Raw genomic sequence first — 71,329 nt, forward strand, 5'->3', positions numbered from 1 at the left:
TTATTTTTATATATTTTTCTATTATAATTTAATGTATAAAATAATATATATTATTTAGTTACTTTTATTTATCTTTTCATAACATTACATATATTAATTAATAATTATTATATATATATATTTTTAAAAATTATATAAATGACAGGCTCGCGAGCAGGCTCAACAAGTGAAGCTCGGTCTCGGGTTCGTTTATTAAACGAGCTTATTTTTAAGGCTCGAGCTCGGGCTCGGGCTTAATTAAGCTCGGCTCGATTGAGCTTTTTCACGAGCCGAAATCGAGTAGCTCGCGAGCAGCTCGGCTCATTTGCACCCCTACCAATACTCTAATATGTGAGAATTAAATAGAGAAATCATGAGAAGTGTGTGCAGAATGAAATCTGGATCCCCATCCTATTTATACTTGAAACTGGGTCAGTTCGCGTGGCGCGAACCAATCACCAACAAACACTTCGTGTCGTGCAAAGTAAACATAGGATTGCCAAGTCAGCCCTAGCTATGCCACGTGGCGTGACACGTGGCAGGCAATGTGTCATCGTTGCGTGACGCGTTCCAGATAACTCCTTATGTTTCGCGTAGCGCGAAGGGACTTAACTTCACTCCTTCGCGTGGCGCAAAGGAACAAGTTTTCAAAAGCATTAAGACGGCTCTCAAGTGGGCGAAGTGAAAAGAGCGCGTGCACTTTACACTTCGCGTGAGCCTGTGTGCGTCAAGTGCTTCGCACCCTCCGCTAGGACTACTGGGGGCTAGGACTACTGGGTGTGATTTGTCATATAAGAATATTATCATATGAGCTCTTTTTCTTATAAAGAGCTTACAAGTTTTATAATCTAGTATAATCTAGCGATGTGGGATAAGAACTCAAATTCTTATTTATACTAAGGTGGAAGCATTTCATTTTCTTTCCTCCACCAATGTGGGATGGAATTTATCACTTTTATTTTCTTCATTTTTCCTTTTACTTATTTTATTTCTTCACTTTTCATTTTATTATGTTATGGTTTGTTATATAAAAGCCCCACCATAGTAAAGAGCCGCATTGGTATTATGGTATATCCATGTAGTCATTCATACACATTATGTATTTTGGATTCTTGAAATAGATCGACTAATAAACAAATATATTTTCTTCCAGATATACTAGCAGTTTTTTAATTATCTCTATTTTTTATTCAACACAAACATGAAAATTTCTGCAATGGGTAAAAAGAAAGAAAAATATACCTCAAATATCTCGAAGTATATCCACAATATGCTGCAAATCATGTACAACCTCTTTTATATCCATCCGCTGTTGTGGAGAATCCGCGGCGCATGATACTCCAATCTTAATAGTTGAAGCTAAACATTCCTCAAATTTCTTGACATCTGCATTTTTGTTATGCTTAAAATCCTCGTAAATATTTAAGATTTTAACATCAATAGCACCATTTACGTGGTCTGGCAAGGCCATGGAAGCAAATTTAGAAATGCTAAGGCCTTCGTTAAAGATGTTATCGGTTGGCTTTTTCCCGGTCATCAACTCTAGTAATAATATTCCAAAACTATATACATCTCCACTACTTGTCATCTCATTTCCGAGGCCATATTCTGTAATTCACAAGTAGTTATTTAGACTAAGTATAGTAGGGTAGGCTAACGCCCCTCTCCACTTCAATATTAAGTGGCGTTAATCAACATTACACCAAATGAAGGATGGTGCCAACAGCCAAGGGGCGAGAGCGTCATGTTGCTGTTAGGTGTGAGTGGCTTGGGTGTGGGGTGGTTTAAAGCCACTTTATTCAAAATTTTATAAAGATAAAGTTTAAAAAAATTAATTGTGTTTTTAGTTAAACCATTAAACGTTTTTAGAGAAAAGTCAGTGAGAAGCCCCATGCCTACATAGCAGGGACGTGACAGTTATTTTTTCATTTTTTTAGTTAAACCATTACACATAGTCTTACAATAAAGAAAGTATGTAGCAACTAAATATGAATGTATGTGAATACATGAATGCATTACCTGGAGCAGCATAACCAATTGTTCCTCTAATCCCAGTGGAGCTGCTTTGGTATGAAGTTCCAAGAAAGCGAGCTAAACCAAAGTCTCCAACATGAGCCACCATATCATCATCAAGTAAAATGTTGCTAGGCTTTAAGTCGCCATGGACAATTGATGGTATGCAGTGATTGTGAATATAATCAAGTGCACATGCTACATCCATAAGAATATTTACTCTTTGAAGAATCTCGAGTCTTGTAGTACTTTCACTTGCATGCAACCAATCATGTAAACTCCCATTAGGCATGAACTCGTATACCAAAGCTTTGAAATCATTTCCTTGGAAGTCAACGCTTGAACATGAAGTTAGTATCTTCAACAAATTTCGATGTCTAATGTTTTGCCATGCCTCACACTCTCTCTTAAAGCTTCTTTGAGCTCCTCGATTTTGAAGATTTAGAACTTTGACTGCAACAACTCTATCATCATGTTCCTTAAGGATTCCTTTATAAACGGAACTGAACCCACCTCTTCCAATCAAATTGTCTTCGGAGAACCCATTAGTGGCCTTGAAAAGTTGATTGTACGAAACCTTCATAAATCGTTCGCTCGTCGACAACTGAGGTTGCTCGCTCTTTCTTTTTTTCTTACACCACAAAATATATGCTAGACAAGTTATTGTGGAAAGTGTGGTTGCAATCAAAATGACTATTGCAAAAGGAGGAAACCTTTTTCTATGTTTCTTTGTTTTCTTGCATTTGGGTAACCCAAGTTGAGCAAAGCCTCCACAAAGCATCTCATTCCCTAAGATAGAAAAAGCACTTGCATTGGCGAAAACTCCTAGCATTGGTACTTCACCTTCAAAATCATTATATGAAAGGTTCAAATATTGTAATCTTCCTAAGAATTTAGGAATTTGTCCCGAAAATTTATTATGAGAGATGTCGAGTTCTACCAATCCTTTCAAGGAACTTAACGATGGTGGTATTGCACCTTGGAAAAAGTTGCCTTTTAGAGACAACTTGGTAAGACTAGTACAATCACCAAGGCTGCTAGGAACAACACCCGATAAATTATTATTAGATAGATCTAGATCACTCAACATCTTGAGGTCTCGAACCTCAGTTGGTAGTGGACCAGAAAGGCGGTTTTGAGAAAGATCCAATTTGATGGATAGAGATGAAAGTTGAAAGACTTGTATCGGTATTTTTCCTTCAAGTTTATTATCATCAAGATACAACTCTAATAGGTTGTGACAATTTCCTAGGCTTGACGGAATAGCCCCTTCCAAAAGGTTTGAAGTTAGCGAAAGTATGGTCAGCGATGATAAGTTCCCCATGGCATCAGGAATTTGTCCGGAAAGTTGGTTTTCGTCAAAATAAGCACCTTCTAGTTTTTGAAGGTTACCAAATGTTGAGGGGATGTTTCCTGTGAATTGGTTACCTCCTAATTGTAAACTTGCTAAGCCAACTAGCTGGCCAATTGATCTAGGGAGGCTTCCTTGTAATTCATTTCCTCCTACATTTAGTAAACGGAGTGTAAGAGAAAGATTACCGACTGATTCAGGGAGCACTCCTTGGAATTTGCAATCATAACAATCAAATCTATCTAAGTTGGTGCAATTTTTCATGGAATCAAGAAACTTCATTTCATCGGCTTCATTACTTCCAAAGTTGTTACCGCCTAAGGCTATAAAATTAATATCTCTTAGCTTAGCGAAGTTGATTGTCAACTTCCCACTTAACTTGTTTTCACTTGTGTCAATAACTTGTAATCTTGAACAATTAGATAAGGATGATGGAAGAGGTCCAGTTAGTAGGTTACCATAAAGTTGAATGCCAGTAAGATGAGGGGGCATTGTGGTAGGAAGATCGCCCGTTAGTTTATTCCCAGCAAAGCCAACATGGTTTAGGAGTGAAAGGTTGAAAAGGGGTCGAGGGATGGTTCCAGATAAATTACAACCACCAAAGTAAATTTGTTTTAACCTTTTGCAATGGCCAAAGGTGTCTGGAATGCTCCCGCCAATTGGATTTCTGTTAAGAGAGAGCGCTTCCATCGATGTAATATTCCCGAAGAAATGTGGGATTCCACCTGTTAACTTGTTATCTCCAAGGTCAATAATAGTAACTTTAGAAAGGAAATTGATTTCTTTTGGTATGCTTCCAACTAGTTTGTTGTTTGACAGATCAAGGGTTTCAAGGTTAGAACACCCGGATATGTTAGCCGTAATGACCCCGTTGAATTTGTTGTCGTTCAGATAAAGCAAGCGTAGCCTGGAAAGACAACCGATTTCATGAGGAATGGTCCCTTGAAGGCTATTGTTGGAGAGAGAAAGAGCGCGAAGGAAACTCAGGTTCCCTATATGAGGAGACAACAAGCCTTCTAGACGTTGCGACTTTAGTATTAAATAAGTCACTCTTTTGTGACGCTTCCCACATATAACACCAGCCCAATCACAGAAATGAAGGGACTCGTTCCATGAGGTTAGAACTCCGTATGGATCTCGAGTGATCATCGACTTGATCTTGAACAAAGCTTGATAATCGGTCTCATTTCCGCCACCATAGGAAGCTGAGATGGTTGTGGAAGTTAGAAATATAACAAGAACAGAAAACAGGAACAGGAAATGAGTAGGAGAGAAAGATGAAAAGGAGAATATTGTGGGTTGCTTTGAATTCATTTTTTGGAAATAAACTAAAGATCACAAAGGATCGCGTTTTATTCTTAGTGCATGCTATAGTGGGTTACATGGCATGCAAGTTAAAGTCATATTCATCCACCCATTCCTTATCCTCAGCAATTAAGTCTTCAACCCCTCTTTCGGTTCACTTTCATGTTTTGACTTTTGAGTCGTCGATCGGATGAATTATTATAAACGCATTCTTGGATGGCTATAAGGCTGTGCAGTGGGACTACAAATGGAGCGATTTTGGAGGACCCCCCCCCCCCCAAGACAGGGGCGACGAGAATTTGTCATATGGGTGTGTTTTGTGTTTATTATTATTATTATTATTATTATATGTGTGTATAATATCTGTATATTGGACTGCAACACCACTACACCCCTAAAACAAAAATTCTCTCTTTGTTGACTGGGACATGACACTTATCCCCCGCCCCTCCACCCAATTTGTAGCCCTCACTACACATAGCCTGATGTTTCATACAGTCAACTAAGCATTAATACAAAGTTACTTACCGTTTAGACAAGGTTTGTGTTTTTTAACTAGGAAGTTGGTTTAAGATATTTTAGTGTCACCCTAGTAAATAGATCACCACCCTTCTGTCCAACGAACAGAAAGTTAGGCGGTATGAATTTAGAGTATATTTTTATTATTAAAAAGGGAAAAAAGATACAGATAAAAAATAACAATACGTGACACTCCAATTATATTTATTGAGAAAACAAATTTCTAATATTAAATTATTAATTATTAATAAAAAGATCCATACAAAGACCTCGACGGGCTGTTTTTATTTGTTTTAGTAAAGATCGGACTATACAGCTATATTGAGATTTGAAGTATAATGATTTTTCAAAAAGCATACTCAAAACGGCTACTTTAATGGCAATTACTTTCTGGGTGGGTGCAGATTAAGGATCTTGGATATTAGCGAATTTTGTCTTTTTGAATTTTCATGTTTTTCCAATAATGCCCACGCTTGTTTGGTTATTTACATTAATATTACTCCCAATATGGGCCATCATTCCATCAATACGGTCATGTAAATGTCTTTTTCATGGTCTATGGCGTTGGTTTAAAAACCGATATTTTATTCTTACCGGATTTTTTAAAAACATCTATAACTGTTTGAATCTAGATGTATCGGGAGGTTCAACGTGGTTGAATCATCTAGTATGCAATTCCGTGTGAAGAGGTATGTACCCGCCCCAACACCGAGCAAGGCGGGTCAACCCACAAGATATAGACAAGAGGCTTGAAATCAAGACATTACGAAGGCACAAAGCCAAAACCTATGCGCATGGCGCATATCACATATGCTCACGCATATCACATATGCTCATGCATCACATGCTCAGGCATCATATGCCCAGGCACCACACATGCTCAGGCATCATATGCCCAGGCACCACAGATGCCCAGGCATCACATATGCTCACGCATATCACATATGCGCGTGGCGCATCAGCGCGCGGCGCATATCACATGCTCGTGCATATCACATCTGCGCATGAAACATCTGCGCGTGAGAATAAAGAGAAGACCTCGCGCATCCTCAGGATTGGCGCATATCACACATGCACATAATCAACCTCGTCCTTATCCAAATTAGGATTAGGGCAACCTTGATTGTGCACGTCTGACAACCTTCCAGAAGGTATCTTTTTAAGGAATAAGAATATGCTGATGTTGACAACTGCCAATGAAAGGTGGACAACTCAGCATAATTCATGTGCTACCACATGATTACAACCAATGAAAAAGCACCAGGTGTCCCCAAGGACACGTGGCGCAGAGCAATTGGAGGAGGCCAACAAAACCCTAATTGGGTCTGAGCCCAATTAGTGGAAACCCTAGCACTATAAATACAACATCAACTCCACAAGGAAATATCATCCAGGAACACACTGAAACAGACAATAACAGAGTATTCAGCTATTAAGCAATACACTCTAAATTCCTTACTCTCACATATTATTATCTTCTCCCACAAATACTTATTCTCACACCGGAGGGTTACCCCAAAGAGGACCCCTCTGTCCCTTTCTGAGGGGTAAGTTTACGGTGCTGTTCATTTTGTAGGTGGAAGAACCCAGATCCAAGAGAAACCATCGGTGAAATAGCATAATCACACCCGAGGAAAGTAGATCGTCTACCAGTGAGCCGAGCCACGTTTCTTCATTGGCGCCATCCACTGTTACAACGGCAACAAGATCTCATCAGATCTCTATAAAAAACCAATTTTCACCATGGTTTCTGGCGTTCGTAACGTTGATCAAGTTCTGGAGGATATTGAACGTGAGGATGTTAATGGGGGACAGCAGTTTCTGAGGGTGCCGCGTGATTCTACGCGCACCACCAGTAACCGTCCCTTCATCACAACTCCTCATGACCAGACTGAAACTCCTCCAGACGATCTTACGTTACAAAATCTTGCCGGCGCGAAACAAAAATGACCAATGGGTCCAGAAGATGAAACTAATGATCCCAAAGAATGGCTCATAAACGAGCAACGACGTCTAATGGACAAGTACAATGAGATGGTCAAACACAAAAAGGCGGCCGACTTAACACAAAGGCTAGCGTTTGACAAGCAAAACGTCCATGGAACAAAAAGGGCGCGCGCGCCGGAAGATGGTCATTCCGTTCACACTGCACACACTGAGTTTAGTGATGAAGAAGTGCACAGCATGAGGAAGACGCGAGATACTCATGCAGGAGGCTCACAGCCCCGCGCGCACGTGAACATGGCGCCTGGAGCCAGAGCCGATCTGGATCTGCACGCGCCATACAGCCCACCAGTAAGAGGGCAAGTGGACGTAACCACACCATACAGGCCAGCCATCTTGGTGAAACATTCAAAGTTCACTGAGCGCATCGCGAAGGCCCCCATTCAGCACAAAACCAAGATGCCAAGTGGTTTGGGCAAATATGACGGCACAACAGATCCAGACGATTTCTTACAAGGGTTTTACAACACAGGAAACCTAGAAAGCTGGACGATGCCAACATGGTGTCACATGTTTGCTCGCTGCCTCACGGGCGCGGCGCGTGTATGGTTCGAGAGCTTGCCGACTGGGCAAATCGATGGGTTCGATGAACTATTGGAAAAGTTCCAAGCCCACTTCGTACAGCAGCATAGACACACGCGCGACCCTGATGACATCATGCACTGCGTGCGCAGGAATGATGAAACGATTGAAGACTACATAACTCGTTTCAATCAGGAGTCTCTGGCAATCGGAGGTATCACTGAGCAACTCTTGCGCGTGGCCTTTATTCAAGGCGCGCGCAGTGATCAACTCCGCCGAGCTCTCGTAAGCAGAGATGGCATGCCAACCACTTGGGCCAAACTAATGGAAGCATCGCGAGTCTTCGCGAGAAATGAAAAACAAATTGCCCAAGATAGGGCAAGAGAAAGAGCGCATCAAGCTGAGTCACCGCGCAGCAACGAAAAAAGGGGCAAACAGAACTCTGTATGGTCCAGGTTGCAATCAACCAGTTTTTCTTCCGCAGAAAAACAGGCGCAACCAAGCTCACCCCAGCCCCAAAAAGACGTTCGTAATCGCGGGGAGGGTGACAAGAGGGAAGGCGGCAGAGATCCTAACAGACCTCTGCCAAGAATATGGACTCCCCTCACTAAAACGCCTTCACAGGTGTTAAGCACTGAGAATGTCCAATTCAAAAGCCCCAAGCCACTACACTACAAGGGACCATCAGACAGTGGCAAGTACTGTGAATTTCACAAGTCCACAGGGCACAACACTGATGCATGCCACCACTTGAAGGATGCAATTGAAAAGGACGTGAAATCAGGCAAGCTGGCTCACCTGGTGAAAAACTCAAGACCAGAAAATGAACAATCAAGAGCCTCAGCCAGCAAAAAGTACAAAAGAATCTGTGTAGCTGAGGGAGGAAGGCAAGGGCAAATATCAAGAAAGAGAAGCGCGCAAATCCAAGGAGATTGGCGCGAGCAACAAGTAATCTTCCCAAGAATCAGGGGAGGCCCTTCCATCAGCAGTCCTCTTGTCATCACTACACACATTGCTCATTATGAAGTGTCAAAAGTCCTGGTGGACACTGGCAGCGAATCAGACATCATGTATGAGCAATGTTTCAGGAAATTGGATCCGGCAGACCAAGCAAGGCTGGAAATTGTGAATGCACCAATCTCTGGTGTTTCGAATGAAATCATTCATCCCCTAGGTCAAATACAATTTGAACTAACCATGGGGGATGAAAAACACAAGCGCGCCGAACTTGTCAACTTCTTGGTCTTGCCCACCACTTCATGCCACAATATGATCTTGGGTAGGGAAACGATTGCCCAATTCAACGCCATACCGTCGCCAGCGCACGGCGCATTGGGGTTCCTAACACCAACAGGTGTAACTTTTGTATACCGAGATCATTTGTGTGCAGTGACAAGTACTCCGCGGGAAGGGAGAATGAAACTTCCAATGGCAGACAACGCGCCAGAGGAATGGATTCTCAACCCAAAATTCCCGGAGCAGACAATCACAATTGGCGCTACGATATCAGACGACACGAGGTTGAGAATGAAAAGATTGCTCACAGCATATATGTCGGTCTTCGCGTGGCAACACTCTGATATGACCAGGGTTCCGCTAGACCTGGCGCAACATTCTCTCAACACCTTCAAGTCTGTAGAGCCAATTGCTCAAAAGAAGAGAGTCATGGGGGATGAGAAGGCGAGGGCCATGAATGAACAGGTTGAGGATCTATTGCGCGCAAACATCATCCGCCCGATACGATACCAGACATGGGTAGCCAATCCTGTGATGGTAAAGAAAAGGAACGGGTCGTGGAGGATGTGCATTGACTTCAAGGACCTCAACAAAGCGTGCCCAAAAGATTGTTACCCCCTCCCAAACATCGACGCAAAGGTGGACTCCGTGGCGCCATTCAAGCTCAAATGTTTCCTGGATGCCTACAAAGGCTATCACCAGATACAAATGGCACCACAAGACGAGGACAAGACCGCCTTCAGAACCGACAAGGGTGTTTTTTGTTACACAAAAATGCCCTTTGGTTTGAAGAATGCGGGAGCCACCTACCAAAGACTTATGGATGTTGTTTTCAGCGAGCAGATTGGAAGAAACCTAGAAGTCTATGTGGATGATTTGGTGATCAAAAGCAGGGAGGAAAAGCAAATGCTCAAAGACATCGAAGAAACCCTTGGGCGCCTAAAGGAAGTTAACATGAAGCTCAATCCGAGCAAATGCACTTTCGGCGTACTAGAGGGAAAATTTCTAGGTGTAATGGTCACCAAGGATGGTTTCAAGGTTAACCCTGAGAAGGTGGAGGCCATCCTTGACATGCCCTCGCCATCCACCATGAAAGAAGTCCAGAAGCTGAATGGTAGATTGGTCTCAATCAACAGGTTCCTAGCGAACCATGCAAGCAAATCTACCCCATTTGTCAACACATTGAGGAACTGCTTAAAGAAAAGCCAGTTCAAATGGACTCCTGAGGCCGAGCAAGCTTTCAGTGAGATAAAAGAATGTTTGATAAATCTGCCCGCGCTCACAGCTCCACTTCCTGGTGAAACTTTGACATTGTACCTATCAGCAGGAGAGCGCGCAATCGGCGCAGTATTATTGGTGGATCGCAAGGGAATCCAAACGCCAATATACTATGTGAGTCGGGTACTGACAGATCCTGAGACGCGCTACTCCATCATGGAAAAGTTAGTTTTGTCACTAACACACGCGTCGCGCAAGCTTCATAGATATTTCAATGGTCATCCCATTGAAGTTCTGACTGGTTACAACATCCAGCAAGTCTTGCGGCGTCCCGCGCTCTCAGGAAGGCTGACAAAGTGGGCGCTGGAATTAGGTGAGCACACGATCGCCTATAAGCCCCGTCCAGCAATAAAGGGACAAGTCTTGGCTGATTCGTTGCCGAAGTCCCCGAAGGAAAAATTGAAGAGGCTCAGCGCGAGGTAGACCCTCCGCGAGCCAATGATGAAGAAAATGTGTGGAGATTATTCACCGACGGAGCTTCAAACAACGAAGGATCCGGCGCAGGCCTCAAGCTGGTGGATCCAGAGAATCAGGAATATACTTACGCCATCAGGTTGGACTTCAAGAGCACCAACAATGAGGCTGAGTATGAAGCCCTGCTGGCTGGCCTGCGCATCGCGCACAAATTCGGAGTTAAAAAGCTGGAGGCTCATGTTGATTCATACTTGGTAGCAGCACAGGTCAATGGCCTTTATGATGCCAAGGAGAATACCATGCCTCTGTATCTAGAGCAGGCGAAAAAGCTCATTGAGCAATTTGACTGCTTCAGAATCATTCATATTCCGCGCAGCGAAAACAAGTCTGCTGACGCGCTAAGCAAGATGGCATCAACCAGCTTCGATCACTTTGGCAAAGATGTCAGAGTAGAAGTAATGAGCAGCCCGTCGGTGGGAGCGAAGTCTGTCCTTGTAACTCATACAACCCCTTCATCATGGATAACTCCAATAATGGAATTCTTGAAGGAGGGAAAACTACCAGACGATCGCGCACAGGCAAGGAAGATAAGACACAAGTCGCAAAACTATGAACTGCTTGATGGTACATTATATCGACGCTCTTATCTTGGACCGCTCATGAAATGCCTAGATGCTGAGGAAGCAAGCTATGTGATCAGAGAGATACACGAAGGAATCTGTGGAATACATGCTGGCCCGCGCATGGTGGTCGCCAAGGCAATGAGCGCAGGTTACTATTGGCCAGGCATGTACTTGGACGCTTTAAAGGAGATCCAAAAATGCAAAGCATGTCAGAGCTATGCGCCAAACACCATGCGGCCAAAGAACAACTTGATTCCGGTGACCTCCGCATGGCCTTTCCACAAATGGGCAATCGATATTGTGGGTCCCCTACCGCAAGCGCAAGGACGAGTAAAATTTTTGGTAGTGGCAGTAGACTATTTTACAAAATGGGTTGAAGCCAAGCCACTAGCAAAAATCACAGCCGAAGCGATGAAGCAGTTTATCTGGAGCCACATCATATGCCGTTTTGGCTTGCCCATGGAAATTGTGAGCGATAATGGCAAACAATTCACTGACAAGAAGTTATCCAGCTGGCTCAAGGAATTGCGCATCAACCAAATCTTCACTTCGGTATACCACCCTCAGGGGAATGGCCAAGTGGAGCGCGCGAATCAAAGTTTGTTAAATGGGCTGAAGAAAAGGTTGGAGGGAGAATCCCATTCTTGGGTTGAAGAGCTACCTAATGTCCTGTGGGCACACAGGACATTAAGCAAAACCAGCAATGGCGAATCCCCGTTCAGCCTAACCTATGGAACGGAGGCAATGATTCCAGCAGAAATTGGATGCCCATCCCATAGAGTGCTCATGATGAGCAAGATTGATAACGAGCGCGAAAGAAGGTTGGATCTCAACTTACTTGAAGGGCGCAGAGAGGCGGCTATCATCAGTGAAGCCAAGTACAAGAAAAAACTGGAAAAATATTACAACCAGCGTGTGAAAGAATGCCACTTCAAAAAAAATGATTTTGTCCTTCGAAACAATGAAGCTAGCCGCGCGATACCCCCGGGAAAAATGTCCCCCAATTGGGAGGGACCTTATCAAGTCTCGGAAGAATTGGGAAAAGGCGCATACGCTTTAAAAGATTTGAATGGAAAGAAGATCCCGCGCGCATGGAACGCGGCACAGCTTAGAAAATGTTTCATGTAAAGAATGTCAAGTTTGTAATCAAGGCTTTTTAAGCCATTATGAATAATGATACGCGCTATCTTCTCTTAATGTGGATTCTATTACCTTTTGCATACATGTTTCACACTTCCCTTTATTAATTTTGAGCAATATAACATTGTATTGACATCAAAACGAAATAAAAACGAAGTAAAACATACATGCGCGAGCTTCAAGCTCAAACGCGTTAACGAGTCTTAACTCTAAAACGTCAGGGCCTTAGCCCAATTCTATTACCTTTTGCATACATGTTTCACACTTCCCTTTATTAATTTTGAGCAATATGACAACATTGTATTGACATCAAAACGAAATAAAACGAAGTAAAACATACATGCGCGAGCTACAAGCTCAAACGCGTTAACGAGTCTTAACTCTAAAAACGTCAGGGCCTTAGCCCAATTATGTGAGCCTTAGCTCAAATCACTCACAACATCCATCCTACATACTGCGCAGCCTGACCATAAAAATACTTAAACACAACTAAGGCAAAACAAATGCCAAAACATAGTTGTTAAGGTCTCAGGTCGAGGTCGCGCATGCAATTGTAATGGATATCTGAGCAACACATATTGATACGTAAAGGCTAAAAAACTCATAATTCCATATAATCAATGCGCGATAGCGTCGCGCAAAAGAGGAATAATGAAAAAGCCTAGGCACGTGTCAACATAATCAAGATATGGCAAAATCACTTACAATATGACAAGGATTAAGTATAATAATTTCCTTACAACCTTGTTCTTATTTCAACGTGCAAGCATATCTTATATTCAACAAGCAAAATAAAGAGATGAATGGGGAATGCGCAAGATGCGAAGAAGGGAAAAACAAAATTTCATTCCAAAGCATTGAAATTTACAAGTATACAAGATGAAAAGATACAAACTACAAAATACAAATAAAAAAAATGAAGGGTTTCTCAAGTCTCCACGTCGACGTCAGCCTCTTCATAATCCTCATCACCGCCCTCAGCATCTGGCGCAGCTCGCTCCTCGTCATCTCCAAACTGACCATAGTCAAGTTGTTCATCTTGAATGGAGTCTTCTATCACAGTAGTGTCAGGAGCGGATCCTTTGGCCACGCCAGAGCCGCTTGCAGGAGCAGTATTCCCCGCGCCATCATCGCCGCCACCAGCCCCTTCGCACTCGTCAAGTAATTTCTTTAGCGCGCCGAGGTCGGGCTGGTCAGCAAGCGCGGATATCTGCAAATCATAAGCAAAAATATGAGTACAAAAATACTTGGAAAATAAATCAAAGTAATCTCATTAAAGTTAAAGTACCTGCCCAAGGATGGGAATGGGAGTATTCAAATACTTCTCCCCCATCGCGGCCATGTCCGCGCAGGCAACGTCGCTCTGATAAGGGTATTCGGATGGGTTCTTCTTCAGCATCCCATATTCATAGCCATCCTTAAACCCTTCAGCTCGACCCACCAAGCGCGCGGCAGCGTTGCAATCCATCACAAGGGCCTGGAACTCGTCTGAGTATTTCATCGCATAAGCGCAACGAGTCATGCCCTGTGAGACTAGCCATTGGCGATCCTGCGCGAGAGAAGAAACAGTCGTCTCGAGGGCAGGAATCTGAGAGTTTAACAACTCAACAGTTTCCTTAGTCTGTTTTAGCTCCTCTTTGTCGGACGCTGCTGCCGCCAAGGCTTCTTCCTTTTCCGCCTGCGCAGAATCAAGTGCTTCTTGGCTAGACGCTGCCATCGCCAAGGCTTCATCCTTCTCGGCCTGCGCGGCCGCCAGCTCCTTCTTCAGGCGCGCAACCTCACTCTCCAGTGATGATTTTTCAGTTATAGACTGGACAAGAGCTTGGTCACGCGCCTCCGCCTCCAGCTCCAAGTCGCGCGCTCTGCGCGCGTACTTGGCCGCCTCCGCCTCCGCCGCTTGTAGCTTCTCCCGCGCAGCCTGAAGCTCATGCCCGCGCTTCACGAAGGCGCTGTTGGCACTTACTCTGTTCTCACTGAGCTCTGCTTGGAGCTTCTCAGCTCTCTCTCGAGCATCAGAAAGATGCCAAGCAGACACCTTAGCCTCTTGCTTGGCTTCCGCAAGAGCATCATGTACTTTTACGTAATCATAGCGAAGCTCTTGGGAGGCAGCAAAGAAGGCTGACTAAGCAAACATATGATCGTTGAGCAAGTCGTCGCGAGCGCGGTCCTCCTGGAACCTCCTTTCAGATGGAGGCACAGCATGAGCCCAGAATTCCGCACACACACCCATGGACTGAAATGTGCTGTCTTCAGTAATATTCCATCTCGGGCGGTAAATGTGATCGGTTTCCTGCAGAAACAAAGTAATTATCTAAGTCATCAAAACATTAAGATGGAAGTCCGCGCAGCGGAGCAAAAAAAGAACCTATACATGCGGGGATGAAGCAGAAAAGTCAGCGCCAGCCCCACGAGAAGGCTCCGCCGCGAAGCCTCGTGGCGCTGCAGGACTGGCGCGACCGCGGTCGGAGTCTTCAACATCAAACTCCTCATCCTCCTCGGAAACAGGCCTTTTCTCCTGCGACCTATAGCCAAAATCGGTCTCGCGAGGAGGGCTGTGCGCAGGAGGAGGTGAGGGAGGTCTCGACGCCGCCAGGTCGGCGCGCTAAACGGCCTCCTGCTCCTTAGTAATCCCAATGAGGGGAGATTCAGCACTAGCAGGAGCAGGAGCAGAACCAGCGGCGCTGGCACCGGCGCTAGGAGTGCCGCCAGCAGCTTGTACGCCAGCAACGACCTCTATGAAAAATTCAACAAAAAGAAATGGTTCATGAATTGATCTAAAAGAAATAAGTCAGAAAATAAAAGCGCAATACATACCTTGGCGCAACTCCGTTCGCGAGGCAAACATCGCCATGAAGTCCATTCTACCCTTTTTTGAGGGTAAAACGGGGGACTTCGAAGGGACCTCCGGCGCAGCCTCGGCATCTTGTGGCGCTTGAGGTTGATCCACCAAGGTCGCCGGCTCTACACACATTTGAGTGAGCAAAGATTCGTTAGTAATTCTATCAGAATCGCGCTCATAGAACCATAAAAGATAGGCAAAGGATAAGCAAAGTATACCTGTCGAAGGCGCAACACCGCTTCCCTTTTCCGCCGCGCGAAGGGAGGAGGTAGCGCCACCATACCTCAGGTGGACAGGAGGTCTGCCCACTTTTTGAGGCAGGGAGGACAAGGAAAACTTGGTGGTAAACACCTGGGTTTTCTCAGGTCCCTTCGCCTGAGTAGGAGGATCCTGAGCAACAGGGGCAACATCTTTCTTCTGTTTCTTACTGGCCCCTGCGCCAGTTTTCCCCTTAGCTTTACGCTTCAGTTGGGGCGCCTCCTCCTCTTCCGCGAGCTCCAGCTCGTAGTTTTCGAGCGCATCTACAATACACGCAACATAAGTGTTAGCAAAATTTGGTATTATAAAGGAAAATGCATAAGTACAAAGGCTTACCAGGCGCATCGCTGTCAAAGACAAATCCCAGATCAACAGGGATGAACATGTCATCAAAGCGATCCGGGAAGCCAACCTCCCCAGCGCCCAGCGCGACGGAGCCACCCTCCATATGCTCATCATAGGCGGCGTGGACATACTCCTTGCTGACTGCACAAAACAAATCAAATAATATCAGCAAAAAGATAAGTATTCGCGCAGAAGTAATGCAATGAGATCAACTTACACAAGCCGTCAACTTGGATCACGGGCTCAGTCGCGCTGTCAGCCCACCTCCTGCTCATACCCACCCCCACCAGCGCCTCCTCACAAATTTTCTTGGCGGGGGATGGTTCAGCAGTCAACTTTTTCACCCAGGCGCCAGTTGGGTTCTTGACGACACCCACATCCGCAGGCGCAGAAGAGATCGCGCGCATGGTCATGCGGATGGGGATCACACCAGCCCTGATGTAAAAAAACCTCTCAGACCAGTCATGAAGGCTCTTGAATGAAACAGTGGAGCACTTCACCTTCTGACTGCGAGGAATAAAAGAGAACCAAGAGTCTTGGATCTTGGGCTTGTAAAAAAATTGAAAGCGCCGAGAGGTGGGCTCCTCGCGCTGAGATTTGCACATGAACTCAAAGTGAGTCATGCGCACGAGTCCAAACGGATGGACTTGGGATATATGAATCCCATAGAACCTAAGCAGCGCACCCACAAACCTTGTCATCGGGAGACGAAGGTTGCAGTGGGTGAAAAAATGGCAATACAAGGATATATAGCCGGTAGGCGGGTCCGCCGCCGTTTGCCCGGCCCCAGGCAACATGCAGCCAAACACAGGGAGAAAACCCTGAGAGGCGATGAGGCTGTCAAGATCGGCCTGCCTCAGTTTGCAGGGGATTTCATTCCACCTCTTCACGGCCTTGGTCCTCCCTACCTCCTCCGATGAGGCCTCAGCAGCCTTCTTCCCCTTGCCGGTCTTCTTCAATGTAGACATTACTAACGATTTAACACGGCAATGGATGGGGGAGATTGTGTTGTCTGAGCTATCAGACATACAACGGTGAAAACGGACAAACGATGCTTCTGAAGAACAGAAATCTGGAAGCAGAAGACACGTAATCGGAATACAAGGAAAGAAAGGAAAGCAGAGAATAAAACAACAAAGAAGATGAAGAAATAAAACTCTAAGGGCTGGCTTTTATAGGCCCAGGAGAGAGAAATATTGGTGCTGATCGGACTTCACGCGCCCCCACTCGCAGGTGTAAGCCAATGCGAGCGCGACACGTGTCCCTGACACTGTGTGAGGGGTCACGAAAAGAAACTCTACAGTTGTTGCCAGAATTCACGCGCCACCACTCGCAGGAACGGACCAACGCGAGCGCGACACGTGTCCCTGACAGCATGTGAGGGGACACGAAAGGCAACTGTAGCACCTCGAGCACACGAAAGGTCTGACACGTCTCCATCACTGGCCCACGTCAGCAACAACCAACCACGCACAAGGACGATTCGTTTGCAACCAAAAGGATAGAATTTCGCGCAACGATGAATAATAAGAAGAAAAAGACAAACCCATACTAAAAGAACAAACTGTTAAGTCTAATATCTATTTTGCCTCGCTCGCGCGAGACAAGCCACACATTAGACTAGGGGGGCTTGAAGAGGTATGTACCCGCCCCAACACCGAGCAAGGCGGGTCAACCCACAAGATATAGACAAGAGGCTTGAAATCAAGACATTACGAAGGCACAAAGCCAAAACCTATGCGCATGGCGCATATCACATATGCTCACGCATATCACATATGCTCATGCATCACATGCTCAGGCATCATATGCCCAGGCACCACACATGCTCAGGCATCATATGCCCAGGCACCACAGATGCCCAGGCATCACATATGCTCACGCATCACATATGCTCACGCATCACGTATGCTCACGCATATCACATATGCGCGTGGCGCATCAGCGCGCGGCGCATATCACATGCTCGTGCATATCACATCTGCGCATGAAACATCTGCGCGTGAGAATAAAGAGAAGACCTCGCGCATCCTCAGGATTGGCGCATATCACACATGCACATAATCAACCTCGTCCTTATCCAAATCAGGATTAGGGCAACCTTGATTGTGCACGTCTGACAACCTTCCAGAAGGTATCTTTTTAAGGAATAAGAATATGCTGATGTTGACAACTGCCAATGAAAGGTGGACAACTCAGCATAATTCATGTGCTACCACGTGATTACAACCAATGAAAAAGCACCAGGTGTCCCCAAGGACACGTGGCGCAGAGCAATTGGAGGAGGCCAACAAAACCCTAATTGGGTCTGAGCCCAATCAGTGGAAACCCTAGCACTATAAATACAGCATCAACTCCACAAGGAAATATCATCCAGGAACACACTGAAACAGACAATAACAGAGTATTCAGCTATTAAGCAATACACTCTAAATTCCTTACTCTCACATATTATTATCTTCTCCCACAAATACTTATTCTCACACCGGAGGGTTACCCCAAAGAGGACCCCTCTGTCCCTTTCTGAGGGGTAAGTTTACGGTGCTGTTCATTTTGTAGGTGGAAGAACCCAGATCCAAGAGAAACCATCGGTGAAATAGCATAATCACACCCGAGGAAAGTAGATCGTCTACCAGTGAGCCGAGCCACGTTTCTTCACCGTGTAAATACAACCTCAACTTAAAAAATAACCTAAATTGCATTTATAAACATCACACGTGAATCAAACATCACATGTGTTTATAAAGAAACCAACCTTACTTGCAGGATACAAAATTGTATGATAAGTGGATCATCGTTTACTATGTTATTTGTTTCAATTTTATTCGTTAGGTTAAAAGTAATTTTTAAAAAATATGGCTTACAAAAAAGTATAAAAAATCTCTTTGGTTTAAAACCGGTTTGTCGGTTTAAACCGGTATTTAAAAAAAATGGGCGGTATGATGTTCTAGCAAGCCGTCCAAAATGTCGGGCTCTAAATAGCGGTTGCCTTACCAAAATCCGATCTGACGAATTTTGGTACAAAGCTCACGAGTGTTGTCAAACATTAGACACTCGGCATAATCCTATTGGATAGCAAAAACAATCGACAAGAACCCAAATGTATCGGCTTCGACGGTTTTGCATGGAATATTTATGAAAGTTTAAAAAAATTTGGGCTAGATTTGATTTCACTCTCTTGAAAATGACTATTTTTGGAATTTAACCCAAAAAAATTTATACATACAAACCCAGTGCAATACAACTATGATAGATTTATAACATGGATGATGAGATGAAGTAAAGAGAATAAAAAGAGAGAGTTTGGAAAATGTTTGGCCAAGTGCATGCATTTGTGGTGTTGTGAGGTGAATAGAGAGAGAAAATGTGAAACACAAGATAATAGATAAAAATAATGTGACATTAATTTATCTATTTAGCATTGGAGATGGCGTGATTATCAAATTCTGATTAAAAGAAAACTTTAATTATGTGTGATTTTAGTACCATAAGTCTAAAATATTTCATGTAATTAGGATTTACTTGTAACGCAAATAATAGCTTATAATAAACTTTGATGCATGTTATAAGGTGTGAAGTACACCTTCATGTAATATTATTATGACTCTGGTACTAAAGAACCTTCATGACACTTACACTGCGTTCTCATGTTTAAAATACAAGGAAAATAAATGATAAGATTGGACTGTGGAAGAAAGGGAAAAAAATTATTTACTTAAAGCGTATTCTCAAATTAAAATAAAAGAAAAGAAAAGAAAAATGTTAATTACATTATTGAGTTAAATCGGAAGGAAAAGATAGGAAACAAAATTTTAACTTTACAATTATGCCCTTATAGCCAAATGGAAAAGAGAATTGAGATAGGATAAATTATAGTAATATTGTAACGAGCTATAAACTTTTCATTTACAATCATTTCATATTTGGCTGGAAAGTTTTGGAGAAAAAAACCCCTAACTTTTTTTTCCATTCTCTTTCTTTTATTTTAAAAATAGAACTCAAGTATGAAAAAAGAAAAATATTCTTATTTTTTTTTTGTTTCCAAACTCTTAAATAAAAAACTCAAGAATACAGTGTTAAGGTGCTCCAAGGGGATAGCCGCTTGTGGGATCCAACAAACAACACCCATGTATAGTGAAAAGTTACTTGGAGAAAGATCTTTCGGGTTTATTGGCAATAAGTAACAAGATGCTATAGCCAAAGAGCCGAGGCGCAAATAAGATGCGGTAGGTGTTAGGTCGTAAAAAAACATATTTTCTTTATGATTCACTTATCAACTTTGACATTGATAAAAATTGTGTTAGGCCGTAGAAAGATATATTTTCTTTTACGGGTCACTTATCAACTTTATCAACTTTGGCATTGATACAAATTAATGGCATATAACAATCCGATCTTTTTAGCATTCCAAAGCTTAAAAGAATAACTTGGTTTAAAAGTTTGATTTGGTATTATGTATATTTAATTTGGAAAAGGCCCCAAACTGTATTGTTAGCTTGTTTAGATAAAGTAAATAAATATAAAATGTTTTTCACGAACAACATATATAAATGAATATAAACAAACGCTCATAAACACGCTACCGAACGCTTACGGACAAAATTGAACAAATACGGGCTCTATTCATATTCGTTTGTTTAACTAATCGAATGAAATTCCCTGTTCATATTTATTCATTTATTAAACAAATGAACATAAACGAACTTCTCGTCCTAACGGCTCACGAACGGTTCATTTAGAAGCCTAGTCATATTTATTGTTTTACCAAATTTGAATCTTGGGGACCATAATGGCACGTCCCGTAAATCCCTTGAAAACCAAGGCCATAATATTATTAATATACACTCACATCACCAACAGATATATATATATATATTTATATATAATTGTATATGTATATTTATTGGCTCCAGTTTCCGTACATTCGAAGTAGCATAATAAAGTTGCAGTACACACCCACTCCCACCACCACCACCACCACCACGCCTAATCTCACCACTTTTCTCTCTCCTAGGGTTTCCAAATGCGATTCAATTACCTCATCCCTCCGTATTAATCCGTAAGTATTTACAGCTTCTGCTTATTATCTGCAACGTTTAGTGTATACATTGAACTTAATTGAAACTAATTATTGCTGTTTGTGTGTTTGCTTGTTTAAATTGAAGTGGATTTGAAGTTTGATGTGTTAACTGTTGAGCTGTTGAGGTTCGGTTGCTAGATTTGAGTTAGGTGAGGTGAGGATGACGTCACGAGGCGGAGCTAGTGGCTCGGCGGATCAGCCGACGCCGCCGCAGCAACGGCGGATCATGCGGACACAGACGGCGGGGAATCTCGGAGAGTCGATATTTGATAGTGAAGTGGTGCCGTCGTCGTTGGTGGAGATTGCGCCGATTCTTCGTGTGGCTAATGAAGTGGAGCCGAGTAACCCTAGGGTTGCTTATCTATGTGAGTTTTTTGTTTTGAGTGTGTGTATGTGTTGGAGATGATAACAAGTGTTGTATCTTTTTGGTTTTGTTTGTGGTTTGAGTAGTTGAGTTTGATAGTTTTATGCTTAATTTAATGGCATCGGCCTATCGGGACAATGTGGGATTGATGGTAGGAATGATGAGAAAAAAAGCTTTTTATTGAGTCAAAGGAAGTGTTTTTTAAGTAAATTTGGGAAATGTGGGATTGATGGTAGGGGTGTTAAGTTCGAAAAACTTGTTATTGTGTCAAAGGAAGTGTTTTTTAAGTAAATTTGGGCAATGTGGGATTGATGGTAGGGGTGATGAGATGGAAAAATTTCGTATTGTGTCAAAGGAAGTGTTTTTTAAGTAAATTTGTGCAATGCGTGATTGATGGTAGGGGTGATGAGATGGAAAAATTTCTTTTTGCGTCAAAGGAAGTGTTTTTTATTTAAGTAAATTTGGGCAATGTGGGATTGACGGTAGGGGTGATGAGTTGGAAAAACTTTTTATTGTGTCGAAGGAAGTGTTTTTTTTACCTTTTTATGTAAATTTGGGCAATGTTTCTACAACTATAGTCATTTAGATGCATGATGTCATTATTTATTTATTGCTATTTTGGAGTTCTTCAAAGATTTATTTAATGTGAATATACCGTCTATAAATGCCTGCAGAGTGTTTGTACTTTACTTGAAATGTGGGATTGATGGTAGGGATGATGAGAAGGAAAAACTTCTTATCTTATTGTGTCAAAGGAAGTGTTTTTTTAAAAGTAAATTTGGGGAATGCGGGATTGATGGTAGGGGTGATGAGATGGAAAAACTTTAAATTGTGCCAAAGGAAGTGTTTTTTAAGTAAATTTGGGTAATGCTCAATAACTATAGTCATTTAGATGCATGATGTGAATATCATTAATCATTATTTATTTGTTGCTATTTTGGAGTTCTTCAAAGATTTATTTAATGTGAATATACCATCTATAAATGCACAGCAGATAGTTTGTACTTTACTTGAAATCTTGAAATGAAGTTGCATGGTATTTACTCAGATTACGTGTAATGGTCTATATTTTACTTGAATTAATGAGAAGTCGTGCATAAATAGGACTGTGGGTTTACGATTTAGTAGAAATGCTAATTTCAATTAACATTCATGCTTAAATATCTATATTTTTACATTAGCACTGCATGGTTTTTACTAAAGTGTTGAACTTTAAACTAGCGTCTAGCGGTTTTCAGATGAGTTGAAATACACTACCAAATGCACCGCTAATTTTTGTTCTCAAACGTTCAAGCATCAAGGTTTAGAATACATGTATACATGAGGATGTAAATAACTACATTACTACAAGGTGAATGGATTATGAATAGTAATTAGTTATGAGTGAGAATGCCATCTTTGTCTAGTTATTATTGATTGCAATAAAGATTAAATGTATTGTTAATTATAAGCTCCTCTGCTCTTGGAATTCGTATCAAGAAATATTATGTTACAAGTTGGCATAACCTGAAAATTAAATTAGGCAATAACCTGAGCTGGAAATCGACTAGTTTTCATATTTAAACTGCAACAGTCTGCCTTATTGAAGCTGTCATGTCTATAGTGTTTTTTCTTTGATATACCTTGAACTTTTTAGAAAGCACCAAAATTTATCTTTTTTTTCTTTCAGCCTTGTAGCGTTCTGTATGCACAGTATTGTGCTTTTCATTTTTATTGTTTTATTTATTTGATAGTGGTTTTGCTGCAGGTCGGTTTTATGCGTTTGAGAAAGCCCATAGATTGGATCCCACTTCTAGCGGACGTGGTGTTCGTCAATTCAAAACTGCACTTCTTCAGCGGCTTGAAAGAGTGAGTACTTTAAATGGTTTTTTGGGTTGTTGGGACATAATTTCACTTATGTGATGACGTGGCATGTGGGCCATTTCATGTCATTCCTTCCGTCTCCTCTTCTGCATTTTTGCCTTTCAATCGATGAATAATTTTGTTATAACTTTAATTAGGAAAATGATCCAACCTTGATCGGGAGGATGAAAAAAAGTGATGCACGTGAAATGCAGAGCTTTTATCGACACTACTACTCAAAGTACATCCAAGCTTTGCAGAGTGCTGCTGACAAGGCAGACCGGTTAGTTTCTTAAGATGCAAAGTGGTTCTAAGCATTGTCTTTACTGATTTTTGCATTTTGATATTTTTACTCATATCTGACTCCTATGTATGTTCAGTGCACAGCTTACCAAAGCGTACCAAACTGCTAATGTTCTCTTTGAGGTTTTAAAGGCTGTTAATCAAACACAAGCGGTGGAAGTTGACCGGGAGGTGGGTATAAAAGAATTTTCCCTGCTTATTTTGTGAAGAATATTTAATATTTTATTTCTGCATAATTATTTTGGTTATAGTCTTTATGAACTGTTATTTTAACTGTCACAGATTCTAGAAACACATGATAAAGTTGCACAGAAGACAGAGATCTATCTCCCATACAATATACTGCCTCTTGATCCTGATAGTGCCAATCAGGCCATCATGAGATACCCGGAGGTATATTCAAACTTCGATTGACTCTAGCTCTTTTATGCATATTCGTAATAGTTTGCTTAAAAATTGTTTACTTGGTTTTCAGATTCAAGCCGCTGTTGTTGCTCTTCGTAACACGAGGGGTCTTCCATGGCCCAGGGAATACAAGAAGAAAAATGAAGAAGACATTCTAGATTGGCTTCAAGCTATGTTTGGGTTTCAGGTAACACGCCTAGTCTTATATGATGTTATAGTGTTGGTAAAGCAACTTTGACTATAATAAATAGAGGTATGTATTTCAGCACCATGACCAATACTTGAATCTTTTCACTTGCAGAAAGATAATGTTGCAAATCAACGGGAACATCTGATTTTGTTGCTTGCAAATGTTCATATTCGTCAAATTCCTAAACCTGATCAGCAACCTAAGGTTGGTCACTCATCATATCACTCTGCAGTTGCTCATCAGTCAGTTTTCCTGAACTTGAACTAGCCACATATGTTTAGAATCAACGTGGCTGTTGGCTCAAAACAGACTCTGTAACACATGATATAGAGAGAACACTCAAATGAGCACTCGTGTGCAGCTAATAACCAGTTACATTTATATTCTGTTCTTAAAACTCTTATATGTGATGCTCAAAAGTGCACATCAGGTTGAGTAGCTTTTATTAATGCTTCATTCTGTCTCATGTTCTCTTTCTTTTTTGTCTATTGTTTGTTTCACTAGTTGGATGAGCGTGCATTGAATGAAGTAATGAAGAAACTTTTCAAAAACTACAAGAAATGGTGCAAGTACTTGGACCGAAAAAGCAGCCTTTGGTGAGCCTTCACATCCATTCTTTCTGCAGCCACAATAATCTGCATAACAGGAAACTATGTAACAGTTCACAAACATGAACTGTTAGCTTACTAATTCAGAAACTTACTAAAATGAACTCTGTTCTTTAAAGTTAGAAGGTTGAAAAGTTACTTTGACTGCAGGTTTTTGTTGTCCTCATATGGTTTTCTTTTGTGTTGACAATAGGTTGCCGACAATACAACAAGAAGTTCAACAGCGTAAATTATTGTACATGGGCCTTTATCTTCTCATTTGGGGGGAGGCTGCAAACTTGAGATTTATGCCTGAATGCCTCTGCTATATCTATCATCATGTATGTTTCCTGTATGCAATATGTTATTGTGAATGATTCATTTGTTTTTCATTTGTATGCCTTTTGTAATCTTTTAGATGGCTTTTGAGCTGTATGGTATGCTAGCTGGCAATGTCAGTCTAATGACTGGTGAGAACGTAAAACCAGCTTACGGAGGAGAGGAGGAAGCATTCTTGACAAAAGTGGTTACTCCTATCTATAATGTGATAGCAAAGGTATCTAAACACTGTTTGCTCACCTTGATGTGGAATTTGTTTGCTAGCAATGCAAGTAACTCATTATGACCATTGTTCCACAGGAAGCTGCATGGAGCAAAGTAGGGAAATCAAAACATTCCCAATGGAGAAATTATGATGATCTAAATGAGTATTTTTGGTATGATTTGATTTAGGTTAGAATAATAAGGTACTGGTTCTACGTAAACTACTGCTAAAGTACTAAGAATACCTTGATCATTTCAGGTCTGTAGATTGCTTCCGGTTAGGTTGGCCAATGCGTGCTGATGCTGACTTTTTCTGTGAGCCTGTGAGGTCACGTGAGAGTGAAAAAAATGGAGTAAGCTATATCAGAAATGTCTTATCTACTTTTTTCATAATTCAGAGCGAATTATTATTCAATTTCCATAATGCAGGATGGAAAACCACTTGGTAAACATCGGCGGGCCGCTAAAGTCAATTTTGTTGAGATAAGGTCATATTGGCATGTTTTTAGAAGCTTTGATAGAATGTGGAGTTTCTTTATATTGTGCTTACAGGTAGCGTTTTTGTACACCACTACTATTAATCCTTATATCTACAAAGTGTCATAACTCGCAACAATTTGTTTCTATTTTAGGCTATGATTATTGTAGCTTGGAATGGTGATGGAAACCCGGCCTCAATCTTTGATTCTGAGGTTTTCAAGAAAGTACTGAGTGTGTTCATAACTGCTTCAATACTAAAGCTTGGTCAAGGTATGTGAAGCACTCATGGTTTCATATTTCTACATTTTTTTATCAGTTACTGCATTTTAAGGAAAGAAAATATAAATTATCTGTTTTGTAGCTGTTTTGGATGTGATACTAAATTGGAAGGCGAGAGAATGCATGCCCTTTTATGTAAAACTAAGATACATTTTAAAGGTTGTATCAGCTGCAGCCTGGGTGGTAGTCTTACCGGTTACATATGCTTATACAACAAAAGATCCAGCTGGACTTGCTCAAACAATCAAAGGTTGGTTCGGGAGCAGCCAAGGTTCCCCATCATTGTTCATTTTGGCAGTTGTTGCATACTTGTCTCCAAACATGCTGGCTGCTGTGTTGTTTCTGTTCCCCTTCATACGCCGTTACCTTGAGAGTTCAGATTACAGAATTATGATGCTCATGATGTGGTGGTCTCAGGTATTGTTTTATCATATACATTTTTATTTGTTTTAATTAATGTCTACAACTCAGCTATATATCTGATGAAATATGACAGCCTCGTCTTTATGTTGGGAGGGGAATGCACGAAAGCACATTTTCTCTTTTCAAGTAAGATATTAAAAAAATAAATTTATATGTAATTAGTTGAGACATGTTGCTAGATACATGACCATAATCGATTTTTAAATTATTAGGTACACATTCTTTTGGATTCTGCTCATTATTACTAAGCTGGCTTTCAGTTACTATCTAGAGGTTCCATACTCATCCATATTTTTAAGAGTGGATCTAATGAGACACCTATTTTATAATCGTTGACAATTGTAAAACTATCATTGCAGATAAAGCCACTTGTGGGTCCTACAAAAGCTATCATGAATGTTCATATCAATACTTATGCGTGGCATGAGTTCTTTCCTCAAGGTAATAATGATATGAAATGAAATATGAAAAACTCAAAATTCAAGTACGCTTTTGTTTTCTGAAATGGCTTACGGGGTTTTGCAGCAAGGAACAATATTGGTGTGGTGGTTGCGCTTTGGGCTCCAATTATTCTTGTAGGATAACACATCCTCTTTATAGATGAATATTTCATTTGCCTTCTTTTATGTTAAGCTTACATTTGTACTGCATACAGGTGTATTTTATGGATACTCAAATCTGGTATGCTATTTTCTCTACATTATTTGGCGGTGTTTATGGGGCGTTTCGTCGTCTCGGAGAGGTTTGTGTTTCTATTTGGAAAAAAAGACGTCTCACCGATATAAGTTATGATCTAAAAATTATGTTCGCTGCAGATTCGAACCCTAGGAATGTTGCGATCCCGTTTTGAGTCGTTACCTGGTGCTTTTAACGGTTGCTTAATTCCACCCGAGAAAAGTGATACAGTGAAAAAGAAAGGACTTAAAGCTACCTTGTCTCGCAACTATGATGCTGTAAGTTTATGATTATAAAATAAATTATTTCATTACATTTTAATTGATGATATTAGTTGTATATTGAGGCTATGCTTCTCATTATTGTTTCAGATCCCCTTGCATGAGGGGAAAGAGGCTGCAAGATTTGCTCAGTTATGGAACAAAATCATCACAAGTTTCCGAGAGGAAGATCTTATCAATAATAGGTAATAACATATATATAGTTTCAGAGAAGCTGAATTCAGCATTTGGCTATCATTTTTATTTAATGAAATGCTTATTGTTCCTACAGGGAAATGAACCTCTTGCTTGTTCCATATTGGGCTGACCGAGAATTAAAGTTAATTCAATGGCCTCCGTTTCTGCTTGCTAGCATGGTATGCTTGTAAATACAGGGTACTATGAGAATTTGTGCTTCTAGAAGCTTATGAATTTATTGTTTTCTAAATTCTTCAATAGATCCCTATTGCATTGGATATGGCAAAAGACAGCAATGGAAAAGATCGTGAGTTGAAAAAGAGGATCGAGAATGACAATTATATGTCTTGTGCTGTTCGTGAATGCTACGCTTCGTTTCGCAATATTATTAAGTTTCTGGTTCGGGGTAGTCGTGAGAGGAAGTAAGTCTACTTCATTTTTGTTTTTGGTCAAATTTCCATCATGAAACAAGGAATCACAAATCGCCTTTTCTTTTTAGGGTTATCAATGATATATTTGAGGTTGTTGACAAACATATTGAAGATGGTGATCTAGTGAGAGATTTCAAAATGAGTGCGCTACCTATCCTCTACGATCATGTTGTCAAGCTTATCAAATACCTGGTATGTATATTATTAGCTTTTAAAAGTCTTTTAAGTGTAAGAATAAGCTAATACAATGCGGCTTGCTATTTTCACAGCTAACAAATAAGCCAGAGGACCGGGATCAAGTTGTAATTCTTTTCCAGGATATGCATGAAGTTGTAACAAGAGACATCATTGAAGACCAGTAAGCAAATATTTCTGTACATTTCTATTTCACTTATATCAATTCTTATCTTTGTATGTTGTTTCTTTTTAATAGTTATGATGGGCAAGGAGACGAGGTTGATGAACAAATTCAGTTATTCCAACCTGCGGGAGCAATCTTATTCCCAACTCCAGACACAGAAGCTTGGAAAGAGAAAGTAATTTTAATGAAAAAATTAATAATATTTTTTTTGAGATAAATTATATTACTCATTAAACTCAAAACGATTACAATAAAGTGGCAGGCAAACGGGCAACAAGCTATGCCACAAATTTTGTATATTCTTCTTACATAGTTTCTTTTTTCAGATCAATAGGTTGTACTTATTGCTTACAGTGAAGGAATCTGCTATGGACGTGCCTTCAAATTTGGAAGCCAGAAGACGAATATCATTCTTTTCCAATTCATTATTTATGGACATGCCCTCGGCCCCCAAAGTTCGCAACATGCTTTCTTTCTCGTAAGTTTTATTAATCTTTTAAATCATTTAGAGCATTATAATATACCTTGTTTTGTTGATAATGTGTTTATTTTGGCAGTGTACTCACCCCGTACTACACGGAGGAGGTTCTCTTTTCATTGCATGATTTAGAAGTCCCAAATGAGGATGGCGTATCAATCCTCTTCTATTTGCAAAAGATTTTCCCAGGTTTGTCATATTCTTTCAGGTGCTTACATGGCACTAGTGTCGTATGCGTATATGTGTGTGTGTGTGTGTGTGTAATAATATAGGATGGCCTAAATACAGATGAGTGGAACAATTTCATGGAGAGAGTGGGGGTCACCAATGAAGATGACCTTAGAGCAAAAGACGAATTAGAAGATCAATTACGTCTTTGGGCTTCATACAGAGGGCAGACATTGACCAAAACTGGTAAGTTTGACCTAAGTTGACTCAGTCAAAGCACCTTTATGACTATTCTTCTTTATTTTTGCCAGTTAGGGGAATGATGTATTACCGTAAAGCATTGGAACTTCAGGCTTTTCTAGATATGGCTAAAGATGAAGGTACACATTATCAATGAAGTTTCAAGTTAAACATAACAATTGATGGTTTGGTGTTTTGTTACTTAATATGGGTTTTGAGCAGATTTGATGGAAGGTTACAAGGCGATTGAATTGAATGAGGATCGGATGAAGGGAGAACGGTCATTGTGGGCTCAATGTCAAGCAGTAGCTGATATGAAGTTCACATATGTGGTTTCATGCCAACAATATGGCATTCAAAAGCGATCCGGTGATCTGCGTGCACAGAATGTTCTAAGGTTAATGACAGAGTACCCGTCTCTTCGTGTTGCTTACATTGATGAGGTTGAGGAGCCTAGCAAAGATGCAACTAAAAAGATTAACAATAAAGTTTATTACTCAGCTTTAGTCAAAGCTATGCCAAATTCTAATGCTTCTGAGACAGGACAAAACTTGGATCAAGTAAACATTCAGATTTTTTATTTATGTTATAATGAAAATGATTCTTTTAATTGGTTTGGTAACAGTACATGTGACTTCAACATGTAGGTTATTTATAAGATAAAGTTACCTGGTCCTGCAATATTGGGAGAAGGAAAGCCTGAGAATCAGAATCATGCTATTATTTTCACACGTGGCGAGGGCTTACAGACCATAGACATGAACCAGGTATGTTTTTTACTTCTTTATTGTTCCCAAACAATCTGTCTTTATTTAACTTTAATCAAAATCCATTTGTAGGACAATTACATGGAAGAGGCCTTAAAAATGAGGAACCTGCTTCAAGAATTTCTTAAAAAAGATGATGTTAGGTACCCTACAATATTGGGACTTAGAGAGCATATTTTCACTGGAAGGTATTGCAAGAGTCATTTAATATTGTTTTTCTTTCTTTTCATTTTGTTTTATTAAGCTCATCATTTTACTTTATTGCTGCAGTGTTTCTTCTCTTGCATGGTTTATGTCTAATCAAGAAACAAGTTTTGTTACTATTGGTCAAAGATTACTTGCCAACCCTTTGAAGTAAGACTTAATCTTTCTGTTGGTGCATATGTTCATGTCTATTAATTGTGATTTACATTACACTTGTTTATTTGTGCAGGGTTCGTTTTCACTATGGTCATCCAGATGTGTTTGACAGACTTTTTCATCTTACAAGAGGCGGTGTGAGCAAAGCCTCCAAGATTATAAATCTAAGCGAGGACATATTTGCTGGTATATTAAACTTCATGTTCTCTCGTGATACATTTTACTGTTTTGATTCGGCTGACCGTTTCTTTCTCTGTGTACAGGTTTTAACTCTACACTTCGTGAAGGCAATGTGACACATCATGAATACATACAAGTCGGTAAAGGAAGAGATGTGGGCCTTAATCAAATTTCTCTATTTGAGGCCAAAATTGCCAATGGAAACGGGGAACAAACACTTAGCCGTGATCTATACCGTCTTGGTCATCGGTTTGACTTCTTCAGAATGTTATCATGTTACTTCACCACAATCGGTTTCTACTTCAGTACTTTGATAACTGTATTAACCGTGTACGTGTTCCTCTATGGGCGGCTATATCTTGTACTTAGTGGACTAGAGCAGGGACTAAGCACCCAACCCGCCATTCGTCACAATAAACCACTTCAAGTGGCACTTGCTTCACAATCCTTTGTTCAAATCGGATTCCTAATGGCATTACCTATGATGATGGAAATCGGTCTCGAACGTGGTTTCCGAACCGCATTAAGTGAATTCATTCTCATGCAGTTACAACTTGCCCCCGTTTTCTTCACGTTTTCACTTGGAACAAAGACTCACTATTATGGTAGAACATTGCTTCATGGTGGTGCAAAGTACCGAGCAACGGGTCGTGGGTTTGTCGTGTTTCATGCGAAGTTTGCAGAAAACTACCGGCTTTACTCGCGCAGTCATTTTGTGAAGGGAATTGAGCTTATGATATTGCTTCTCGTTTATCAAATATTTGGTGAGTCGTATAGAGGATCGGTTGCCTACCTTTTGATCACTATATCAATATGGTTTATGGTTGGCACATGGCTATTTGCTCCGTTTCTTTTCAACCCTTCGGGTTTTGAGTGGCAAAAAATTGTGGATGATTGGTCGGATTGGAACAAGTGGATTAGCAACCAGGGTGGTATTGGTGTTCCTCCCGAGAAGAGTTGGGAATCTTGGTGGGAAGAAGAACAAGAACATTTACACTATTCTGGAAAACGTGGTACAGTAGTGGAGATATTGTTGTCATTGAGGTTTTTCATTTATCAGTATGGGCTTGTTTATCATTTAAGTATGACAAAGAATCAGAAGAGTGTCCTGGTATGTGTTTTGTCCAACCGCTGTTGACTTTTTTTGACTTCAAAATGATGTCGCTAAGCTCCTTTTTTAATTTTTTATCATGGATGTCAGGTTTATGGTATTTCATGGGTGGTGATCTTTGCCATTTTGTTGGTTGTGAAGGTGAGGATTTGTCATAAACGTTATATTGTTGAAAATTTATCACAAGAAATTGAACTTTATTGTTCTAATTTTTCAGGCTATATCATTTGGACGAATGAAATTCAGTGCAAAATTTCAACTCGTGTTCCGGTTAATCAAAGGGGCAATCTTTATCATGTTCATTTCAATTCTTGTGATCCTGATTGCACTGCCTCATATGACCTTGCAAGATATCTTTGTGTGCATTCTTGCCTTCATGCCAACTGGATGGGGTTTATTATTGGTCAGTACAAAATTTTGCCTTCCTTTTATTATTCATAACGTATTAAACCCACTCTGTGAAAACATACAACAATATTTACGATAGTACCAGACCTTTTAAAATAAATGTTATAAACATTTGGTTGCGAGTTCTTATCAAAACCAAAAACTATAAAGTTGCATACTGTCATTGGTTCGTATCAATGCTCGGTTCGGTTCGAGGCGCCGGCACTCGGTATAGCCTATGATGCTAAAAAATTATTTATTTCAAATACAATTTTAATAAAATTTTTATTGGAAGGCTGATAAAAAAAATTAATCACAAGCACATATTTAGTTTTTTTAAAGAAAGTTAACAAACATACTTTATTAGAGTAAATAAAGTTATTAAAATATTAAATGGGTTAAAAGCGTATGCTATTTATGGTATAAGGGGCGAAATTGAAACTAAAAAAAGGAAAATGAATGCCACATGGCAAAATCTAAGTGGCTAAAAGCCTAAAACTATACTGTTCATCACTTACATATATGGTGTGGTTTCTTTGTGTGGCTCGTGGGCTTGCATATACATATGCATTATATACTACAGTCGTGGTTACTAAATGAGACACGGGTGTGGGTTTGGCTTACAAACTTAGCGTGTGGACAGGAAAACTAGGAGATGAAAGTGAGACTTACAAATTTGTATTTTTTTATATTTTCAGATTGCACAGGCATGCAAACCGGTGGTAAAGTCAGCTGGATTCTGGGGGTCGGTGAAGACACTTGCACGAGGGTATGAGATAGTGATGGGTTTACTCCTGTTCACACCGGTTGCGTTTCTTGCGTGGTTTCCATTTGTTTCAGAATTCCAAACGCGTATGCTCTTCAACCAAGCCTTCAGCAGAGGTTTGCAGATATCGCGTATTCTTGGTGGCCATAGGAAAGATCGGTCGGCTAGGAACAAAGAGTAGTTATGTTGTAACAAAATGCAGCAAATGTCTCAAAGGCCCATATTTTGCTGCATTCTTGGTAGGTAGGTTGTTCATTTAATTTGATTGTGCATTTAGCTATGAACACAACATTGTTCATGTATTAACTTTATTCAGTGAAGGGAGTTGTTTTTTATTATCTTTTAGTGTTTGCATAAATAGTTAAACTTATTCCATACCTTTTTGACTCAAGTCAAACTATTATTTCATACGTGATTGTAAAAACATATTCCAGACTTGTCGGTTGCCTGATTGCTCAATGTCGCTAGTAGGGGTGCAAACGAAAAGAGTCAAGCCCGAGCTCGACTAGGCTTGGGCTCGGCTCGTTTCGAGCTCTATTTTCAAAGCTCTAGCTCGGCTTGAGAATGGATTTTGAAACTCAAGCTCGGCTTGGGCTTGGCTCGTTTACTATTTATCAATTATTTTGTATATAATTATATTTATTTTTATACATTTTTTCTATTATAATTTTATGTATAAAATAGTATATATTATTTTTAGTTATTTTTATTTGTTTTTCATAACATTATATATATTACTTAGTAACTATTAAATATATTTTTTAAAAAATTATATAAATGGCAGACTCGTTTAGGCTTGCGAGCCGGCTCGAGCTCGATAAGTGAAGCTTGGGCTGGGGCTCGTTTATTAAGCGAGCTTATTTTTCAGGCTTGAGCTCGGGCTCGATTAAGCTCGGTTCGATTGAGCTTTTTAACGAGCTGATCTCGAGTAGCTCGCGAGCAGCTCGGCTCGTTTACACCCCTAGTCGCTGGACATCATTACATCAGGCCCATGAGTTGATGCAAATAAGAATATGTTTACGAACTGACCAAGCGAATCCCCATCGATGCTAAAAAAGGAAGTACGTCTATATCTAGAACCCGCTTATTATCTATATAGAGTAAAGTAGAAAGTTGGTGCCACAACTTGTATTTGATAAAGTTTTATTTTTAGTATATAAAACATAGTTTTCCAAAGCAAACATAAATGAAGTATTGGAAGGGTGGTTATTATATGTTTGTTTCTAGGCATCACCCGGGTTCGACCCTTGGTAACATGGAATTGTGGATAATATTTAGAATTTTTTGTCAACGTCATTTTATTATTATATGTTTGTTTCTAGGTCATCACCCGGGTTCGACCCTTGGTAACATGGAATTGTGGATAATATTTTGATTTTTTTTGTCAATGTCATTATAGTGTTGAAGCTTATGTTACTGTCAATCACTATGATATTATGCTTGATGTAACTGTTATCAACCGAATCAAAGAAACCTGCAAAATCTCTGTTTGGAGTTGGCCACAATGGGTGACCTTAAACTTGTGGACGCCCACAGAACTATACACAACCTTTTGTTTTGTTTTTGTTTTGGATTTTTGTTTTAGTGATGGTTCATAATGAACGGTGCAAAACTGACCGAATATCATTTTTTTTAGTTCTGGTATCGCAACAAACATGACGAAAACCGATCGAATTCGCGCAAACTCAACGTGCTTTGTTTTAGTTCTAATACCGTAACGAATAGAACCGAGCAAAAGATATTTTTTTTTGTTTTGGTACCGTAACAAACATGACGAAAACCAACCGAATTTTCGTAGATTCAATGCCCGGGATCGACGACGGTCAGGTTTTACCTACGCTCGAGTTTCACCGACCGACGCTACCCCATTGGTCCACCTCAGTTTTTATAATTTTTTTATCTTATTTTTTTTAGCTCCGGTGCAATAACGCACGTAACCAAAACCAGCCGGACTTGTGTCGGCTGCTACAACGTTTGGGACTAACAACACTTGGGTTTTACCACTGTCATGGTTTACCTATCTGCCCCGATGTAATGCGCCGGGTAAAACTCTAGTTTTAGAGTAAAACACTTTAAAACAAGCGGATGAACAATCCCAACACACTACAATGGATGCACAAGCAAGATAACTGTTGAATGGGACCGAACTAAAAGACCGCAAAAAAAAGAACATAACGATGTTTACATATTACAACGGCCTAAGTTCGATTCCTTGTATAACAAGACCAACAAAGTTATATTCACCATCAATGTCCATACCATTTAAGGTAAAGTCTGCTCCAATAGTTCCAATGGTATCAGTTCTGCCTTCCCACAATTCAACTTCCATCCAACCATCTTTCCTTACTTTTGGATGACCTTTTACTTTGTGAGAACGAATAACTCCCTCGCGAGAACCTTGATCTCCAATAATCGCAATACGAGGAATGATTAAATAAATAGACCGCGGAAAATGCAAACTTTGGTTAAACAATGCTATTGGACCCTCGATCAACGAGATTGGTTTTCGGGTGGTTTGTATATAAGATGACATGAATAGGCTGTTTGTGGTGACAACAGTTTTGATTTGATTTCAAAAGCAACTGTAAACTCATCTATGTCACGAGATTCCGCCACCCATTTAAATCTGCAAAAAGAAAAGTAGTAGAAAAGAACGTCTATCTATCTACTCTAATAAAAGAGTATATTGGGTAACACGTGGCACCTATTTAGCACGTTTTCCCTTCTCTTTTTTTCCAATTAAATGACAAAAATATTTTTTATATTTTTTTTCAAATTATATGACAAGTATATTTTTTTATCTTTTTTTTTTCTCCAATTAAATGACAAATAATTCAGATTTTTTTTTGTTTTTTCTTTTTTGGTAAAAAGGCTGAGGACAAATAATTCAGATTGATACCAAATCTTAAAAAAAACATTATTATAAGGGTTTTTAATGACTAAATCTTCCATTTAACTAATCATTAATGATTACTCGAATATTATATTTATTCGTGTAACACACGGGTTTTTAACCTAGTTTCAGTAAAGAAAGAGACGGAACCTTGATTCTGGTAAAGACTTCCATATCCATTTCTCCTTCGGCAAAAATTCTGTTGCGGGTATCATAAAACGCTTCTTCATGCTTTTGCTAATAGAAAGCCACTATTCATTGATACAAATTAAATGATGTTAGTAATTCTAAAGTTGATATCTTTTGTAATAATTAAACCTCCAAAACCACATCTTATGAAACTTCAAACTAATTGCTTCATGTGTCCCATACTTTTAAATCCTTTTAAATACAAGGTGTAATATATCAAGTATATACAATGACATACGCATGCATACACATATACACGCAAATACATGCGTGTGAAGATACCTTTTGACCATTGTCAATGAGGAACCCTTTGCGAAGAATAGCGTATAGTTCTTTCTTCGTTGACGGTTGTATATTATTAGGTGACCACCTGATTAATTCTGCATAGTCAGCCGGCATTTTTTGCTCCCAATTGACGGGCGAATTTAATGTCGATTGCATGTTCTTCATATACTTCTGCTCTAGATCTTCATGTGTCTCCTATAAAGTGTTTTTACCCATTAATAATATTCACCATAATAAACATAGTAAAATGAGTTCTTTCAACAATATCAGAAATCTTAAAAAGTTCCAAAAGTTAATAAATGTGAACTTACATTCTCCACGGGCCGAAATTCAACGCCTTCGATAGAACACCGAGTGCTATTCCAATTCAGAAGCAACGGGAATATCGTAATGTTAAAATGATGTGTTTTTTGATTGCTAGTAAATTGATACAATGGTATAACTAGCCATCTATCCTCCCTCATATTTGCATTGCTTGAATATAAATAGTCTGTGTCATCATCCAATTTATACGAGCAAGATACGCATGTCCCGATACCGTTTTGGATTTTAGAGTTCTCGAAGTTAATTTTGAAGACGATATTTATGGTGTATGTGACATGTGGTGTCAAGAATCTAGTGAACACTTTTACTTTGAAACCGTTGTAAGTACACGTCACGGCATTTGAGAACCTGCACAAAATACAACCGATGACAGTATCCGAACTGTAATTTATTCTTTCAATCATTATTCGGCTTTTGTGTTCCAAATATATAATAAAAAAAATCAATGTTGTAAGTATGATCTTTTATGTCTAAAAATGTACGAAGCGCAAAATCCATTGGAAGATACCGAAAAAAGTGAATAATGAAGCTACTAACCTTGAATCATCGGCAACATCACGTACACCCCACGATACACATTTTGTTGCAGATACCATTTCACAAATTTCACCATTCTTGTTTAATGAAAGCCACTGTCGAGTAACGATATTCAATTCTTATATTAGCAGAACTTGAAGAAAAAGAAGATATAAGATTATAAGCAGGAAATTAAATATTTTATTATTAGATTCTTTTTTGTGTAAACTGTGGTTTTCATCGATGTGGTTTGTCCAAATTTGCGGTTTTAATCCCATAGTTTTAAATCTGCAATTTTCGTCCCTGTGGTTTCATTTCACTTGCAATTAAACCCGACCCCACTAACCCCGTTAAGTATGGTCGTTAAACTCATTCTCAGACCCTCATGCAAAGGGCCTTGCGAATTAGGGTTGGGGTTTATTTGGGGAGAAAAAGGACAAAAATGCCCCTCACGTGAGGGGCAAAACTGATGGGTTTAACGACCACGCTTAACGGGATTAGTGGTGTCAGGTTTAATTGCAAGTGAAATAAAACCAGAGGGACGAAAATCGCAGATTTAAAACTGTTGGACTAAAACCGTAGATTCGGACAAACCAAAGGGACCAAACCGCAGTTTACTCTTCTTTTTTTAAACGACTAACTCGCATGCCCACTAAACCTACTCCTAAATATACACCAATAATATGAACCACATAATCGGTCTCATAATAAGAAGGAATAAATAAAAAACACAAGCACGCGACAGAAAAAGCTAATTACCGTTGTGCCATCATTCACGAAGATCCCGTCCAAGAGAAGCCTAAAAAGTTGTTCATGAGATCCATATGATAAAGGAGCTTTCGCTTGATTTGCAAGCTTGATCATTTCTTCTAAATTTGCTTTCTTTACAAGATTCTTGTAAATCTCCTACAAAGCATCACCTCCTTTTAGTTGAATAGTAATGACATACTAAGAAATTAAGAGTAAACTGCGGTTTTCGTCCGTGTGGTTTGTCCAAATCTGCGGTTTTAGTCCAATAGTTTTAAATCTGTGATTTTCGTTCATGTGGTTTCATTTCATTTGCAATTAAACCCGACCCCACTAACCCTGTTAAGTCTTATCGTTAAACCCATCAGGGTGCCTCTCACATGAGGGGCAATTTTGTCCTTTTTTCCGCAAATACGCCTCAGCCCCTCACAAGAAGGGGTTTGCGAATTAGGGTTGGGGTTTATTTAGGGAGAAAAAAGACAAAACTGGCCCTCACGTGAGGGACATGCTGATGGGTTTAACGACCAGACTTAACGAGGTTAGTGGTCTCAGGTTTAATTGCAAGTGAAATGAAACCACTGGGACGGAAATTGCAGATTTAAAACTATTGGACTAAAACCACGTATTTGGACGAACCACAGGGACGAAAACCACAGTTTACTCAAAAATTAAATTCAAACATGTAAGAGCAAAACTTACTTGTTGTTCAAGTGCAGTCTCAAGTTCTTTCATGACCTCAGCCATCGTGGGCCGTTCTTCACGAGCCTTACTGATACACCGATAAGCAATGCGTGAAAATGTACTCAATGAACCCGACTGCATTTCTTCTTTTATCTCACTAAAGATAATTTCATCTAATCTTTTCTCCTCATAGCATTTTCTCCACTTGTTAACAAAAATTTCAATTAAACGACCGTTTTGATATTCAAAGCACAATCTCCCACACATCAATTCAAACAAAACCACACCAAAAGAGTATACGTCGGACTCTTTTGACAAAAACCCCGTCTCAAAATACAACGGATCACAATACCCCGGCGTACCTACTGCATTGGAGAACACATACGTGTGCGGCTGGTTAGCCGGGCCCGCCTTTGACAACCCAAAGTCAGAAACTTTAGGGGTCCATTTCTCATCAAGAAGAATGTTTGAACTTTTGATGTCTCTATGAATAAGCCTTTGGTGCGTCTCAGCGGGATCATGTAAAAAGTTTATCGCACGGGCAACCCCGACACATATCTTTAACCGTTGACTCCATGTGAGATTCGCATCACTCACATAACGGTCAAGGCTGCCACGAGGCGCATACTCGTACACAAGGATCATTTCATCGCCCTCAATACAATAATGCATTAAAGACACCAAATTTTCATGTTTGTATTTCGAAAGCATCATTATTTCCTTGTAAAACTCGGGGTTTCCTTGCCCAAGCCGACGGTCCAACCGTTTAAAAGCAACCGTTTTTCGGCCATTTGGGAGAGGGAGTTCTCCCTTGTACACCGGCCCAAACCCGCCTCGGCCGATTACCTTGTCTTGACCAAAGTTGTCGGTGGCCGATTCAACATCTTGAAGGTTGATCTTGAGGTGATCAAACTCTCCCAGGAAAGGCATTATTATGTGGACCAAGTTATTAATTTATAAGCAAAATCTTGACTGATTAATATCAAATTATTAATGAGCAAAATCTGGGTTACTGTTCATAAGTCAACACTTGAGAACCTAAATTAGAGTCATAAACCTTAAGCTATGAAGCAGAAACAGAAACCCAAAGCTATTGATAAAGACTTTGAACCAAACAAATTAAACTCAAAACAACAAAAACAAAAAATTGATGAACCTTTTGACTTGAGGTGAAGAGGCAGTGGTGATGAGTAAAGTTGGGAGTTGACTTTAGATGAAGATGAATGTATTTCTCAATAGAGTGAAGTGTGATCTTTGTCTACTTATAAAAAATTATTTTATTGTAGCACTTGGTTTTCTAATCTTGTTATTTTTGTTCATTTCACTAACATTGTTAAATTTGTAATGTTGAGTCTTGATATTTTTGTTTTTTTTTTTTATTTTAATCTTGTTATTTTTGTTCATTTCACTAACATTGTTAAATTTGTAATGTTGAGTCTTGATATTTTTGTTTTTTTTTATTTTGATGAAAGTGACTATTATTATCAAACCTCTAGTATGATTTTATAAGATGGTTTTTTTATATTTAACAATGTTAATAAATTTTATTAATAGTAAATTATAAAATGTCTATACTATTTACTTTTTTTTACTAAAAATATAAAATTGCTTATTTAGCTATTTATATCTAGTTTATTTTTCTTATTTTACTAAGTTTTGGGTGTGGCTTATTTGTCCAAGTTTTCATTATCTATTACCTTTTTTTTTGCTTTTTAAATAAAATTTTATTTGTTTTAAAATATTTATATATATAATGAGAAGAACTAAAAAACATTCATAATTTATAAGATCTTTTAAAGTTCGCTGTTAGGTTTAAAATCCATTAAATTTGAGTTTCTAGAGCGAATTTTGAAAATTTTATAAATTATAATTTTTTTATTTCTTTACATTTATATAAAATTTTATTTAAATAAAAAGACAAAAAGTAAAAGGTTTGAATGAAAGTGTAAAAGAAATCATCACAACTCGAAAGTTAGTTAAAATGAAAAAGAAAGAGTTAAGAAATACATAGATTCGGAGATTATAAACTATATTCATTTTTTAATTTAAACATCTAAAGCGAATTTTTTTAATAATTATAATATTTGATATTTTTTTTAAATATAAACGCTTGATTTATATAAAAGGAAAAAAAGTAAAATATATTATAATAAAAACTTAAACAAATCATCAAAACACAAAAGGTAAAACACTACTCAAAAGTAGCTAAATAAGCTATTTTATATTTTAGTAAAAAAAAGAAAAAGTAGACACTTTATAAGTTATTTAATAATAAAATATTTTGAGATGGTTAAATATGAAATATTTATCTTATAAAATCGTCAGTGAGGTTTGATCACAAATGCTACTTTCATCAAAATAGGTGAAAGGACGGAAATACTCGTAACTTAACGCTTAAAAATTAATAACTTTCATCCAAATAGGTAAAGGGGTTAGTGAAATAGACGAAAATGGCAAGATTCAGAAACTTCAAGGGTTCAACTGTAAAAAAATTAAATATTTGTACTAAAGTTGCTTAGCTGTCTAGTCGTCTAGCTGACCAAACCTCATGGATAAAAATGACACTTTACTATTATCAATAAATGAATTTCATTTTGTTTGTAACTAGCATCGAAGCCCCCGCTTAGAAATGGTGTTTTAAGAACCGACGATAATGTATATGTTCTATGGTTTAATCTAGATGGCAGTAAAAGCAAGTAAATTGCATGGCTAACTAAACATGTTTAAAGTTAAAAATTAGCTTTATTATAAAAACTTAATTAGTTAAAAATTAAATAAAAAAGATTTTAAGGCATAAGAGAAATAAAAGTTTTAAAATAAATATATAAACTATACTAAACTGATAAGTTTATTAAAGTTCATAACTAAAAACGTAAATTTTTAAAAATAAAAATCATTAAAGTAACGAGAACGTGTAATGATTGAGGGCGACAATCGTAGACATGACCCAAGACACGACTAGGACCTAGCAAAAAGAAAAAAAACCAGTTTTTGGGTTGACTAACATTACCCGTTTAAAACACGGGCTGAGTTTGGGTTGTTAAACAATATGACCCGTTTTAAAAAAATGAGTTGACCCGTTTAAGTAATTAAATATAAACTTCGATTATATTTAATTAAAGAAAATAGCCACTGTCCTTGACAATGATAAAAAAACATAAAGTAAACTTAACAACAAACTCCTCTAATAACAACGCCACATATTATATACTATAGATAAAAATCAACATGTCGGTGTCGCAAATCACTTTTCTGATTCCAACTATTGTTTAAGTGAAATAATTTCAAGATAAAATCAGTTGTAAAATGTTGGTTTGGCGGTGGTTTCCTTTGATTACTCAAGCAACTGCTTTTTAATTGCACGAGTTCAATCCCTATTTGTTGAAAACTTTTGTTTTCAATCATCTGTTCAATGAACTACAAAGGTTAACGTCCAGTGGTACTCGTAGTTTCTCTTTCTTTTCACAGTTTGTTATTGTTAGTTTAGTTTTTAATAATTTGGCTAATTATGCTACTTCTATAAAGATTGAACGGTTGACCTCAAATTCTGCATCCAAGCCACCCCACTTTTAATTGCTTTATAATTTTTGAGTTACCAAATAAATGTCATTCTAAATATATTTTTAGTTTTTCTAGTATCGTAAGCTATACGTATGCCGCTACTATTCCGGACGCATACTAATTTATTTTTTTAGGTTTAGTGCATGTAATGTAACAAACCTAACCGATATGTCCAAATTCGTGTTGATTCGATCGTTAGGTGTACGTGTGTCGATTTTTGGGCATTTACATATTTAGTTTTTTTTAATATCACAACTCTAATAAACTTAACTAATACCGACCTGCCTGTATCATATCCAATCCATCATACAATCATAAGTACCCTAAAACTTATCAATTACTATTATGTTTCTTTAATTATTTTTTTTTCAAAGTTTCAAATTCATGTCTTAGAGAGGAAGGAACACTCATGGATACTATCTATTCACTGGCCAATCATACACCGTTATTTCATTTATACCCTCAAGTACACACAAACCAAAAAATAACTGGAAACACCTATCCATAAGTACCCTAAAACTTTTTTTTGTTTTTTTGTTAAAATTTACAAATAAATAAAACAATTAAATGTAATTAAAATTAAAATTTCATTAAAATTAAAATTTCATTAAAATTAAAAATATTACATAATTGAAATCCGGAAAAATAAAATATGACGATCAAAATCAATAAAAATAAATAAAATATGAACATCTAAACTAGATGATCATTCGGACAATTATATTTTTTCGTAATTTCTCGTTTGCGGGTTATAGCGATTTTCTTCCCTCGTCCTGTAGATGATCGTGTGGCCGAGTATATGTCTTAGAAATTAGCAATTGAGGATTTGAGTGAATAGAAATGGTGAAGGTTTAGTGAATAAAAACAGTGAAATGTTTGAATGAATAAAAAAGATGAAATGTTTGATTATTAATGGGTGTTTTAATTTCTTCAAAAGTTTAACACATGGTAAACCTTTGCCATAAATTGTAATTTGGCAAACTACTCATATAGTTAGGGGGTGAGTTTGCCATGTGGTAAACTAACTATAAAGCTTACTCATACTAGTGCCCCGGCCCCTCTTATGCTACTTTATCGTTTGGACTTATTTATTATTTTCTACATTTTACGTTATTTACCGTTTTGACTTAGTTATTATTTTCTATGTGTTATGTTTTGGTCTAATTTTTGTAAGTTAACTCGTGTGCGTGGCTCAATGTTTTTATGTCTAATATTTGTTTGGTCTCATGGTCTCGTCACAACGTGGAGGGTCTTAAAACCTAGTTATTATTCTTAGGTTTATGTGTGAAAAAACGACTTTCTTCTTGGCCACATCATTTTTTAATGGTCAAACGAAAGGCTTACTTGTAGGTAAGGGTGCAAACGAGCCGAGCTGCTCGAGATCGGCTCGTTAAAAAGCTCGATCGAGTCGAGCTTAATCGAGCCCAAGCCTGAGCTAGAGCTTAAAAGTAAGTTCGTTTTATAATCGAGCCCGAGTCTAAGCTTCATTTATCGAGCTCGAGCCGGCTCACGAGCCTAAACGAGTCTGTCATTTATATAATTTTTTAAAATATATATTTAATAGTTAGCGTTATGAAGAAATAAATAAAAGTAACTAAATAATATATTTTTTATACATAAAATTATAATAGAAAAAATATATATAATTATATAAAAAATTTGCCAATTAGTGAACGAGCCGAGCTTGAGAATCTACTCACGAGACGAGCTCAAGCTTTAAAAATTAAGCTCGAAACAAGTCAAGTTTAAGCTCTATGTGTAAGTTAAACGAGCCCGAGCTCAACACCCAGTCAAGTTTGTAGGGGTGCATTTTGCACTTGTGTGTGAATGTGACTGTCACTGTGACTGTGAAACGATCTCTTTCAAATTAATTAAAAATCAACAAATACAGTTTCCAATCACATGAGCTGTACGTTTGCTTGCTGCTGCTTCCCCCTTTATCCAAGGGTTTGCTTGAATCAAATTCAAATACATTCGTATTATACGTTGAATTGAATAGTAATGACGTCCAATAGTAGTAGTACTAGTAGTTCGTGGGATTATTATTTCCCGCCACCACCGCAAGAAGAGCTGCTACCGCCTCCGCCACCACCGCTACCTGACTTCCTACCGCCGCCGCCGCCACCGTCACAGCCGCCACCGCCGCGGCGGATCTTACGGACGCAGGCGGCGGGGAGTCTCGGAGAATCGGTATTCGATAGTGAAGTGGTGCCGTCGTCGTTGGTGGAGATTGCGCCGATTCTTCGTGTGGCTAATGAAGCTGAGCCGAGTAACCCTAGGGTTGCTTATCTCTGTAAGCTTCTGCTTTATTATTGTTCCTCCCGTACTTATACTTATAATAGCCAATTAGGCAATATTTAACCATCATAAATTAGGCAATTCTAGATATATAACAGTTAATTAAATTTAACACAGGATCATATAGGTTTTGGAATCAATAACAACTCACACATAACACAAATTCAGACATTATTCAGGCTGGCCTATAGTCAAGTTAAATCTAGGTAGTCAAAGGCACACATTACCCGAGCATAGGTCTAGGCGTGTGTATTGCTCGCCAGTGACTACGTTGGATGTTATGCTAAACACCACATATGCAGCTGTTGACTGCCGAATTACTAAGCAATGGAACACTATGGAAAAAAAGTGTTGAAAGTCATTTATGTTACGCATGGTTTTTTATGCTTATGGCACGTATATTTCCCTGTCCTTAATAGATTATTGTAAAGGGGTGTTTGGTATTGCTTATTTTCATAACCTTTTGAAAAGTTAATAAGTTGTTTGGGATTGCTTATGTTGTGAGAGGATAAGTTAACAAGTCAAGATATTATGTCTTATTAACTTTTGACAAAAGTTATAAGGAGGTAAAATAAGGAATCCCAAGTACCCCCTAAACATTTAGTAGGGTTATTATAATTATATTTGTTATTTGTATTATTAAACTTATGCAATTATAGGCTAGATTATTATTAATGTCGGGTAACACTTTTTTAAGTGCCGTTAACACACGAGTCGTTATGATTACTGTTAAAGTGTATAGGATAGCAGTCAACCGCCATTTTCATGTATATATACGTTACTTCTGTTAAAGTGTTCATCACCAAGATTAATTGACATATTTAATTAATCCACTTGTGTTCTTCATTCAATTATATCAACCCAAATTGCTTTACTGTTTGTTCTTGATTGCCAATAGTCCTTTGTTCAGGCTTGTGCTATGTGGAGCTTTTCATTTTTCATGCTCTATTTTTCTGATGATGGTTTTGCTGCAGGTCGGTTTTATGCATATGAGAAAGCTCATAGGTTGGACCCCATTTCTAGTGGACGTGGTGTTCGTCAATTCAAAACTGCCCTTCTTCAGAGGCTTCAAAGAGTGAGTACTCAATGCTTTTTTGGGTTGTTGTGAAGTAACTTTACTGATGTGATGATGTGGCATGTGAGTCATTTTGCTTTTCAATCAATGAATAATCATGTTTCATTTTAATCAGGATAATGAGACCTTGATCGGGAGGATGAAAAAAAGCGACGCACGTGAAATACAGAGCTTTTATCGACACTACTACTCAAAGTACATCGAAGCTTTGCAGAATGCTGACAAGGCAGACCGGTTAGTGTCTTAAGATGCAAAGTGGTTCTATGCAATGTTCTTGCTGCTTTTTGCATGTTGTCCCCCCCCCCCCCCCCCTTTTTTTTTCTGTCCTTGACTTTTAAATATATATGTTCAGTGCACAGCTTAGCAAAGCGTACCAAACTGCTAATGTTCTTTTTGAGGTTTTAAAGGCTGTTAATCTAACACAATCAGTGGAAGTTGACCAGGAGGTGGGCGCAAAAAATAAATAAATAAATTTCTGCTTGTATTGGAAGAATCTTTCCACATAATTATTATGATTTCACTATTATATTCCTTATGAATTGTTGAATTTAATTGTCAGATTCTGGAAACACATGATGAAGTTGCACAGAAGACAGAGATCTATCTCCCATACAATATACTACCTCTTGATCCTGATAGTGCCAATCAGACCATTATGAGATACCCAGAGGTGTATTGGAACTTCCACCTAATCTTGTTTTTCTGTACATTCCTAGCGTTTTAAAAAGTTGCTTTCTTGGTTTGTAGATTCAAGTTGCTGTTGGTGCACTTCGTTACACAAGGGGCCTTCCATGGCCTAGGGAATACAAGAGGAAAAAACAAGACGACATTTTTGATTGGCTTCAAGTTACGTTTGGGTTTCAGGTAATAAATGCTTTTCATCAACGCTTTTTTTTAATGAAAGTGCGACTATAGAATAACAACATATGCTTTTTCCTTGAAGTTCACATGCTAAGATGTGAATAATGTTAAATTCTTTTTAAATGAAGGAAATTGTGTTTTTACGTCATGACCTTTGATTTAACCTTTACATTTGCAGAAAGATAATATGGCAAATCAAAGAGAGCACCTGATTTTGTTGCTTGCAAATGCTCATAATCGCCAAATTCAAGAATCTTGTCGGCAATCCAAGGTCAGTTACAGATCAACCTCCTATAGAAGCTAAAATAGGCAGTAAATATCTGTGTTTCAAAAGAGCTGTTATATAGTACATTAATAATTTGTTGCAACATGATATTGTGTTTACAACTATAGTAACACAAGCTAAGAACAGGTAAGTTGCAGTCATGAACACCTTTTGGATTGTCTTTGGTTCGTAAGGAATAAACAGAAAGCGTCTTTGGTATATAATGTCTTTCTAGGATGTACATGTTTCCCTAAAATCTTAAACGATTAGGAAGTGAAACTTAATTAAATAACATATCTGGTTTCTAAATTTAAGACCTAAACATAGATAAACCAAAAGTATATAAAATACAGATAACTACAAAAAGGAATAGAGGTATAGAGAAAGGGAGAACAAATAATATGCAAAATTTGATTGAGTATTTTGCTTCTTTCTTTTGCTTATCTTTTTTGTTAGTTGGATGAGCGGGCATTGGATGAAGTGATGAAGAAACTTCTCAAAAACTACAAGAAATGGTGCAAATTTTTGGGCAAGAAAAGTAGTTTTTGGTAAGGCTTCATATGCATCCTAAAAAATCATGGAAAGTAGGAAACTAACATTGGGTGTAGCTTCAGTTAGTTTGTCTATACCGACTGTATAAGTTCATTCTCTGTTGTTAAGGGTTTGCAAACTTCTTTTTCTATTGCAGGCTTCATCTTGTTGTACTAATGTAATTTTTCTAATGTGCTAACACTAGGTTACCACTAGTACAGCCAGAAGTTCAACAACGCAAATTATTGTATACGGGCCTATATCGTCTTATCTGGGGAGAGGCTGCAAACTTGAGATTCATGCCTGAATGCCTTTGCTATATCTATCATCATGTATGCTCCCTGTGCTAAAAGATGTTTTTATATATATATATTTTTCCAACTCAACATTTGCATTCTTGTCAAATTTTCTTTATTTCATATTGGTACATTATACTATTTTAACAAGTAAAGTCCTGCTGCCTTTTTTAGTGCTTATTCTGTTTTTCTACCTTCAAGTGCAACTAAACTTTGTATGTGACCGTTAATCTTACCAACAGAAAACTCTATTTCTATCATTATTTCTCATCTTCATTCCCTTTAAGTGGTTATACATGCATAGACTGATAGCTTTTCCTGGAAATGACACTATTAATGAGATTTACAATTTCACATTTCTTATATTTTCTAGATGGCTTTTGAACTGCATGGTATCTTAGCTGGAAATGTCAGTCCCACGACTGGTGAGGATGTGAAACCAGCATATGGAGGAGATGAGGAAGCTTTCTTGAAGGAAGTGGTTTCTCCTATCTATCAAGTGATAGAAATGGTATCATTCACTCACGTTACCTGTCTCAAATTAATTCAGAATTTGTGTGTTTAGGCCAATTTTTTCTATATGGGAACTGTTCTGCAGGAGAATAAAAGAGGGAAATCAGAACATTCTCAGTGGAGAAATTATGATGATCTAAATGAGTATTTCTGGTATGATTTTTTGTGAGTTAGATGCTTAAATTATATATGTACTGATTTTATTAAGGAATCATGAACATTTCAGGTCGCCAGATTGTTTCCAGATAGGTTGGCCAATGCGTGTTGATGCTGATTTTTTCTGCTGCGAGCCTGTGAAGCTACTGAAGTTTGAGAAAAAAAGGGTAATCTACAGCAGTGATTCCTTATTCATGCATTGAACATATTTATAAATTACGTGTTCAGTTTATTTCTTTATTTGCAAAAAAATGCATCAAAACTAGTTTGTATGTCATTCCAGCACATGGCCATAACTGTTGACGAATCTATTTTTTTTTCCTTTTACTCAGGCTTCTGAGAAAACCTATTCATGTTTTAACAGTTTTTTAAGCTAGTGGTAACCTGAGTAATGTTGGATGACTGATATTCAGGATAATAAACCACCTGGTAAAGATCCATGGGTTGGGAAACTCAACTTTGTTGAGATACGATCATATTGGCACATTTTCAGAAGCTTTGACAGAATGTGGAGTTTCTATATATTGTGCTTGCAGGTGAGTTTTATTGTATTTGGTACCAGTATACTACCACCATTATTGTTCATATATTTGTGTGTGTGTGTATTTGTATATTTACAAATGATCATAGTTGTCATGTCAGCTCACATTGCTCTAAGAGCACCATTAGTAACAATTTGTTTCTTTCTAAGGCTATGATTATTGTTGCTTGGAATGGTGCTGGAAACTGGACCACTATATTTGATTATGATGTTTTTAAGAAAGTACTAAGTGTCTTTATAACAGCTTCGATTTTGAATCTTGGTCAAGGTATGTTGAATTCTTGACTTTAGAAAGTGCTATCTCTATTCCCTGCAAGTGTACTTATTTGTTCTGCAGCTGTTCTCGACATGGCACTGAATTGGAAGGCAAGACAATACATGGCCTTGAATGTCAAGCTAAGATACCTTTTGAATGCTGTATCAGCTGCCACCTGGGTTGTAATATTAATGGTTACTTGCTCACACTCCCTATCATTGTTCATTCTGGCGGTTATTGCCTACTTGTCACCGAACATGTTTGCTGCTGTGTTGTTTCTATTCCCATCCATAAGGCGTTACCTTGGGAGTTCAGACAACAGATTTTTGAATCTCGTGATGTGGTGGTCTGGGGTACAGACATTAGATAACCCTTTCATTCATCTGTTTTTTGAGGTTCACAGCTCCATTATTATTTAAAGAAATACTGAGTTCATAACATATGAAATATACAGCCTCAGCTATATGTTGGGACGGAATTGCGTGAAAGCATATTATCCGTTTTCAAGTAAGATTAATTATTATATCATTTGTTGACTTTTGAGAGCCGCATTGTGACCACTATTGATTTAAAATTTCAGGTACGCAACCTTTTGGACTCTGCTAATTATCACAAAGCTGACATTTAGTTACTATTTAGAGGTAGTGTTTTCACCTGTACTGCAAGACTGCTTAATAGTAATAATGTTTGATACTCTTTCCTCATACTATGCATGTTTCATTATGCTATAATGTATTAGTCCGAATGCCAATTTTTTGGTGCATGTTTTAGTCTTTGCACTGTTTTAGTCTTTACACCTATTTTATAATCATTGACAATTGTAAAACTATCATTGCAGATAAAGCCACTTGTGGGTCCTACAAAAGCTATCATGAATGTTCATATCAATACTTATGCGTGGCATGAGTTCTTTCCTCAAGGTAATAATGATATGAAATGAAATATGAAAAACTCAAAATTCAAGTACGCTTTTGTTTTCTGAAATGGCTTACGGGGTTTTGCAGCAAGGAACAATATTGGTGTGGTGGTTGCGCTTTGGGCTCCAATTATTCTTGTAGGATAACACATCCTCTTTATAGATGAATATTTCATTTGCCTTTATGTTAAGCTTACATTTGTACTGCATACAGGTGTATTTTATGGATACTCAAATCTGGTATGCTATTTTCTCTACATTATTTGGCGGTGTTTATGGGGCGTTTCGTCGTCTCGGAGAGGTTTGTGTTTCTATTTGGAAAAAAAGACGTCTCACCAATATAAGTTATGATCTAAAAATTATGTTCGCTGCAGATTCGAACCCTAGGAATGTTGCGATCCCGTTTTGAGTCGTTACCTGGTGCTTTTAACGGTTGCTTAATTCCACCCGAGAAAAGTGATACAGTGAAAAAGAAAGGACTTAAAGCTACCTTGTCTCGCAACTATGATGCTGTAAGTTTATGATTATAAAATAAATTATTTCATTACATTTTAATTGATGATATTAGTTGTATATTGAGGCTATGCTTTTCATTATTGTTTCAGATCCCCTTGCATGAGGGGAAAGAGGCTGCAAGATTTGCTCAGTTATGGAACAAAATCATCACAAGTTTCCGAGAGGAAGATCTTATCAATAATAGGTAATAACATATATATAGTTTCAGAGAAGCTGAATTCAGCATTTGGCTATCATTTTTATTTAATGAAATGCTTATTGTTCCTACAGGGAAATGAACCTCTTGCTTGTTCCATATTGGGCTGACCGAGAATTAAAGTTAATTCAATGGCCTCCGTTTCTGCTTGCTAGCATGGTATGCTTGTAAATACAGGGTACTATGAGAATTTGTGCTTCTAGAAGCTTATGAATTTATTGTTTTCTAAATTCTTCAATAGATCCCTATTGCATTGGATATGGCTAAAGACAGCAATGGAAAAGATCGTGAGTTGAAAAAGAGGATCGAGAATGACAATTATATGTCTTGTGCTGTTCGTGAATGCTACGCTTCGTTTCGCAATATTATTAAGTTTTTGGTTCGGGGTAGTCGTGAGAGGAAGTAAGTCTACTTCATTTTTGTTTTTGGTCAAATTTCTATCATGAAACAAGGAATCACAAATCGCCTTTTCTTTTTAGGGTTATCAATGATATATTTGAGGTTGTTGACAAACATATTGAAGATGGTGATCTAGTGAGAGATTTCAAAATGAGTGCGCTACCTATCCTCTACGATCATGTTGTCAAGCTTATCAAATACCTGGTATGTATATTATAAGCTTTTAAAAGTCTTTTAAGTGTAAGAATAAGCTAATACAATGCGGCTTGCTATTTTCACAGCTAACAAATAAGCCAGAGGACCGGGATCAAGTTGTAATTCTTTTCCAGGATATGCATGAAGTTGTAACAAGAGACATCATTGAAGACCAGTAAGCAAATATTTCTGTACATTTCTATTTCACTTATATCAATTCTTATCTTTGTATATTGTTTCTTTTTAATAGTTATGATGGGCAAGGAGACGAGGTTGATGAACAAATTCAGTTATTCCAACCTGCGGGAGCAATCTTATTCCCAACTCCAGACACAGAAGCTTGGAAAGAGAAAGTAATTTTAATGAAAAAATTAATAATATTTTTTTTGAGATAAATTATATTACTCATTAAACTCAAAACGATTACAATAAAGTGGCAGGCAAACGGGCAACAAGCTATGCCACAAATTTTGTATATTCTTCTTACATAGTTTCTTTTTTCAGATCAATAGGTTGTACTTATTGCTTACAGTGAAGGAATCTGCTATGGACGTGCCTTCAAATTTGGAAGCCAGAAGACGAATATCATTCTTTTCCAATTCATTATTTATGGACATGCCCTCGGCCCCCAAAGTTCGCAACGTGCTTTCTTTCTCGTAAGTTTTATTAATCTTTTAAATCATTTAGAGCATTATAATATACCTTGTTTTGTTGATAATGTGTTTATTTTGGCAGTGTACTCACCCCGTACTACACGGAGGAGGTTCTCTTTTCATTGCATGATTTAGAAGTCCCAAATGAGGATGGCGTATCAATCCTCTTCTATTTGCAAAAGATTTTCCCAGGTTTGTCATATTCTTTCAGGTGCTTACATGGCACTAGTGTTGTATGCGTATATGTGTGTGTGTGTGTGTGTGTAATAATATAGGATGGCCTCTGTAGTGGACCGCCCAGGCATGAAACCAAATTGGTTCACTGTAACCTGAGTTTCCCGTCTAATTCTAGTCTCTATAAGTCTTTCCCATAACTTCAAAGAAAACGTTATTATGAAAGAAAACGTTATTATCCATGCAAAACTGTTATTATCCTGAGTTTCACAACAAAATAAAAAGAGTGAAATTCAAAGAAAACGTTATTATCCATGCAAAACTGTTGAACAGATAAGAGATTCTTTTTAATTTCGGGTACGTGAAGAATATTAGATAAATTAAACGTTTTGGTAGGAGAATAGAATTTTGAAGAGCTGACATGAAAAATAGGAAGAGGATTACCGTCGCCAACATGAAGGGAGTTGTTACCATGGTAGGTTTCAGAGTTATCCAAACTTGTTAGGTCAGGGGTGACATGGCTGTTGGACCCTGTGTCTGGGCACCATGTTGAGCCTGTTGCTGATCTATTCTCAGAAAAGGCTGCAAAGTTCGCCTAGTTCGCCTGAGGCGAGTCACGAGTGGAAGAACCGGACTGATTGGGACATTGCGCAGGTATGTGACTTATACCACACTGGCCACAGTGACCATAACAGTGTTCTGAGTGGATGCCCAAGCGAATTGTGGGTGGCAGTTTTGTCCACCATAACCACGGGAATCATCACGATTCCTGGTATTTGTACCACGTGAGTTTCCACGTGAATTTCCACAACGGTTGCCACGATAATTGTTTTGGGAGCGATTTGAATAGAACGCTTGAGGCTGAATATTACTTTGAGAAATAAGTGGGCTAAGTTGGTACCCAAGTTGAGCCGCCTGCTGTTGCAAGGATGTTAATAAAGCAGTGGAGGAAGGGCCGGGCTGATTTGTTGGACCTGTTGTAGAAACCATGAAAGCCTGAGGTGTAGGTGGAGCATGACGCTGAATCATGTAATCATGGTCATTAATTAAACCATGCAGTTCATTGAAGGTGACCGGCGGTGAGCGGGCCACTAGGGTTGCTTTCAAACCATTATATTCATCCCGAAGGCTGGAGATAGCTAACATGGTCAGGTCCTTGTCTTTGAATGGTTCGCCAATATTGGCTAGAGCTGTGGCATACTCGTGTGCACGGCTAAGGTAAGAGGCTGGACTTTCATCGCCTTTCATCTCGATTTTTAATAACTGAGTTTTTAAGATATTCCCTGGAGGAGTTGTTTGGTGCGTAAGCACGCTCCAGCGAGAGCCATAATTCCCGAGAGGTTTCGCCTTGAACATGTTGAAAAGATGATTCAGAGATCGTGGAGATGATAACCATGCGTACATGGGCATCATTAGCAATCCAATACAGGTAACTAGGGTTGTCCACAGAAGATGTGTCGGTGGTTGCTGCTGTCTTCTGTGGTGGGCATTTAATTGTACCTTCAACATAGCCGAACAAATTGTTGGTGATTAAGAATGGGTGGATCATTGCTTTCCAAAATCCATTAGTTGGTAGGAGTTAATTTGAAGGCAAATTTATGTGAGTTGTGGGCTGTTTTCTCAGCTGTGGTAAAAGGGGAGAGCATCGCCATTGAGTAAGGTGGCTGCTGTGGTTGTTTTAATCAGAAAAACAAAGGAAGAGGAAGATTGTTTTGTGACGGCAGTAGGGTTAGGGAGGCTGCCAGAAATTTTTAGGGTTAAAGGAATGGCTTTGATACCATAATAATCCACAGAAAATAATACGTATTATTGATTGAATGAATATCAATTACAAGGTCATAATATATAGGACAGAATATTACAATCAAGTACCACCTAGTATTAATAAATGTAAAGTACTATGTAATGTATTGTCTATCAATATATATATAAATTTGTGATTACGTATAGGAATCACAAGTTTACACGTGTAAATAAACAAGTTAGATATATGCATTAACAAATTTACATATGTGTAAAAACTAATTTTCATACTTGTAATAGTAAATATACATATAATAAGTGATAAAACTACACTCAAATAATACTAATGCATATTTTTTTAAAAAAAAGTGGTCGGTTGTTAAGAGTTTATAAATAATTTAGGAGTTTGAAAAGAAGGTCATACTATATATATAATAATAATATAAGATGACCTACAGATCATCATCATCATCATCATCGTACTCAGTATATCCCACCAATAGCAATGCTATGGTAGGGTCTGAGGAGGGTAAGATGTAGACAGCCTTACCTCTATCCCATAGGGATATAGAGGCTGCTTCCGGTGAGACCCCCGGCTCGATAGTAGTTTTGAATCAAGCCTTGGACATAAGACACATAACACTCAATCATCGGGACACCGGCTGATTGGTGCATGTGCCCTTGTCTTTCGGCTATCAACGTCACCACATGATGCCTGATTAACCTTCCGCCACTTTTAACGTTATTTTCACGTGATTAGTAAAATAACGTCAAAATTAGTGCAATTTTACTTTTGCCCACCCAAGGGTTCACACATATATACATTATATGTGCGCACCGCAAGCAGGGCGTTGATATTATATGACCTACAGATGAGTGGCAAAATTTCCTACAGATGAGTGGCAAAATTTCCTTGAGAGACTGGAGTGCTGCGATGAAGATGAACTAAAAGGAAATGATGCATTGGAAGATCAATTACGTCTTTGGGCTTCATATAGAGGACACACACTGACCAAAACTGGTAAATTTTGACTCAAGTTGACTCAGTCAAAGCACCTTGACTAAATTACTAATCTTCTTTAATTTATGCCAGTTAGGGGAATGATGTATTACCGTAAAGCACTGGAACTTCAGGCATTCCTTGATATGGCTAAAGATGAAGGTACATAGCCATCATGATATTATGAAATATGAATGAAGTTTCAAGTTAACATAAACAGTTGATGATTTGGTGTTCTTATTACTTTTGTTATGGGTTTGAGCAGATCTGATGGAAGGTTACAAGGCGATTGAACTGAACAAGGATCAGATGAAGGGTGAAAGGTCATTGTCGGCCCAGTGTCAAGCAATAGCTGATATGAAGTTCACATATGTGGTTTCATGCCAACAATATGGCATTCAAAAGCGGTCCGGTGATCTTCGTGCACAAAACGTTTTAAGGCTAATGACAGAGTACCCGTCTCTTCGTGTTGCTTACATTGATGAGGTGGAGGAGCCTAGCAAAGATGCGATTAAAATGATTAACCATAAAGTTTATTACTCTGTTCTAGTCAAAGCCATGCCAAATTCAAACGCTTATGAGACAGGGCAAAACTTGGATCAGGTAAAAACTTGAATTCGTTTATAATGAAAATGATTCTTTTTGACAATTAAGCTGCTGGTTAAATGGTTTTAGTTTCTCTTGCTCCACTTGCATGATTGAGAAGTTCTTAATATGATTTCGCTACAACTTGATATAGTTAGGGAATATCTTGTCTCAGAATTATTAATTAAATAGAAGGCAATAATGCAATTTTAATTGGTTTGACAACTGATGTGATCTCATTTTGCAGATCATTTATAAGATAAAATTACCTGGACCTGCAATTTTCGGAGAAGGAAAGGCTGAGAATCAGAATCATGCTATCATATTCACACGTGGAGAGGCCTTGCAGACTATAGACATGAACCAGGTATGTTGTTAATTGCTTTTATTTTTAAGGACGTCATTCTGCTTCACTGTAGTCCTTAACTTCAATTAAACATTCACTTGCAGGACAATTACATGGAAGAGGCTTTAAAAATGAGGAACTTGCTTCAGGAATTTCTTAAAAAACATGATGATATGAGGTACCCCACGATATTGGGACTTAGGGAGCATATTTTTACCGGAAGGTATGGCACTAGTCATTAAATATCGTGTTTCTTCTTTTTGTTCATGAAGATCATCATTTAACTTTCTCATTGCAGTGTTTCTTCTCTTGCATGGTTTATGTCTAATCAAGAAACATGCTTTTCAACAATTGGTCAGAGATTACTCGCCAACCTTTTGAAGTAGGATCTAAACCATATTGTTGGTCCCATTTGTTGCATATTGTTAGACTAGTTATGTAATTATCATAATAAAAAAAATACATGTATAATATCATCCTCTATATATAAGTCCACTGTCCATATGTAACTCTACTATTGACCCAACAATATATGTGTATTAATAGTTGATTACACTTGCTGATTCATGTAGGGTCCGTTTTCATTATGGTCATCCAGATGTCTTTGATAGGCTTTTTCATCTTACAAGAGGTGGTGTGAGCAAAGCCTCCAAGATTATCAATCTTAGCCAGGGCATATATGCTGGTATTTTCATACTCGAGTTGTCGAGTTCCTTGTGTTGTGATTATTTTCATGAACTTACCGTTTCTTTACAGGTTTTTAATTCTACATTTCGTGAAGGCAATGCCACACATCATGAATACATACAAGTTGGTAAAGGGAGGGATGTTGGTCTAAATCAAATCTTTCTGAACGAGGCTAAAGTAGCCAATGGAAACGGGGAACAGACACTTAGCCGTGACCTATATAGGCTTGGACACAACTTTGACTTTTTCAGGATGTTATCATGTTACTTCGCTACAATTGGTTTGTACTTTAGTACTGTGATAACTGTATCGACTGTGTACGTGTTTCTCTATGGGCGGCTTTATCTTGTCCTCAGTGGACGTGAACAGGAGCTTAATAACCAACCAGCCATTCGAAGCAATCAATCTCTTCAAGCGGTTTTTGCTTCGCAAGCTTTTGTGCAAATTGGATTATTATTCGCCTTGCCTATGATGATGGAAATTGGTTTAGAAAGAGGTTTTATGACTGCACTAAGTGAATTTATAATTATGCTAATAAATCTTGCACCGATGGTCTTTACATTTTTGCTTGGAACAATGAGTCACTTCTATGGTAGGACATTGCTACATGGAGGGGCCAAGTACAGAGCAACTGGTCGTGGGTTTGTTGTGTTTCATACAGAGTTTGCTGATAACTACCGTCTTTACTCACGGAGTCATTTCGTGAAGGGAATTGAACTTGTGAATCTGCTTATCGTTTACCAAATATTTGGTGAATCATATAAAGGAGCAGTTTCACACACCTTGCTCATTGTCTCTATGTGGTTTATGGCCATTACGTGGCTATTTGCTCCGTTTGTCTTCAATCCTTCAGGTTTTGAGTGGCAAAAGATTGTTGACGATTGGTCTGATTGGAATAAGTGGATTAGCAACCGGGGTGGTATTGGAGTCCCCCCTGAGCATAGTTGGGAATCATGGTGGGAGGAGGAACAAGAACACCTACGTTACTCTGGAAAGCGCGGTCTCGTACTAGAGATACTGTTAGCATCACGTTTTCTCATTTATCATTATTGGCTTGTTTATCATTTAAATATGACAACAAAGCATGAGATGAGTGTCATGGTATGTGCTTTGCTCTTTTCCCTTACATATCGCATTCCGTGAGTTGTGACATAGAAACAATGTTGCTAATATTTGTTGATGACAGGTATACGGCATATCATTTGGCATTTTCGTGGTGGTAAAGGTAAGGAGATTAGGAACTTTTTGTCATATTTTTATTTTAAGTTATAACTTATAAGCTGTAATGATCAAGAACTCTATATATTTGGTTTCTCATCTTACAGGTTTTATGGTTTGTGCGGATGAGATGCAGTGAAGATTTTCAACTCCTTTTCGGGCTGATTAAAGGGGCCATTATGCTTGTCACTATTTTCATGATCCTGAAGGCACTGTCCCAGATGACACTGCAAGACATATCTGTGTGTTTTCTTGCCTTTATCCCAGCTGGCTGGGGTTTAATATTGGTCAGTAAAACATTTTTTTCTTACCTATATTACTATATACCTAGTTACTATTGCGTCGAGCCCTACCTATGTGCAGTTCAGTTATGCCCTTTGTATTTCTTAATTTTCAGATTGCACAAGCATGCAAACCGGTAGTGCAGATGGCTGGATTATGGGGATCGGTGAGGACAGTTGCTCGTGGGTATGAAATAGTGATGGGCCTACTTGTGTTCACCCCGGTTGCATTTTTTGCACGATTTCCTTTTGTTTCCGAATTCCAGATGCATATGTTGTTTGGCCAATATTACAACCGGGGTTTTGAAATATCTAGAATTCTTAATGGGCATAGGAAAGGCTCATCAAGAAGGGACGACTAATCTAGAGAAAGCATCATATGTTGTGTTTCTGAGTGAAAATTTCGCATTGTAAAAAAAATCGTAACCACCAAAGAAACATCATTGTTGTCATTTTAGTGTGCGTATCGTATATTCATTCTGAAACATTTGAATAACATGGTTACAACCTCTATGTTAAAAGTGATTATCTTTAGGGGGTTTAATCACTTATTCTTGTTATATTTAGGTGTTAAAAATATTAGTGTTTAAGCTTTATGCTAGAATATCAGGCCTGTTTCTTGGTTCTTGTTTTCTATATGTGAAATATTAAAAAAAAATGGTTGCTTAAAAGGTGAAAATTGATTCATAAAGTTAAAAATTAGCAATGCAAGTCCACTCTCCGCTTGCAGTTGACCGCGCTCCTGTCGTCAGGGTGCATCAATAGATACAAAAAAGGGCATTAAGTGGTGGTGAAATCAGGTTTTGATTCTAATGATCACTCAGACAACTAAAAACAAATCCAGAATATTGGTTGGTATGACTTATAAGGCTCAAATATCCAACATTATCGTGCAAGTTATCCAATAATGAATTTACGATTTACTGTTTTAACTAAATTATGCAACAGAAGTTGCGTCTAGAAAGGGTAAGATAAACCATCTTGTAGATATATATATATATTCTGTGAAACAAACGAAAAACATATAAATAAGAAAGTTGCAAGGTTAGTAAATTGCAGGTGTAGTAAAAAAGTTGCAAGGTTAGTAAATAAGAAACTATTTAAGTTTTGAGATACTAAAGGTAGATTAGTAATACTTTATAATCTTTTAAATAAAAAAAAGTAAAAAGGATATGTATGATATTTTGATTAGATTTTGAGGATATATTTGATATTTTGAAGTTTGGCTGGATATATGGATATGAGTTTGAATCAAATACAAATTAAATTAACGTTGTGAGAATCAAGTAGTGTTCGGGTTTTTCGGGACGGGTTAGTTTCGGTTCGGGTACGAGTTTTTTCGGGTTGGGTTTCGGGTTTCGGGTAAAAGTAACAGCCCTAAATCCAAATTTAAAATTTAAGAAATACAATTTTGGCCCCTCATGCTTATCCAAATATTCCTGAACTTTAATTTTTTCTTCTTATATGTTTTAAGAAATATGATTAAAAATACTGAAATTATATAAAATTAAAATAATCAAGATGAATTTGAGTTTAAGCTCGGTATGAAGTTTGAGTTGAGCTCAAGCTAGCCTTGACTTGGCTAGGCTTGGCTCGCTAACAACCGCTAAGTATCATTACCTGCTGCATCGTTCGAGCATCTGACTAGTATTAAACTAAATAACCTGGTTGCTAAGAAATAAATATTTTATCATTACTAAGTGCCAAAAAGATGTCTTTCTACCACAAAGGAAAAGCACAAGCCTTAATCATTAAGGAATTGTAAACCTTCACTACTAAGAAAAGTGCATGCATGAAATCTCCTACCCATATTCGTATGCCAATATATATATATATATATATATATATCAAGGAAAGAAAAGCCTTAGTCGAACGTAACATAACATACAGCTACAATCGATATATTTGTGTTGACTTTTTCGTATTATCTATCTGTATCGACTGATTTGTTGTCGAATATATAAAAAATGACGTCGGCAGATGGAGATAGCAGTTCATCGCAACCGTCTCCACCTCCGCCTCCACCTCTACCAGATAACATTTCTTGGGATTATTTTTTTTCCACCATCTCCACCATCAGGAGATGAGAGTAAACAACCACCACCACCTCCCCCTCCATCGTCGCTGCAGACAACAAGTAATATCGGAGTAGAACCGATATTTGATAGTGAAATGGTGCCCTCGTCTTTGGTGAAGGAGATTGCTCCCATTCTTGATGTGGCTAAGTGACTTATCTATGTACGTAAGCATGCATGCATGCATATATATATATATTATTCTGAATTGTGTAATAATTATTAATTAACATAGGCAATAGAATTAATAACAAGTTAAATATTTTAGATATGTTATGATTAATACCGCATATTTTAGTTATTTATATATTTTGAAAAAAACTTAAACGAGTCTGAGCTTGGCTTGAGCTTGTGTGGAATTAATACATACACTCAGTGTTTGTTTTGGAAACCAGTTTGTACCGATCTGTTGAACCAGTATTTTTGGACGGTTTGCTAGAGCATCAAACCGGCGGCTTGTTTCTAAAATACTAGTTTAAACCGGCAAATCAGTTTTACGCCCAAGAGATTTTTATATTTTGCTGCCTATATTTTTTTAAAAGAAAATTACTTCTAGTCTAGAGAATAGAATTGAAACAAGCAAACTTTTGGATTACTTTTTGAAAATCGAGTGCTTGTGTATTATTTTTTTTATTATAGATTAACTTTTGGATTATATTTTTATTATTGAATCATATATGTTTTGGTTATTTTTAATTTGAATTAAAGTTGCGTTTATATGAAATTACAAGTAAACTATTCACCAACCGGTTGTACCGTTTTTTAGTCCAATTCGATACGCGTAAAAAACCGGTTTGGCTCGTTTAGACTCGACCGACAAAGGGCAATTGTTTGAAACTAGTTTGTCACCTCGGTAAAATTCAGTCGTTGGTAAAACCCAAGCGTTGTCGGTCCCGGATGTTTGAAACGGTAAGATGTGAATTCCTTCGGTTTCGATTATGTGCTTTATATATCGGAACTAAAACAAAAAAAGTATAAATATTGAGTTTGACCAATGGAGTGGCGATGGTTGGTAAAACTCGGGCATTGGTAAAAGTAAGCGTTGTCAATCTCAGGCGTTGAGGTGACGAGTCTAAGCAAATTTAGTTGGTCTCTTTCGCGTTTGTTACGGTAATTAGAACAAAATAAAAAACAAATTTGGCATTTGGTAGTTTTCGTTACGTTCGTTACAGCCCTGGAACTAAAACAAAATATGGTGAGTTTACGCGAATTCAGTCGGCAACTGTCACATTTGTTACGATACCGGAACTAAAACAAAAAAAGAAAAACCAAAGTGGCATTCGATCAATTTACGTTATGTTACTGGAACTAAAAAGCAAAAAACATAAACAATAAAAAAACTAAAGTGACCACTAAGGTGCAGCCAAGTGGCCCAATCGGACACTTGCGACACCAAAGTTTTCTTTTATATATATTACTAATACTAATAGTAATAGCAATTACTAAACATAAAGGAAATGAAAAGGCTAGTGTTAGAAATCATTTATATATGCGATCATTTATATATGCTACACATGTTATAATCTTATTCATTTGTCTTGTTGTAATATTTCTTTAATGATATATAGGTCGATTTTATGCATTTGAAAAATCCCATGCACTTGACTCCACTTCTAGGGGACATGGTGTGACACCCGGTAAATTCCCAATCCCTTAAACTAAGTAATCAACCTAATAATTAGGTGATTGTAAATATTATGCGCGCCATGTTAGTCAGCGCGTGCATCTGTTATGTGCGCCCTGCGCGAGCGCGCCATGTTAGTCAGCGCGTGCATTTGTTATGTGCAACCTGCGCGAGCGCACCATGTTAAGAACTAGCGTGAGCATATGTTATATGCGCCATGCGCGAATGTTTTGGCTTTATGTTTTCATGTAACTTAACGTTATGTTGTCTATGGGTTGACCATCCCGCATGATGCTAAGGCGGGTGCATCCTAAATCGTTTATGCGCGTGCGGAAGGGAACTAACCTCCCCGCATGGCGGGAACATTGAGAGCCAGTTTGTCTGAAGCTCCAAGATGGAATTGACTTCAACATGACTGATCACTATGTTGAAATACCAAGACCACCTGGAGAATCTACAAATGAAACTCAATGTCCCTAACTGCGAGAAGGTTACGCACCTACCCGCAGCAAAGAAATGTCCTTCACGCAGAAAGCTATGCGCACAAAGTGATGCGCACAGAACACTTAGTCTATTCTCCAGACATAAGGAGATTACTCCCGCCCAAAAGGAAACAGTAGCGTGTTTCAGAGATTTTCCACTTTTTACTGTACACTGACAAAAGTACCTGAAAAAGCACACTGTAACATGAAAAGTCAACTGTCAGCCACCCTATTCTCACCAACCCCAGACCTGCATGTCCTGTCCAAATCAAATCAAGATCTTTTGTCCACTCCTCCACTTTTAAATAAACAATAAACAATAATAATTTCCATACTTTATCATCATTACACCTAGATATGAAAAGATTTCAATCCCCTAAAGCAAGGGATTGTGTTCCCTTGAGTTTGCCTATAAATATGTAACCTAAATTATCACTCAAAACACACTCCAAAGAACTGCAAACTTGCACTAATCATCTCCCGAGCATCCGTTATTTTCGATTCCGATCCAGTTACTAGGTAAGCCGAGGTTATAAACTTGAGATCTACTTTCCAAACCTTATATTCTCCTATTTCTTGATCTTAATATATATACTTCTTGTTATTTAATCGTATTCTAGACCTTCGATTCCGGGGCCAACACCAAGAAAACCCGAATCTCGATTAATCCCTTAACAAGAACCACAGGTGAGTCTCACAGCCCCTATTTTCACTGTTTTCACTATTTTTAAACTGTTTTCGGGGCGAGGGACACGTACTTAAATAATGTTTTATCATGGTATACTTACAAGCTATGCAAGCGATTATGTGTTTAAGTTATGTTTCATGATGAGTAATGCAAACGGTTATCTAAGGTTTTCGATGTATGTGCGCTAGAACTCGAGTAAGTGATCACTTTACCATTGGAACTCTAAGGGTAGGGACTGCTGGTTTGATCCACCCACTCGTAGGGGTCGCACCTCTTTGCATGGACGAGTGCCTAGTATGGTCATGGGGCAGTACTATGGGTTTGAGCCCGCTCGTAGGGGTCGCGCCTCTTTGCATGGACGAGCGCCTTGTTTTCCGGCACAACGTCCGCGCGTAACCCGCGGGACGGAATTATTATTTTAGCTCGTAGTGGCAGCGCCACTTTGCATGGACGAGCACATGTTCCTGAAACGTTCGCGCGTAACCCGCGGGACGGTATTACTTATTTTAGCTCGTAGTGGCAGCGCCACTTTGCATAGACGAGCACAGTTCCCAGAAATGTTCGCGCGTAACCCGCGGAACGATTTTATCAGAATATGTTGATAAAACTATGTTTTACCAAGCATGTGTTTTAATGATGCTATCAGAATTATGTTTCAGAATGATTTGTATCTAGATTATGATGCAATACGATTTATCAAGTTACTAAGACTTGTGAACTCACTCAGTTTATACTGATTCAAATGTTTTTACGTGTCTTTCAGGAGATAACTAGGTAGCGCATGGAGTCACACTTAGAGCACCTCACGCTGAACATCTAAACTAGCTTTTTGGAAGATTTTAGTTCTATCCCTTCGATGCGCGTGGTTGTTCCCGCCGCGCATGGGGATATGGCGTGGAAATCTTCAACAATTTTTATACTTGGATGTTTTTATGTAAATTTTAAACAATGTAATGTATTTGTATTAAACTTTTCATGCGCAATGAAAATCTTACTTTGAATGTTTGCAATGGCCCGTGCTTAAGTATCAATCCCCACTCGTGCGCGCCCGGCTGTTTCCGCCGCTCAGGGCCGGGTGTGACAGATTGGTATCAGAGCACTGGTTATAGCGAACTAGGAAAAGAAGTTTTAACCTAGACTATAACCGTTGGGGAATCGCATGAAATATTTTTCAAAGAAAATATTTTCAAAAGAAACTATACACACACTTAGGAACACGGGTCACACTAGTAAATAATGATAACATTATGTGCTCAGAGTACATGCGCTAAGTCTGATATATTTTCACTCTTTTAAAGCAAGAATGCCTCCAACTAAAGCCAAAGGAATTACCATGACACCCGAGGAACTCGCGGAAATAATCGCGCAAGCAATCGCAACACATGAGGCCAGCAAGGCCGAATCAAGTCAGGGTCGTCTGAATGAGACCCCAGAACCCGAATCAGGAGCCTTGGACAAAGGATGCTCCTATAAGACATTCATGGCCTGTAAGCCTTGGCCATTCAAGGGAACCGAAGGGGCCATTGGGCTCTACAACTGGATTGACAAGATGGAGACAGTTCTCTCCATTAGCGGATGTAGTGAGAACCAGAAGGTCCTTTACGCGACCTGCATGTTCCAAGAGGCAGCTTCGTCTTGGTGGAAGCTTCAAACGAAAACATTGGGGCGAGAAGTTGCTCTCCACAAGACCTGGGAGGAACTGAAGGAGATGATGATGAGAAAGTTCTGCTCTCGCGCAGAAATCCAGAGTCTACAACAGGAATTCTGGAACCACACCATGGTAGGAACGGATATCGACGCCTACAACAACCGGTTCAACGAACTTTGCCAGTTGGTGCCAGACATGGCAAACACGGAGGAAAAGAAGATCGAGAGGTATATTTTTGGGTTACCTCCTGTTGTTAGGGTTCCGCTCAACGCCGCAGCGCCTCCAACCTTTGATGAGGCGGTAGCGCGGGCCATCACCCTTACAAGGGATACGATCCGTGCGGGTATGTTGACTACGCGCGGAATCGAGCAGCGAACCTCTGATCCCAAGAGGAAATGGAACTCTCACCACCGAGGGTCCGATTCCAAGCAGCCACCGTTCAAGAAGCAGGAAAGCGCAAGGGTTTACGCGATTCAGGCCGCGGAGCCACCACGAAAAGGATACAGCGGGCCTCGCCCATGGTGCAACAAATGCAAGTATCACCACGAGGGTGAATGCGCAAGAATCGAATGTGCCAAATGTGGCAGACCAGGGCACAAGACGATGAATTGCCGTGTCAGAGAAGCTGGAGCAAGCGACAACTGCTACGCATGCGGGAAGCCAGGGCATTTTAGTCGGGATTGCCCGCAAAAGGGGAACCAAGCTCGCGGGAGAGCTTTTGTGATCGGCGCAGGCGAAGCTAAAGAACAGCCGAATGTGGTAACCGGTACGTTTTTGCTTAACGGACATTTTGCATCTGTCTTATTTGATACTGGCGCTGACCTAAGTTTTATATCCGCTGAGTTTAAAGACTCCCTAGGCCTAGCAACCTGTAGACTAGACACGCCTTATACTATAGAACTAGCCAATGGTAGGCAGTTATGCGCGAACGAAAGAGCTGAACAATGTGTTATAGTCATGGGAGGTCACGGGTTCAATATTAACTTGTTGCCAATAGACTTGGGAAGTTTTGACATTGTGGTAGGTATGGATTGGTTAGTCGAGAACCGCGCGGAAGTTATTTGCCATGAGAAGCAGGTTCGGATCCCACTGTTGAACGGAGAAACCTTGGTAATTCAAGGGGAAAGAAGGGGAGTTGCGACGAAACTGATTTCGTGCCTAAAGGCGCGAAAGTGCCTAAGGAAAGGGTGCTACGCCTTCCTGGCGCATGTCGTAGAGAAGAAAGGAGACGAGCGAAGAATTGAAGACTTACCAGTAGTGCGCGAATTTCCAGAAGTTTTTCCTGAAGATTTGCCCGGATTACCGCCGCCGCGACAAGTCGAGTTTCGTATTGATTTAGTCCCAGGAGCTGCGCCAGTAGCTCGAGCGCCTTATCGATTAGCTCCATCTGAGATGCAAGAGCTATCCAATCAGTTACAGGAACTATTGGATAAGGGTTTCATACGCCCAAGCTTTTCACCTTGGGGAGCTCCAGTACTGTTTGTTAAGAAGAAGGATGGTTCGTTCAGAATGTGTATTGACTACAGGGAGCTGAACAAGCTGACAGTCAAGAATCGGTACCCCTTACCGAGGATTGACGACTTATTTGACCAGTTGCAGGGATCCAGTTATTATTCGAAGATAGATCTACGGTCAGGATACCACCAACTTAGGGTCCATGAGGAAGATGTGCCGAAAACAGCCTTCCGAACTAGATACGGCCATTATGAGTTCTTAGTGATGCCTTTCGGGCTAACTAATGCGCCGGCTGTGTTCATGGATCTGATGAACCGCGTGTGCAAACCATACTTGGACAAGTTTGTGATTGTGTTTATAGATGATATTCTGATTTACTCACGGACCAAGGCCGAGCATGAGCAACACCTGAGATTGATTTTGGAATTGTTGAGGAAAGAAAAGTTGTATGCGAAGTTTTCCAAGTGCGAGTTTTGGCTTAGAGAAGTTCACTTTCTCGGTCACGTTGTAAACGAGAAAGGAATTCACGTTGATCCTTCCAAAGTCAAGGCCATCGAAAACTGGGAAGCGCCAAAAACCCCAACTGAGGTGAGGCAATTCCTAGGACTAGCTGGCTACTATCGACGCTTCATTGAGAACTTCTCCAAAATAGCTCTACCTCTGACCGCGCTAACTCAGAAAGACAAGAAGTTTGTTTGGGGCGAAAATCAGGAAACAGCATTTCAAATGTTGAAACAGAAGTTATGTAGTGCGCCAATTTTGTCTTTGCCCGAGGGGATGGATGACATTGTTGTTTACTGCGACGCTTCACATCAGGGACTTGGATGTGTCCTTATGCAGCGAGACAAAGTCATAGCGTATGCCTCACGCCAACTCAAGACCAATGAAAAGAACTACACAACGCATGATTTAGAACTTGGAGCGGTTGTCTTCGCGCTAAAGATTTGGCGCCATTACCTCTATGGTACAAAGTGTATAATATTTACGGATCACAAGAGCCTTCAACATATATTTGATCAAAAGGATTTAAACATGAGGCAACGAAGATGGGTGGAGTTGTTGAACGATTATGATTGTGAAATTAAGTACCACCCTGGAAAGGCGAATGTGGTAGCAGACGCGCTAAGTAGGAAGGAGCGAATAAAAACGCTACGAGTCAAGGCTCTAAGGTTGACCATTCACGCAGATCTCTCTACCCGCATCCGAGACGCTCAGCAAGAAGCCTTGAAACCAGAGTTTGTTAAAAACGAATGCCTTGGGGGTATGGTTAAGAATTTGGAACTTAAAGAGAACGGCAATCTATATTTCGCTAACCGCATATGGGTCCCTCTCAATGGAGGATTGCGCGAGCAGGTATTGAACGAAGCTCACAAGACGCGGTATTCCGTACATCCTGGCGCAGACAAGATGTACCAAGATGTTAAAACGCTGTATTGGTGGCCCAATCTTAAAGGCGCCATCGCGACGTATGTCAGTAAGTGCCTGACGTGTTCGAAGGTGAAGGCTGAATACCAGAAACCATCAGGGTTGCTTCAGCAGCCAGAAATTCCCATGTGGAAGTGGGAACAAATCTCTATGGACTTCATCACCAAACTGCCAAGGACACCTGGGGGTTATGACACAATATGGGTTATTGTGGATCGGCTAACTAAGTCAGCGCACTTCCTGCCGATCAAGGAAACCGATAAGATGGAAAAGTTAGCCCGACTGTATATTCGAGAAGTAGTTTCAAAACATGGAGTCCCAGTGTCCATCATTTCTGATAGAGATAGTCGGTTCACATCAAGGTTTTGGAGATCGTTACAAGGGGCTTTAGGTACTCGTCTTGACATGAGTACGGCATATCATCCTCAAACGGATGGGCAAAGCGAGCGAACAATCCAGACATTGGAAGATATGCTGCGCGCGTGCGCAATCGATTTCGAAGGTAGCTGGGATACTCATCTCCCATTGGTTGAATTTTCTTACAACAACAGCTATCACACAAGCATTAAGGCTGCGCCGTTCGAAGCTTTGTATGGGCGCAAGTGTAGATCCCCACTGTGCTGGGCTGAAGTAGGTGACAAGCAAATGACTGGTCCAGAATTGATCCAAGAAACAACAGACAAGATTTTTCAGATAAGGGATCGCCTTAAGACAGCTCGCGACAGACAGAAGAGCTACGCAGATGTGCGAAGGAAACCATTGGAATTTCAAGTAGGGGATAAAGTACTTTTGAAAGTCTCTCCATGGAAAGGAGTCCCCCGTTTCGGCAAGCGAGGAAAGTTGAATCCGCGCTTCATTGGACCATTTGAGATCCTGGAAAGGATCGGTCCGGTTGCTTATAAACTCCGTTTACCCGCCGAACTCAGTGGAGTTCATGATACGTTTCATGTGTCCAACCTCAAAAAGTGCTTATCTGACGAAACGTTGATTTTGCCGTTGGAAGAGATTCACATCGACAAACAGCTGCACTTCGTAGAAGAACCGATAGCAGTAACCGATTGGAAAGAACAAAAGTTACGCAGGAGCAAAATCAAGTTAGTAAAGGTTCAATGGAACTCGAGGCGTGGGCCTGAATTCACTTGGGAAAGAGAAGACCAAATACGCAAGAAATACCCACACCTCTTTCAGAGCATGGCTTCTGCCAGCAACGTCTCCTAAATTTCGGGACGAAATTCGTTTAACGAGGGGAGAATGTGACACCCGGTAAATTCCCAATCCCTTAAACTAAGTAATCAACCTAATAATTAGGTGATTGTAAATATTATGCGCGCCATGTTAGTCAGCGCGTGCATCTGTTATGTGCGCCCTGCGCGAGCGCGCCATGTTAGTCAGCGCGTGCATTTGTTATGTGCAACCTGCGCGAGCGCACCATGTTAAGAACTAGCGTGAGCATATGTTATATGCGCCATGCGCGAATGTTTTGGCTTTATGTTTTCATGTAACTTAACGTTATGTTGTCTATGGGTTGACCATCCCGCATGATGCTAAGGCGGGTGCATCCTAAATCGTTTATGCGCGTGCGGAAGGGAACTAACCTCCCCGCATGGCGGGAACATTGAGAGCCAGTTTGTCTGAAGCTCCAAGATGGAATTGACTTCAACATGACTGATCACTATGTTGAAATACCAAGACCACCTGGAGAATCTACAAATGAAACTCAATGTCCCTAACTGCGAGAAGGTTACGCACCTACCCGCAGCAAAGAAATGTCCTTCACGCAGAAAGCTATGCGCACAAAGTGATGCGCACAGAACACTTAGTCTATTCTCCAGACATAAGGAGATTACTCCCGCCCAAAAGGAAACAGTAGCGTGTTTCAGAGATTTTTCACTTTTTACTGTACACTGACAAAAGTACCTGAAAAAGCACACTGTAACATGAAAAGTCAACTGTCAGCCACCCTATTCTCACCAACCCCAGACCTGCATGTCCTGTCCAAATCAAATCAAGATCTTTTGTCCACTCCTCCACTTTTAAATAAACAATAAACAATAATAATTTCCATACTTTATCATCATTACACCTAGATATGAAAAGATTTCAATCCCCTAAAGCAAGGGATTGTGTTCCCTTGAGTTTGCCTATAAATATGTAACCTAAATTATCACTCAAAACACACTCCAAAGAACTGCAAACTTGCACTAATCATCTCCCGAGCATCCGTTATTTTCGATTCCGATCCAGTTACTAGGTAAGCCGAGGTTATAAACTTGAGATCTACTTTCCAAACCTTATATTCTCCTATTTCTTGATCTTAATATATATACTTCTTGTTATTTAATCGTATTCTAGACCTTCGATTCCGGGGCCAACACCAAGAAAACCCGAATCTCGATTAATCCCTTAACAAGAACCACAGGTGAGTCTCACAGCCCCTATTTTCACTGTTTTCACTATTTTTAAACTGTTTTCGGGGCGAGGGACACGTACTTAAATAATGTTTTATCATGGTATACTTACAAGCTATGCAAGCGATTATGTGTTTAAGTTATGTTTCATGATGAGTAATGCAAACGGTTATCTAAGGTTTTCGATGTATGTGCGCTAGAACTCGAGTAAGTGATCACTTTACCATTGGAACTCTAAGGGTAGGGACTGCTGGTTTGATCCACCCACTCGTAGGGGTCGCACCTCTTTGCATGGACGAGTGCCTAGTATGGTCATGGGGCAGTACTATGGGTTTGAGCCCGCTCGTAGGGGTCGCGCCTCTTTGCATGGACGAGCGCCTTGTTTTCCGGCACAACGTCCGCGCGTAACCCGCGGGACGGAATTATTATTTTAGCTCGTAGTGGCAGCGCCACTTTGCATGGACGAGCACATGTTCCTGAAACGTTCGCGCGTAACCCGCGGGACGGTATTACTTATTTTAGCTCGTAGTGGCAGCGCCACTTTGCATAGACGAGCACAGTTCCCAGAAATGTTCGCGCGTAACCCGCGGAACGATTTTATCAGAATATGTTGATAAAACTATGTTTTACCAAGCATGTGTTTTAATGATGCTATCAGAATTATGTTTCAGAATGATTTGTATCTAGATTATGATGCAATACGATTTATCAAGTTACTAAGACTTGTGAACTCACTCAGTTTATACTGATTCAAATGTTTTTACGTGTCTTTCAGGAGATAACTAGGTAGCGCATGGAGTCACACTTAGAGCACCTCACGCTGAACATCTAAACTAGCTTTTTGGAAGATTTTAGTTCTATCCCTTCGATGCGCGTGGTTGTTCCCGCCGCGCATGGGGATATGGCGTGGAAATCTTCAACAATTTTTATACTTGGATGTTTTTATGTAAATTTTAAACAATGTAATGTATTTGTATTAAACTTTTCATGCGCAATGAAAATCTTACTTTGAATGTTTGCAATGGCCCGTGCTTAAGTATCAATCCCCACTCGTGCGCGCCCGGCTGTTTCCGCCGCTCAGGGCCGGGTGTGACACATGGTGTTCGTCAATTCAAAACTGCCCTTCTTAAGCGGCTTGAAAGAGTGAGTTGAGTACTTATTTCATCTTTTGATCAATGAATAATAATTAATATTCATGTTAATTTGTTTGTTTGACTTTAATTAATATTCAGGAAGATAACATGACCTTGATTGGAAGGATGAAACAAAGTGATGCAGATGAAATGCAAAGCTTTTATGATCAACACTACAACTCCATCCAAGCTTGGTTAGTGTCTTTAAGCTTATTGCATGTTGTGTTTTGCTCTTTTGTTTCCAAGTATATGTTCGGTGCACAGCTTACCAAAGCATACCAAACTGCTGCTGTTCTCTTTGAGGTTTTGAATGATGCTAAGCGAAGGCGCGCAATGGAATTAGTTGATCACGAGGTGCGTACAAAAGAAATTTTGTTGCGTGTTTCATGAAGAGTATTTACCTGTTCTACATAATTGTTTTTGTTTTACAGTATTAAGATCGACCCAACAAAATAAACGAAAAACAACCCGCTAATGAATTAACGGTTACATTGTTGGGGAATTATACGTGTAGAAAAACGGGTATCTTGGATTTCTGAGAGTCGTTATCACACTTTCAGATCAAAACTATTTGTGGTTCACAAATGAATTGACCGGATAAGACTCATAATTGAGAGCAAGAAATTGAGTATGATGTTTTTGAGAGTATCTTGAACCAGAATAATAATCGTATGATCAAGCGATTAGTTTTAGGGGGTTGGGTCTGTTAACTGCCTTTTGCAGTTATCATCAATTTGAAATTCAGAATGACACTCCTGCTTGTAGCTGAAATTCATAACGAAATTTAATA

At 39.1% G+C, this 71,329-nt stretch overlaps 4 protein-coding genes and 1 pseudogene across 5 annotated transcripts; 2 read left to right on the plus strand and 3 right to left on the minus strand.

The window, feature by feature from the left end:
• Positions 1-1,222: 1,222 nt before the first annotated feature.
• Positions 1,223-4,657, minus strand: LOC143628882 (uncharacterized). The gene is made up of 2 exons (XM_077098357.1): positions 1,999-4,657; positions 1,223-1,587 (listed from the first exon to the last, which is right to left on the minus strand). The coding sequence occupies exons 1-2, from the start codon at positions 4,655-4,657 to the stop codon at positions 1,223-1,225; spliced, it is 3,024 nt and encodes a 1,007-aa protein (XP_076954472.1).
• Positions 4,658-21,019: 16,362 nt separating this feature from the next.
• On the plus strand, positions 21,020-32,912 carry LOC143547569 (callose synthase 3-like). Its single transcript, XM_077038989.1, has 40 exons — positions 21,020-21,271; positions 23,018-23,118; positions 23,271-23,395; positions 23,493-23,586; positions 23,698-23,808; positions 23,891-24,007; positions 24,122-24,214; positions 24,515-24,606; positions 24,812-24,938; positions 25,016-25,153; positions 25,237-25,313; positions 25,400-25,493; positions 25,570-25,692; positions 25,773-25,890; positions 25,982-26,316; positions 26,396-26,448; positions 26,535-26,595; positions 26,682-26,763; positions 26,848-26,897; positions 26,978-27,064; positions 27,138-27,275; positions 27,369-27,463; positions 27,550-27,634; positions 27,717-27,877; positions 27,955-28,078; positions 28,156-28,244; positions 28,320-28,422; positions 28,574-28,725; positions 28,805-28,914; positions 29,014-29,139; positions 29,205-29,273; positions 29,356-29,693; positions 29,781-29,900; positions 29,973-30,088; positions 30,171-30,254; positions 30,334-30,446; positions 30,524-31,551; positions 31,642-31,692; positions 31,769-31,954; positions 32,637-32,912. The coding sequence occupies exons 1-40, from the start codon at positions 21,067-21,069 to the stop codon at positions 32,883-32,885; spliced, it is 5,820 nt and encodes a 1,939-aa protein (XP_076895104.1). The 5' UTR covers positions 21,020-21,066; the 3' UTR covers positions 32,886-32,912.
• Positions 32,913-35,093: 2,181 nt separating this feature from the next.
• LOC143547465 (F-box protein PP2-B10-like) lies at positions 35,094-36,267 on the minus strand. The gene is made up of 3 exons (XM_077038906.1): positions 36,069-36,267; positions 35,748-35,848; positions 35,094-35,330 (listed from the first exon to the last, which is right to left on the minus strand). Exons 1-3 carry the CDS (start codon positions 36,234-36,236, stop codon positions 35,195-35,197), a joined length of 405 nt encoding a protein of 134 aa, XP_076895021.1. The 5' UTR covers positions 36,237-36,267; the 3' UTR covers positions 35,094-35,194.
• Positions 36,268-36,331: 64 nt separating this feature from the next.
• Positions 36,332-39,284, minus strand: LOC143547364 (putative serine/threonine-protein kinase PBL7). The gene is made up of 4 exons (XM_077038834.1): positions 38,358-39,284; positions 37,671-37,817; positions 36,933-37,027; positions 36,332-36,743 (listed from the first exon to the last, which is right to left on the minus strand). The coding sequence occupies exons 1-4, from the start codon at positions 39,267-39,269 to the stop codon at positions 36,347-36,349; spliced, it is 1,551 nt and encodes a 516-aa protein (XP_076894949.1). The 5' UTR covers positions 39,270-39,284; the 3' UTR covers positions 36,332-36,346.
• A 6,067-nt stretch (positions 39,285-45,351) lies between these two features.
• Positions 45,352-57,963, plus strand: LOC143547670 (callose synthase 3-like; annotated as a pseudogene). The gene is made up of 35 exons (XR_013137819.1): positions 45,352-45,507; positions 45,626-45,719; positions 45,833-45,943; positions 46,021-46,137; positions 46,313-46,405; positions 46,856-46,947; positions 47,136-47,262; positions 47,600-47,737; positions 47,825-47,892; positions 47,966-48,062; positions 48,309-48,431; positions 48,587-48,704; positions 48,774-49,045; positions 49,147-49,199; positions 49,273-49,333; positions 49,531-49,612; positions 49,697-49,746; positions 49,823-49,909; positions 49,983-50,120; positions 50,214-50,308; positions 50,395-50,722; positions 50,800-50,923; positions 51,001-51,267; positions 51,419-51,570; positions 51,650-51,759; positions 54,380-54,505; positions 54,578-54,646; positions 54,750-55,087; positions 55,317-55,436; positions 55,520-55,638; positions 55,714-55,797; positions 55,988-57,203; positions 57,289-57,327; positions 57,428-57,607; positions 57,718-57,963. The product of XR_013137819.1 is annotated as a callose synthase 3-like (transcript).
• The last annotated feature ends 13,366 nt before the right edge of the window (positions 57,964-71,329 follow it).

The sequence above is a fragment of the Bidens hawaiensis genome, unplaced genomic scaffold, assembly GCF_021521415.1.
Source record: "Bidens hawaiensis isolate Kalapana, Puna unplaced genomic scaffold, B.hawaiensis_p1.1 tig00000055_1, whole genome shotgun sequence".
Taxonomy (NCBI): domain Eukaryota; kingdom Viridiplantae; phylum Streptophyta; class Magnoliopsida; order Asterales; family Asteraceae; genus Bidens; species Bidens hawaiensis.

What these genes read in the sequence shown, in the direction of transcription:
- LOC143628882 (XM_077098357.1), bottom strand. Translation starts at nt 4,657, where the DNA reads ATGAATTCAAAGCAACCCACAATATTCTCCTTTTCATCTTTCTCTCCT. An exon ending in AATTGGTTATGCTGCTCCAG is followed by an intron (nt 1,588 to 1,998) that starts GTAATGCATTCA and finishes TGTGAATTACAG; the next exon opens with AATATGGCCTCGGAAATGAG.
- LOC143547569 (XM_077038989.1), top strand. Translation starts at nt 21,067, where the DNA reads ATGACGTCACGAGGCGGAGCTAGTGGCTCGGCGGATCAGCCGACGCCG. An exon ending in TCTTTATATTGTGCTTACAG is followed by an intron (nt 25,693 to 25,772) that starts GTAGCGTTTTTG and finishes TTTCTATTTTAG; the next exon opens with GCTATGATTATTGTAGCTTG. An exon ending in CAGAAGCTTGGAAAGAGAAA is followed by an intron (nt 28,423 to 28,573) that starts GTAATTTTAATG and finishes TTCTTTTTTCAG; the next exon opens with ATCAATAGGTTGTACTTATT.
- LOC143547465 (XM_077038906.1), bottom strand. Translation starts at nt 36,236, where the DNA reads ATGAAGAACATGCAATCGACATTAAATTCGCCCGTCAATTGGGAGCAA. An exon ending in TCATTGACAATGGTCAAAAG is followed by an intron (nt 35,849 to 36,068) that starts GTATCTTCACAC and finishes ATCAATGAATAG; the next exon opens with TGGCTTTCTATTAGCAAAAG. An exon ending in AAGTCTTTACCAGAATCAAG is followed by an intron (nt 35,331 to 35,747) that starts GTTCCGTCTCTT and finishes TTCTTTTTGCAG; the next exon opens with ATTTAAATGGGTGGCGGAAT.
- LOC143547364 (XM_077038834.1), bottom strand. Translation starts at nt 39,269, where the DNA reads ATGCCTTTCCTGGGAGAGTTTGATCACCTCAAGATCAACCTTCAAGAT. An exon ending in AGACTGCACTTGAACAACAA is followed by an intron (nt 37,818 to 38,357) that starts GTAAGTTTTGCT and finishes GATGCTTTGTAG; the next exon opens with GAGATTTACAAGAATCTTGT. An exon ending in GATGTTGCCGATGATTCAAG is followed by an intron (nt 36,744 to 36,932) that starts GTTAGTAGCTTC and finishes TATTTTGTGCAG; the next exon opens with GTTCTCAAATGCCGTGACGT.